Raw genomic sequence first — 72,089 nt, forward strand, 5'->3', positions numbered from 1 at the left:
AATATTTGGAATGAATTATGCTTTGGAAACCCCGACGAGGAGGACAAATGACATCAAACGTTTCGCTAGGAGCCACTGGACCCAAATGCCACAAGACCGTAGTATTTGGAACTCCATACAAAAACTCTGTCTAATGTCTATCGGTTAGTATGATAATGATGACAATGACGTTGTAGATGTAGATTTGAGTCTTTGAAACCGTACATTTTTCACATAATACAATCCTATGCTTCATTACTGCATGATAATATTTTGGATTAAAGGACACTGGTATCCGAAAAATATACAAAAAAAACTGTATCAACTTTTTTGTATGGTTATTGCCACTTCAGATTATATTCAATAGATGGCATTTGAATAGGACAATTGAGAGGTAAAATAAATTTTAGGTGGTACGATTTTCACCAGGTGATTTCGGTGTAATACAAGTATGAATCATCAAATTCAAATTCAAAATTTAAATTCAAAATTCATTTATTTCAAGTGGGCCTAATATAAGATCTTTTGAAAAGTCAAGTCTGTCTGTTTGTAGTGACTCTACTACCGGTTCGGAAGGCAGATTCTACCGAGAAGAAGCCGGCAAGAAACTCAGTGGTTGCTCTTTTCCAACATCAACAATTTACATTTTAAAATTAATTTTTCCATCTTGTGAGAGATGAAAGCCGAGCCGGATGCTTCCAAGCAACCTTGTCATTAGGAAATTCATCAATTGTAAAGTAACTTCGCTGTAATAAATGTGTTTTAACATATTCTTTAAACTTATGCATCGGTAGGTCCAAAATTACCTTCGGAATCATAATATTATAAAAGCGTATACTCAACCCCACAAATGATTTCAGTACCTTTCCCAGACGATATGCAGATGTCACGAATTTATGACCATTTCTTGTAAGTCGACTGTTTATATCCACTTATTGTTTATAAAGACTAATATGTTGTCTTACAAATACTATATTATTATAAATATATTGTGAAGCTACAGTAAGTATACCTATTTCTTTAAACTTCTCACGGAGGGATTCGCGTGATTTAAGTATATATATAGATCGTACAGCTCTTTTCTGCAATATAAATATAGTTTCGATATCAGCAGCTTTAAATTACAAGATTCCCCATAACAAGATTCCGCAGGACATAACACCATGAAAGTACGCCAAATAAACAAGCCTAGCTATTTCAACGTCAGTAATCTGTCTAATTTTTCTGACTACCTAGGCAGCCGAGCTTAGTTTACCCGCTAGTGTATCTATATGGGCACCCCACTGAAGATTATTATCCAAGGTCACGCCCAGAAAAACTGTGGAGGTCTCTATTTTTAGTGATTCACCATTAATCATTATATGTATTTTTATTAATTTTCTTTACATTTGGTAAGATAAATTTGACACACTTTGTTCTCTTTATATTTAGAAGTAAGATGTTAACTGTAAAGAGATGTATCATCTGCAAACAATACAATGTCGCATGTTCCACTAACATGGTATGGTCATATCAAAAGGTATCATTTATATCAAAAATAGAAAAGTTCCCAAAATCGAGCCTTGTGGGACACCCATTAAGGTATTTGAACCCTGAGACTTTGTATAATTTATGCAAACCCTTTGGGTTTTATTGCTGAGATCAGAGGCAATCAAATTTAGTGCAACGGATACCATAGTGTCACACAATCGAAAGCTTTAGATAGATCACAAAAAACCCTCATGCCGTTCTGTGAACATTCCCAGGCATCATAAACATGTTTTATAAGTTTAGCGCCTGCATCCTTTGTTCTACGACCTTTAGTAAAGCCATCAATAGCCTATAACAGTCCACTGCTGGACTAAAAGCCTCTCCAAAGGGAGGGTATATAAAGCCAAAGCTGGGCGGACGGGTTGGTGATCGCACGAGAAGGTAGTATTAGCACGAGAAACAGTACCGAATCTCCGTTTTAAGCTTTAGGTAAGGATCATCATCATCACCATATCAATTCATTACCAGCTCATTACAGGGCACGGTTTCCTCCCACAGTGAAGTAGCTTAAAGTCCACCACGCTGGCTCAGTGCGGATTGGTGGACTCCACATACCTTTGTGAATAATATGGAGAACTCTTAGGCATCATCATCATCATCACATCAACCGATTGACGTCCACTGCTGGACATAGGTTTTTTGTAGGGAGTTCCACAATACAAGGGCCGCTTGCCTCCAGCGGCTCCCAGCTACTCGCCTGATGGGATCTGTCCATCTCGTTGGGGGCCGACCTACGCTGCGTTTACCGGTGCGGGGTCATCATTCTAGCACCTTAAGACCCCAACGTCCATCGGTTCTCCCAGCTATGTGCCCCGCCCATTGCCACTTCAGCTTCGCGACTCGCCGACCTATGTCGGTAACTCTAGTTCTTCTACGCATCTCCACATTTCTTATTTGATCTCTCTCTCTCTGACTCCTAGGCATCCAAATTAAAAATTCAAATTAAAAAATGTTTCATTCATAGATACTTTATCACAGGAACTTATGAAGCGTTCATACATTTAACAGGTTAACACTAATGTTAGGTGATGGTGATAACTGCATTCGTTAACTTAAAACTAAAGCGAGGTGGATTCCAAACGCGCTCTGGTCTAAGATGAGCCCATAACAAACTAAGTCAGGTTTGTATGCAAGTTCACTCACGCTGTTTTCCTCCACAAAAAATTAGATGTGAGTGCTGGGGGGGATTCGAACTCGACCGCCCGAAAATGAAGTCGAAGTCCTACCCACTGGGCAATCACTGCTTCGTGATAAAGTAAGGCTCAGTTTAGAATAATGAATTTGACTTGATTGAATTAACTAAAAACAATGTTAAGCAAAAAATTCACGTTAATATTTCGAACGTAAAAATCAAAATTAATATTTTACTAGTAAAACACCGTAAATATTATGTTGGGTCAAAGCATAGTACGGTATTTCACTTACCTGCCCCAGTATGTTAGTTAGAAAGGAGTAATATATAAAGTTCTCCCCAGTGAGTTCAACAAGAATTCTTAAATATTTCATTGCCTACGGACAACCACACTAAGTCTACTTGCTTTGTTATATCTTGATTATTTGCACATTTTATTGCTTTCGTGAGCTCGGTTACCTTTTAAACTCCATAAAAATCAATAAAACTGAAGTGAGAGAGACCCTAAGTTTGGAGAGTTAACTTGCATAGACGGGTCTATGCAAGTTAACTCTCCAAACTTAGGGTTATCATTTTTAAAATGATTGAACTTACTACTTATTTTAGGTACATAAAACCAGCACAGAGCACGTTAGAGTAGTCTAAGGTTTACTACAAGGCACGGGTCTCCTCCCACAATAAAAAGGGCTTAGGACGTATTCCACCAAGGTGGCCCTTTACCGATTGGTTGACACGCCTTTAAGATTGTTATGTAGAACTTTCAAGTATGCAGGTTTCCTCACGATGTTTTCCTTAACCGTATAAGCAAGTAATACAATAATAGCTTGAAACCCACATATCTTAGAAAAGTTAGAGGTGCGTGCTGGGATTCAAACTCGGCCCCTCAAAAGTGTAGCCGAAGTCGCCACATACACCTCTGTATATTTAAAACCGAATACATAATAGTAATATCGAAAATAAACCATTTAATTTTCCTAATACTACTGTATTCAAAACACGCATATTGACTAACACTTCACGTAACGACCGTAATTAAAAAATAATGGAGTTCACGCGAACGAGCGATTGGTTTAATATTAAATGTTCTATTTAATCTGTAATCAATAGCTGTCAGTTGGAACATGATTTATACGAGCAAAACATGTATCGAATAGACTTCTTGTACCTACGTAAACAATTTGTTGTGGCCTGTGAAGCGGAGTGGATACTACGAGCCGACCTTGTCACGGGGAATCGAGCGGACCACTTAATTTATGAGGTCTATCGGTTGTATTAAACTGTATTTGTGCTTATAATAGACTCCAAAATGAGAGAGGTTCTTAGTTGGTTAGCGTTTAGTTTACCTTTTTAAGTTTGTTTTATCATTTAAAAGTTTTTCTAAACCTGCAAAAGAAGAATTAAAAGTTTCAACTTTTAATTCTTCTTTTGCAGGTTTACTTCCAGTGTTGAGAAAAATTGTCAATTGAAATGAAGAAGTAAAGGAATAAAACTTTCATTTATCATCAAATAGATAATATATCAGAGCTTGATTTATGTCAAGAGCACGCCTATACGGATATCGAGGTGATGCAACGAAATGTTTCAACAATGAAGCGTTTTATAGCTGCAATGAAGCCCGAATCGAATTTGGATTGCGTCTCAAAGAGAAGACAGTGTGACGCGCATAAATTTGCAAGATTAAGCTGTCTGTCCTCAACGTACGTAAACTCGCTCTGTTGGTAACCATTTCCATAAATATATAGGGTAAAACACACACATATATTTCGACTTTGAGTATATTGACTCTTTAAAGGTTGCCATTTGCAGTTTACAAAAATAAAATTATATCATATAAAGCCCCAACGGGGCTAGAGCTTAACATGTTGAACTACGGATTATGAAGTGATCTCCAGTGCCACAGAGAGCACACTTGGTCCCTGTTCTCCCAGTTACTATCACCAACGTGTGATAATCAGTAATCATTAAAGCCCACCAATCCGTTTCTCATCAGAATCGTGGATTTATGTTCATAAGCCTAAGGCTGATAATAATGATGACGACAGGTAAAAACAGTTGCTTAGGCAGGATATAATAGTAGTACGGAATGTTGACAATCCTACTTAAAGTGAAGTTATTTATTTCATGAATAGCACTCATTTTTAAGATTGTTGACTAAATTGTTTCCCATTAGGCCAAAAATAGGCCGTTTGCATAGGTAAGACCTTATTAACTTTTTAAAATTTACTACCGATAGTGTGGTGGCGGTAATAGGTAAACCTACCTTATATAAACGTCTGTTGGTTCTTTGAAGATTTTTTAAGCATAATATGTACCAATGTGTATCATTATAATGAACCATTAAATTATTTGAGATTGTTTCTTTTATGATACACGATAGATGTTAGCAAAAGAAATAAATTCTAATTATTCGATGATTCAGGGTACACTTACTCAAAATAATTAGAGGCTGAAAATCAATTTTATACCTAGCAACAATTTAAATTAGTATCAAAGATCATATTATAAACGCATAGTACAAAACAAGACTGTTCAACGAAGTATTGGGCAAACAATTTCAAGGTACCATGAAAAATGAGTACCTATAACTAAATGAGTCTGAAAATTAGTCGCACGGATTTGAAACAACTACAGCTTAGGATTTACATATCTGAACAGATTTCTACATCGTAATATTATGTATAGCATAATTGAGTAAAAATTCTTAAAATAATTCTGTTTGTTAATTTACTCTTGAGTTATTCGAAAGTGCCCGTTAAGTATTTCAGCCTGTTGAGTAAATTTATCACTTATTAAACCCGACCGTAACACTCTACCCTGTGTCTATCGAGCTGAGGCGTAGGTGATAAGCCTTATGTGCCTGTACTTACAACGGCAACCACGCCCTTCAGACCTGAACACAGCATTGCAACAATGTGTGCAGCAAACGTGCAGCAGCTCGTCAAATAATATATAAATAGATATACTACGACAATACACACATCGCCATCTAGCCCCAAAGTAAGCGTAACTTGTGTTATGGGTACTAAGATAGCTGATGGATATATTTTTTTTTTAATATAATACACATAAATACTTACAATATACAGATAAACACCCAGACACTGAAAAACATTCATGTTCATCACACAAACATTTTGCAGTTGTGGGAATCGAACCCACGACCTTGGACTCAGAAAGCCGGGTCGCTGCCCACTGCGCCACTCGGCCGTCAAATAATATAAGCAAGTCGTTGTACTTCCGCGGATGAGCTTTGTCAAAAATAACTCTACCACTACTCCGTTAAGTATTTCAGCCTGTTGAATAAATTTATCACTTATTAAACCCGACCGCAACACTCTACCCTGTGTCTATCGAGCTGAGGCGTAGGTGATAAGCCTTATGTGCCTGTACTTACAACGGCAACCACGCCCTTCAGACCTGAACACAGCATTGCAACAATGTGTGCAGCAAACGTTCAGCAGCTCGTCAAATAATATATAAATAAATATACTACGACAATACACACATCGCCATCTAGCCCCAAAGTAAGCGTAGCTTGTGTTATGGGTACTAAGATAGCTGATGGATATTTTTTTTTTTTTAATATAATACACATAAATACTTACAATATACAGATAAACACCCAGACACTGAAAAACATTCATGTTCATCACACAAACATTTTGCAGTTGTGGGAATCGAACCCACGACCTTGGACTCAGAAAGCCGGGTCGCTGCCCACTGCGCCACTCGGCCGTCAAATAATATAAGCAAGTCGTTGTACTTCCGCGGATGAGCTTTGTCAAAAATAACTCTACCACTACTCCGTTAAGTATTTCAGCCTGTTGAATAAATTTATCACTTATTAAACCCGACCGCAACACTCTACCCTGTGTCTATCGAGCTGAGGCGTAGGTGATAAGCCTTATGTGCCTGTACTTACAACGGCAACCACGCCCTTCAGACCTGAACACAGCATTGCAACAATGTGTGCAGCAAACGTTCAGCAGCTCGTCAAATAATATATAAATAAATATACTACGACAATACACACATCGCCATCTAGCCCCAAAGTAAGCGTAGCTTGTGTTATGGGTACTAAGATAGCTGATGGATATTTTTTTTTTTTTAATATAATACACATAAATACTTACAATATACAGATAAACACCCAGACACTGAAAAACATTCATGTTCATCACACAAACATTTTCCAGTTGTGGGAATCGAACCCACGACCTTGGACTCAGAAAGCCGGGTCGCTGCCCACTGCGCCACTCGGCCGTCAAATAATATAAGCAAGTCGTTGTACTTCCGCGGATGAGCTTTGTCAAAAATAACTCTGCCACTACTCAATCTGTCTCATACCCTTAATTAACGTTCAGAAATATCATTAATTACCACCAGGTATAATAACAAATTATAACCGTTTTTATTGCCGATAAAGTAATGGGCAGTCTGTTTTGTGTAATAAATTTTGAAAAAAAAACCTGTCTCCTAAAAGTTAACAGAAAATACCTAAATTCATCGTTGAATACCTTAGGTACTTAAATAGTTTGACGAGGGATAATAACTTGACTCTTACCTACGTCACGGGAAATTACATGAAAAGAAAACTTCCCCCGAGGTTAAACATAACAATATTTTACAAATAAGATATCTTTCTTCATGTCCTGTCCCCAAAAAATGTAATTCATTTATATTTATAATTAGTATTGTTAAGAAAATTTTACGATAATTAAAGCAAGAAGAATTAAGTAATAATTGTTTCATAATCTAGCAGAATTTTGTTTTTCTGATCTGTTGAGTTTTAATATTATTTCACTTTGTTTTATTGTTAAAATTGGACATGAATCGTGACTTTCCTGGAATAAATATCCGATGTGTAAGTTAGCAAGCTATTCCTACGCAAAATATTGTCAAGAACGGTTTAGCTGCTAACCGCGCATAGGTAACAAAGGTTTTTTTAATCCCCGGGAACGTTACCAACATTACCGTCACTTATATTTTTTTTTTAGTCCATTTTAAAGATAAATAAATATAAATAAATATACTACGACAACACACACATCGCCATCTAGCCCCAAAGTAAGCGTAGCTTGTGTTATGGGTACTAAGATGACTGATGAATATTTTTATGAATAATATACATAAATACTTATAATATACATATAAACAACCAGACACTGAAAAACACTTATGTTCATCACACAAACATTTTTCCAGTTGTGGGAATCGAACCCACGGCCTTGGACTCAGAATGCAGGGTCGCTGCCCACTGCGCCAGTCGGCCGTCATTAAAATTACATTTTAAAGATGTAAGATATATATTATATTTCACAATTTAATGCACACAATAATACCGAACATTAACAAACACAGACATACTTTCAAATTTAAGTATTAATTAATAAGTACGGATTTATTCGGTTAAGGATAATTTATTTATCGAAATAAATTATTTCTTTTAATCACTGATCTTATAACTTATACCTGTGTACCTAGATGTAGTATTTTATTACACGAAGAATTGAAAACCTAAATAATTATAAAACAATCTGTGATTTAGAAAAATGTGTGATTACAAATTAGAATCTAACGGACCAAGTCACGGGTAGAAATAATCCCATACTATCAAAACATTAAAACTGGAGTCTCGAAAACCTATCCGAATACTTAAAACTTGTATGAATTTATTTATTTGTCGATATCTCGGCCGGGAAACCGCCTGCTGAAGGTTAATTTTCTGCAAGGACCGCTTTTAAATTTTCAAGAGCAGCTTGAGAACAAAGGAGTGTCGGGTTTTATCAGACGGCAAAGAGAGTAAAATCTATCCAACGCACAAGCGCATAAAATACACTTTATAGGTATTCTCAAAGCCAAAGCCACCTGTTCTGTTTAGACACAATAGGTTTTTTACGAATATCGTGGGAAAACTTGCTGCACAGATTTGTTTTAATGTTCTGAATTAAGTTTTTTAAACTTAATTATGTAATTAATTAAATACTTTAATGTTGTTTTATGTAGTAGTTCTTTGACATCAATTGATAACGTATTGAAAATGTTATAAATACTCTAACAATAATTTGATAAAGGCATTTGAATAGTATTTATAGTTAAACTAATCATAGGTAAAAAAAGCACGCTTTCATAATAATAGTATGGTATGGTATGGACTTGACGAACTTCTTGTTGCAGTGGAGCACTTTGGTCTTGGAAGTGGGCAGTCGGGAAAGCTGTACGTAAGCTACTTACGTAATTCACAACCAGCTTGCGAGAGGCGTAAATCTCGCGATCAACGCTGTAAAACGACACTTTTGCATACATTTAGGTTGCAAGATTTACGCTTGTCGCAAGACACGTAATGAACCAGCGGGATTGAGTCCACAGGACAGTTTGGCAGTTTATTAGTTTTAATTTTTTTGACGTGACAACGTCTTATAATTCGATGGAGCTGGCTGCACGCACATAAAACATGACGTATGCGGCGTTACCTCGCTCTGAGGCGTTCCATTCAAGGCTTGAAGTGCAAGCGAGAGCGCGGAAGGAGCGACAAAGAGGCACAGTCGGCCTCCGCGTTCGACATCTGTCTCTCTCCTACTTGAGTGAGCGATGCGTCCGCGTGGACATTTCTATACAATAATACATTTACATGTTTTCGGCAAGGATTAAGTTCAGTGAAAATTGAATGTGGTGTCAATTGTTTATAGCAACGATAGTATCTATCAAACAAATAAAATTAAAATTTTCTTTTGAAAAATGCAACCATTCCATCAGTATTTTCTTACGACGTTGTCACGTTCAACTATCGTCAGTAAGCCGACTTTACAGACAACCAATTTTTTCTGACCTACTCTGGTACTCACTTTGGCTGTTGCTAGTTAACCCCCAACCGGAAAAGACGTGGCGCTAAGCTATTTAACTTTCCGTTACGATACCGCGTAGAAACCGAGTAGGTATGAATTTAATATGACTGTCGTACCCTTAACAGGTTAACCCACTACCATCTGAGACTGCATTATCACCAGCCAGGTTATATTACATACTCGTGTAAGAACTGACTTTTAGAAAATAGATAACTCTTGAAAATCAAAATTTGATACCTCTAATTTTAAAATTACTTATGATATTATAAATTTATTTTATAGCTGTGGTCGCTAGAAAGAACAACAAGGGTAAGTAATTCCTTTGGTGACACTTCTGATGTGACAAGGGTTAGAATGACAACTGCGATAGCGATGTTACGAAATCTGCGTAACTTAAAACAAAATATTTGGGCAACTATCCCTATTCAACACAACATTATTCCCATTTATTTATTTGTTACATTTCTTGTATTATTTTATTCTCAGTATTTAATTTATTCTCTTTAAATAGAACACGATCATACTTAAAATAATACATTTAAGGCCCCAATACTAGTCGTTTACAAAATACCTCTGGGTTGAAAGCCCTTTCTCAAAAACAGATTATGTTCGTATTTAGAGTTATATTGTGAATATTTTTTCCTAGAATTTCTCCTCATATTGCAAGTGACCGAATATTCCAGGATCCTTTGCAAACTAATAGTTGATTTTTAATTATAGCTCGAAGTCACCCGGCGCTGTCAAGAAGTAATAGGTTTCTGGAATTTGAAGCAATAACTTACACGCTTCAGAAAAGAAGTCATGGTAAATACTTATAAGTGTGTGTTTTTTTACATGCAATCGATTTAGAAATATTTAAGTTAAAGTAGACACATTTTATAGGCATTAAATACTATTTAAAACTTCCACTATAAACAAATGTAAAATTGTAATAAAAAAAATATAAATAAAAAGTTGATTTACTAGACACTCGTTGGAAAGGACCGAATAAAAAACGTGCCCATTGCGTAGCTTAGTGCTACACTATGCTACGCAATGCGCACGTTGCAGGCATGCGCATGTCTACGGATGTACTTTTGTTTAAGCCAACTTTAGATAAAAAAAGAAAAAAAAAAAGCCTTTATTTCTAAAACGTATTACATTTATATTTTACATATTTTTACTACAAATAACTTTACATTTACTAAAAATACATTTACGTTTAAGTCGCCTCTACGGCGTAGGCCTCCCCCAAGTCTCGCCAAAGTTTTCTGTCGCGAGCCTTTCGCATCCAGTCCAGTCCACACCTCTGATGGAAAATATCTCGCCACCTCTTTCTTGGTCGCCCTCTTTTCCTCGTTTCATTTCTTGGAACCCACTCAGTCACTTTCTTGGTCCATCTCTCTGGTTGCAACCGGCAAACATGTCCTGCCCACTTCCATTTCAAAATTCAAGCCAACTTTATATAGCCTATTATAAAAATTATCTTAGTACGTATTCTTTTTTAAGAAGTTATTTTATGAAATACCCAAATATTTCAATAAGAGCAGTCATTAAAAAGACTAGAAACAATATTGGAACCTATATAAAATCTACGATCTACGATCGATATTACTTTTTATAATCGAGCGAAACCTTTTTCATACCTATGTGGTAACTGAAACATAGTGGTGTAATAAGAAAGCTTCGTATAGCCGTAACTAATAGTTAAAATTATAAATGTTTTAAAAAAAATACTTAAGGAATAGGCACCTATAACACTTGTATTGTTATTCCATCAAAAATCTTAATATTTTAAAGAAGGTAGTGATATAAAAGACAACAAACAACATTTGAATCTATTTAATTCTGCAATCTAAGACCTTGACGCTATCATAGACTTTTTTTTGTTCGTCTTTGTAAACGAGCAAAACCCTTTTCTATACCCTACATAAGTATGGAAAATGTTGGTACATAGTGGTCTAATAGGAACCGATTTCCATTTTTTTTAGATGATGGTGATAACTCGTAGATTCACTTTTAACATACGTTAAAAGTGAATCTACGAGGGTTTCAAAACCTAAAAAATAAGTCCTCAACAAAATAATCTGGGTATTTTATTTTGTTAGACTTACTTAACACATACATATGGGCTTCAAAATGTTTTTTTTTCTCTTTCACTTGATAAACATATTGAATGAAATATCATAACGCCTTATATGATTTTATTTTTCATCCTTTCACAAAGAATAATAAGTTTTCGATATGCCTCAGTTGCTTGGAAAAGGGGCAGTTTGGGCAACTTGTGATTGATATGCCGACCATATTTAAGGCTACTTTCAGACAATACATCTTTTGAAATTTGATCCATTTATACAGGATGAGTGCCGCTTTTATATTATCATATGTTACATAATTTTTAAGCATCATTAATAATTATCTTAGCGCATTCCCAGCAATAATATTTATAGGCAAAAATCTGCTACTTTGGTTTACGTTATTGCAATTTTCATAGGGATTTGAATTTTTTGTAAATAAATTACAGCCTGTGTTACTTCCTGACAATTTAGCTTTGTTTTGGTGACAAAAATGATTAAAATCGATGCATTACTTTCGGCGCCCATTCATTTCGTACAAACAAACAACCAAGTAAACAAATAAGTCACACCGATATCAGTACTTTTTTATGTAACTTGAGCATTTTCTTTTGAAAAGTATGATTTAGTCACGTAAAAATAAAGACCTGGGATGGCCACCAAAACTATACAATTGAAAGTACCTATTACACTAGTTGCGCGATTATGATATATATATAAGGTAAGCTATTTATGCTCGTAACAATAAAGGAGCTGATGGTGAAATGTCGGCAGATTACTTCAGCCAATACCGACCCGGTTTCAGGAAAAGCAATATTTGGTAGCAAATTATGAGCAGTCGTCTGACTTTCGTTTTGGATTTGGATATTATAACTTAGATATAATGGAAACCTGTCCACTAAAAAGCGTCAAAAAAAATTGTAGCACAAAAGAACCAACCTTGTAAAAAAACTAAAATAAGATAGTATATTTATTAGCATAAAATAACTTACTTAGTATTTATTGTGTAACAAATAAAAATTTATTTATTTAAGTACTCTAAATATATTCAAATCTAGCACTGCAATAAACGCACCGGTTAATATTAAGGAAATCTTTACTAATATAAAATATCTTGATTAATAAATAAATAATAATAATGCTATGCGTACTTAGATGACTGGTGAATATTTTTATGAATAGTATACATAAATACTTATAATATACAGATAAACACCCAGACACTGAAAAACATTTATATTCATCGCACACACATTTTTCAGTTGTGGGAATTAAACCCACGGCCTTGGAGTCGGAAAGCAGGGTCGCTGCCCACCGTCGTAGAGTAGTTAGTTGGTTCTTTTTTATCACAATTTTTTTTTGAACCTTATATTTCGTCGATGAGTGGCGTTCAATTTAGTTGGTCTGTAGTCGTGTAACTTTTCAATCAAGTGTATCTCTTAATTTAACTTTTTGTCTAGGCCCTTAATTTTTTTAAGCTGGCGATAAAGACGACTATTATTTATTTATCTATCTAACTCATATATATGGGATATTAAAGTATGTATTAGTATATTTATTTATCAATAGTATTGTGTAGTATATGTTTTATTTATAATATGTATTAGTGTGTCGTATGTATGTTTTTAACAGTGTTTAAAACCCCACCTTTTCGTTTTCTTTTTTTTTTAACAAATCCTAAGGTTGTCTGGCAGAGATCGATACTAAGCGATAAGGCCGCCTTTTATGATCCTTCTAAATTTTTTAAGTGTTTAATTTTTGCATTTCCAAAAAGAAAAAAAAACAATAGGGCACAACAAGACGAAACTTAAAAAGTAAAAATACAAAAGGCGGTCTTATAGCTAAGTAGCGATCGCTTCCAGACGACCTTAGGATTAGGAAACGAGTAATGAATTTTATGAGTGAAATTTTGCTACATTGGGTTACATTTTTGCAATTTTCTTAAGCACCTCCATTTTTTTTTAAATTATAGCCTGTGTAACTTCTTGATAGTTAACTTTTTTTTGGCGAAGAAATAGTAACAATCGGCTAAGTACTTTCAGGGCATAGTGGTTTTTTTATTTATTTTATAAGTGATCGGTGTAAGAACGATTTTATTAACTATTCGTTGTATATAAGGTGATAGCCCCGTGAGTAGGGTTTCGACTTCACTTTCGGGGGGCAAGTTCGAATCTCAGCAACTCTAACTTTCCTAAGTAAAGTGAGTTTTAAGCAATTAAAATATCACTTGCTTCAACGGTGAAGGATATCAACGTAAGAAAACCTGCATACCTGAGAGTTCTCCACAATGTTCTCATAGGTATGGTAGGAAGTCCACCAATCCGCAGTGCCCCTAGCGTGGAATTACTTAGTGGGCTACGGTCTTAACCCCTTCTCAATGCGGGAGGAGAGCTGTTATGGGCCGGTAATATGATGATGATGTGTATAATGGCTTTTGATTCTTTTATGTTATTTGCATGTATTTTTTTAATGTTTATTTTCATAATACAAACGTTTCCAAGAAGCGTAATGAGCAAACGGTACTCGTTTAAATTTTCAAAAAAGTGAATGCTTAATGGCACGCATAATTGAGATCCATATAAATAAATGAACGTAGCTGTGTACGCTTTCAGGTGGCTTCATGAAGAATTCGAGGATCCGAAAAGTTGATACATTATTATCTCGATTTCAAAGTCAAAGACATTTTTGACTAAATTATTTAATATTAGCTAAATATTTGTAATAAATACATTAAACTCTCATAAAATTCGCATTTCTTCTTTTCTGTAAACTATAAAGTAAAACGTGATCAAGTAAGTGATCATTGTTTGAGACATTAATCTCCTACAATGTCACGACGATGCGCTGTAATAGATGACGACATAAATGCATGCAATTAACTGAAATGACCCTCTATTTTTAACGAGGCAAACCTGTCAATAAATTATACTAAAATAATGATTTATATAGCTTCTTTTGGTTATAACATTTATGTAATCATAATATTCTCTAAAGAGTTAAGATGGATAGACAGATGATGATATGGGTAAAGACTTTGTCTATCCATCTGGCCAGTCCATCGCAATCTGTGAGCAAATTAAGGCTTTAAACTCTGACAATTTCGGTATTAGTATTAGACACAAAGAGTGTTAACTTATAAACACTGGTGGTTCCTTTCAAACATCAATTGTCCAAAATCACGTAACATGTGGTTAGGCGAGTTCTAAAGACGTAGCTTTGAATCGGACGAATACGCCAAAGTAAACTATTTTTGTTTCTGTCATATCCCATGAAACAAATTACGTCAAAATGAGACAAAGTTTTCATAATAGAAAAACAGCCTTGTAAAAATCAGAGTTGTCAGCAGTAGGAAAAATTTTCCCAAAATTAATTAGGTAGTTGGGTAGAACTTGGGTATTATTAAGTTTTAATATATTGACAAGTGATTTTAATGAGATTTTTAATAGAATAGTAAAATAGTAAAGAAATTAATAATGTATAGTTAGAGAATATATTGGAATGCTTAAAATTTCTTTTTCTAAATTCTGACAATAACGTTACAAAATAAACTCGAACTGTTTATTTATATAATTACTTATAATTTACTTTGGTGGCATAATCGTATTTTGATAAATTTGTAACAAGCTGTGTTCTGCTGTCTGCACTAGCTTCAACTACGAGTCACACATATTATAACATAGTAAATACCGTCCTCAGTAATTAGACTACCTAGGGCAAAGATTAAAAATTTGTATATAATAACGCATCAAAAGTGCCATCTATGTGCCTATTTGAATAAAGATATATTTGACTTGACTTTGACTTGATTATTTCAATCTGACTGCTAGTTCCAGACAAACTTACAAACAAACTGCTATATGCTTTTTTAAGTGAGTCCAAATAGAAAATATGGCTATGCAAATTTCTTGTGAATAATATACCTATGAAAGTTTCATTCACATAAATATCGTTTAAAACCATCAAACAATTAAAAATCTACAACGGCAAATGACCGATTCGGGAACATAGAAGTAGGTGCCTATCACAAAGGACTAGAAGTCAGTAAATGGATGGGAAGCGGTTGGAATCAGAATTCAGCAGGATGAGAACAATAAAAATAATTCTAATCAGATGACGCCGTTACTAATCTTTGGATGGATTAGTAAGAGGGACATTTTCAAAATCTATTTAACGTACAGGAGTCTTGTTGTTAAAGTTTTATTATAAGTATAGACTAATCGCGTTGACCAACAAGAGAATAATTAAAACTGAAAGAGATAGCACTGTGTTTTATTTGTGTCTATTTAGAATAGAATAGAATAGAAAAACTTTATTGCAACACAACAAAAAAAGGAAAATACAAGGAAAACAGTAATAGTACTTAGTGCTAGGGTGCAAAGGCGGCCTTATCACTAAAAGTGATCTTTTAAAGGAAACCTGAGCGTACGAAGCCGATAAAAGAGTGGAAAATGGATGGTGCATAAAGTAAGTTACAAAAAAACAAAAAAAAGAAATGTAAACTTACATGAACACACATACTACATTTACATATTAACTACACAAATACCAACATAAATTTATATATACTATGATAGATATATGTGATATATATTTATGCTATTATAAACTTACATACTACTCAATTACATAGATAAGTAATAATTCTTTAAGCGATGTTTAAACAGGTGAATGGTTTCGGAATGACGTATTTCCCAGGAGAGCGAGTTCCACAGTGTTACAGCTTTAACAGTGAATGACTCGTTATGGCTCTGAGAGCGAGATAAGGGTATCTCAAGCTTGTTGTCATTCGCCGACCGGAGACTGACAAGATGCTGAGAGAAGGAAAAACGCTCTTTAAGGTAAAGCGGAGAGATAGGACTATATAGAAGAGAATAAAGTAAAGTAAGAATATGGATATTTCGCCTATCATTAACAGTTACCCACTTGAGTTGCTGACGGTAATGAGTAATTTGGTCAGATTTCTTAAGCCCAAAGATAAATCTTATGATTAGATTTTGGAGCCGCTCAAGTTTATTAAGAAGGTACTGGGGTATATCAGAATAACACGTGTCTGCGTAGTCCACTATAGGAAGTAAAAGAGAGTGGGCCAGACAAATTTTGGTACGAATAGGTAAAAAGTATTTCCACCTTTTAAGCCTACCAATTACAGCGTAGATCTTGCGACTAAGCTCGGATATTTGAGGACCCCACGAGAGCGTATTATCCATGATAATACCCAAGTTTTTAACAGAACTGCTGAACTCAAGTATAGCGCCATCAAAGACTACAGAAGGAAGAGACGAGAAGCTAACTTTAGAGATTTGCTGCCGGCTGCCGATTAAGATGACCTGGGATTTACTAGCATTTATAGACAAACCACTCGATTTACTCCATGAACTAATTAAGTTCAGGTCCGAATTCAAACAAGTGATAGCCCCCGATATGTCATCAACAGAGGTTGACGTATAAATCTGCAAGTCATCAGCATAGAGATGGAAAGACAGCGAAAGCAAATCTGTCAATGAGTTTATAAAAATGGAAAAAAGTAGAGGAGAAAGAACACCACCTTGTGGGACACCAGCACTGAGACTGCACCAAGAAGAACACTTACTATCAATACGTACACACTGTTTACGGTCATAGAGGTATGAACGAAACCAATTTAAATCATTACAGGATATATTTATGGAATCAAGAATAGCCAGAAGAATTTCAAAATCTACTGTATTGAAAGCATTAGAGAAATCGAGTAATGCTAAGACTGTTACTTTTTGTTCATCCATACCGCATCTAATATCATCGCAAATTTTAACAAGGGCTGTAGTAGTACTGTGTCCAGGACGAAATCCAGATTGATAGGGACTTAAAATGTTATTTATGGTTAGTTATGGTTATGGTTAGTTATGGTTAGTTATGGTTAGTTATGGTTATGGTTTTAGTTATGGTTTAGCTACCTAATTTGTTGTTAACCTTTAGTTAATCACCTTGCAGGTTGCAAGATGATGTCTTGATATAGTTTACAGCGGTGTTGTAACTTCCGTAACTGGAGCTCTATTACTTTAAAAACACACGGGCAAACTTATAATATACATATATGAAACTAAAAACTTTGTAATCTTTTTACGAAAATTGCGCGGACAGAGAAATATGAAATTACACTAAATCAATAAAATAAACATTACACACACTACCATGCATTCTTACTATCTTAGCCATGTCTTAGACAAATACACGGATATATATACAGATATATATATATATATATATTTATACACTCTGTACGTTAGTATACAATTTTATTGAAATAAACAGGTTAATTGACAGTGGAAAAATCCGCGGTTAAAGAAGTATAGTCTTTGATAACACAACCATTAATAATATCAAACATGTTATTTTAATCGCGCTCGACTTGACGGGGGCACTGCCGTGCCCTCCGATTAATGTGGGTGACAACTAGTAAATATAATAAGATAGCAAATTATGAACATCAGATAAAATTACTTTTATCATAAAAGTACAATATACATAGCTTAATTTTAAAACGAAGAAAAAATAATTTCAGCAGAAACAAAAAGGGTTAATGCTATTCGCACATGGAATAAAAATAAAATTTCACTATACGTAACACAAAGAGGAATTCGATATGCACGAAACGTATGGGACCTAAGGGGTCCCACTCATCTTTATTTGTTAAAGATTACTTTATCTTTTAGGAAGTTACGCTATAGGCCTTCAACAAATCTGGATTCAGAAAGCGATGCCAAAGTTTTATTATAGGCTAACATATTACTTACATTACTATTGCCTAAATTACTATTATTTATTTAGTACTTTTAGTGCTGTAAATGGTCTTCAGAAATGATAATAATCTAAGAAACATTAGCGTCATTGAAAAAAATCTTATTTTTAATGGAATTCAAGAATGTCATAATTTGTCAGTGTACGCATTATTTCCTTAATTAACACAAAAATACTATCATTTCCATGCATCTTTTTGAAGAATATTCAACGCTTTTAGAAAACAATGGTTGTCTCATAAAAATGGTACAAAAAAATCTAGTGGCCAGTATCGGATCAATGTCGGAAAGTCCGCCTTTTTTATCACGTTTTAGGTGCCAGAGGGTTTGACGAGTTACCGCCAATCGAATTGCTCGTATTTACGGAAATAGAATCTTTTTGAAGCGAAAATGTGGAGCGCTGGAAAAAAATATCGCGGAACAGCAAAACCCTGAAGCAAAATTAATATAACCTTTATTCAATGCCGTGTTTTAAATAATAAGTGCTAATTGGTGGGCAATAACTGTGGCTTGGGTATGTTTGTGCCAGTTATCAGAAAATTAATGAGATACCCAAATTTTAGTTTTATTAATGATAGTAACTACTTGGAATTTCACTTTCATGAGTAAGTTACTTATTGGTCCATGCTCCTAATAATTTTGGACTGTAATAGTCCTAGATGTATTGGACTTTCTTTATTATCAACGCATTAACAGCCCATGGGCACGGGTCCCCCTTAGACTTATTTTTCAAATTTATTTCATAACCTTACATTTAATATCTTGCCAAACTGGACAGTGAGTTTGATGACGAGTTTGCGCTCTTATCCTGAAAATTAAAGCTACATTTTTTTAAATTTTAATAATAAACATTTTCAACAGTATTAAATAAGAAAAGTATATAAACTTGACCAATAAATATAAGAAAAACATCCAAAAAAAGAGATGGGTTTAGGCCGTTGTCCACCACGCAGGCCAAGTGCAAATTGGTAGATCACACACGGTTCCATAATGTTCACAGCATTATGGAGAGTTCCTTATGATGATTTCCTTTACAGTTAAGCCAATTATAATTGATTGTTTCAATCTAAAATGCCCATAACTCCAAAGATAGTTGGAAAATTCCTAACCACTAGGCTAGTAAATGAATTAGTGATGAATTTTCTAACTCACTGCTTCTTCCTTATCAAATATAATCACAGGTGATGGTAATGTTTTCAGCGAGACTGACGGCTTATGGACATAGGATATATGTGCATATGGACATAGGTACTTTTACTCCGTAAAAAACACCATGATACGCACCTGGAGGATTTAAAATGTAGCCTTTGTTACTCGTACCTATGCACGGCTTCAGAGTTAATCCGTTTTTGGCCTAATTTTACATAGTGATAGCCTGAATCCTGGAGACTGACATAGAATAACTGGTTTTCTTGTTTATTTGACTCATTCGCGATATCCTGCAGATGGACACAAGATATTCCTTACTCAGTTAATGCTCGTTCATAACCTATACGGGTCTTCAGAGCTTATCCGTTTTTGGCCAAATTTTATATACAGATAGTCTGGAGTCGGAGAAGGATTGTTTGTACCATTTGGAAACTGATAGCTAGTAGTATCTAGTACTCGAAGTTTTGAGTTGCAAAAAGTAATAGAATGTCGTTTTTTGCAGTACGGCAAAATGCGAATTAAAAATCTGGTTTTCAGGAATTATGCAACAAAATGTTCTCGCTAGTTGCTTGTCGCGACGAATCGGATCTGGATCACGTCTCAAACGAAGACGGTTTGACGTGTTGTCGCCGACTTGCATAAATTTGCAAGATTAAGCAGTCCCTCGTCGACCTAGACTTGCTCTGTATTTACATAAATGTAGCACTGTTGTCTGTTTCAGATATGTTTTTGCTGAGGCCGCTTTTTTGTTTTTATTCTCATCATTATTCATGAGTTTTAAGCCTACCCCTCCTATGCCGTTTATAACTCTCTCTCCCTCTACTCTTTTAAATTAATTATATATATTCTATTTGGGGAACAGTTAAAGCTACTACTCAGTTACTAATAACAAAAAATAATCGTAGCTTTTTCTGTTCCAGTTATTTTTTTGCTAAGACCGCTTTTTTGTTTAAATTCATTTTTTGATTCATTATTCATGAGTATTAAATCGTAGACTCTTTTTTACCTTTTTAAACTCTCTTTCTCTCAACACTCTTTAATTAATCATATTATTATACCATATTCCTTGTGGGGCACAGTTAAAGTACAAGTTATTAATAACAATAAATAACTATTGTAGCTATTTCTTTTTTCATCAAAATTCATGAGTTTTAAACTGTAAACCAGTAGGTAACGAATATAAAGGAAAAGTACCTTCTATACACACTAATATTTTAAATGAAATGTGTTTCTGTTTGTTTGTTTCTAACCTATGTTCCGTTCAACCGTTGCACTAATCTCGATGAAATTTGGCATGTAGCTTTTATTCTGGAGATGCAGGCAAAACAATATTTAAAGGGAATGACTACCCGTGGGATTAAAAAAAATAGCATTTGTAACCTATGATGGCTTGTCTGCTAAGCTTAACCTGGTGAAATTTTGCAGGGAAATAATTTTAACCTTGGAGATAGCCGTACATTAAACATTTTAACCCGTGAAAATATAGAGTTCCTGCAGAATTAAAAACACAAAATAAATAAGAATGAAGTCGCAGGAAATTGATATTTATAAATAAAATATCGTAATAGATCTCACCTCCAAAGTGATGTTGGGAAACATAGAGATAAAATGTAATTGGAACTTCAAGACTATCGGATTATATTTCACCTTTTCACGTCAATGGGTGCCGTTTTCATCATTATTTTACTAGCGTTCAACTTTTAACCCGGTGACTTTATTATAATAGACTACACAATGTAAGAAGCGTTCATAGCGGTGATAGCAGTAAGGTACTGACTTCACTTTTCGGAGGACCGAATTCGAATCCCAGCACGCATCTCTAACTTTTTAGAGTTTGTTTTAAAGCAATTAAAATATAACTTGCTTCAACGGTGAAAGGAAACATCGTGAGGAAACCTGCATACCTAAGAGTTCACCATAATATCTCAAAGGTGTATGAAGTTCACCAATCCGCACTTGAAGAGCGCAAAGCGTGGTGGACTACGGCATAAACCCTTCTCGATTCATAAAAAAATCGATTGCCATTTATTAACGTATCAGTCACTAATTCTAAATCACCTTGTGGTAAGAGCTTCGGCCTCCCTTTCGAAAGCTATGTGCGTTTTATAATAAAGCCATTAAAATAGAAATTGCTTTTACGGTGAAGGAAGCAGCATCGTGAGGAAATCTGCATGCCTGAGAGTTTTCTATAACCTTCTCAAATGGCGTGTGAAGTCTAGCATTCCACACTTGCCCAGAGTGGTGGTCTAAAATCGTCTGAGAAGAGCCTCGTGTCCTTTAGCGGGCCGGTAATATATTGATAATGATGATATTGTTCATTCAGTCATTTAATCCGTCAATATTTTTTACTAATTTATTATTATACGATACTCTAAGCGATTATTATGTGACCACAGACTATAATTTTGGATATGTTATGGCTTTATGAACACTGATTGTATTTTTCTCTTTAATTTTACAATTTTTCTGGACATTTTCTTTTGCCGGCAAAAGACCGTGGAGTCTGAAAATCCTTACCAAAGACTAGATGCCAAGTACACGACGTCTATCGGATGAAATGATGATGATGATGATTAATGTGGAACATTCCATAATGCAAGTCCTCTTATTATCATCTGACTAATATATAGTGCCCGATAATGATTAATGTCCATACTAATGGCTGCGAGATGAGATAGTACTCAGTTGCTCCCAACTGTATACATTACGGAGACGTTGTATAATTTATGTAATTTGAGGCCATTTACTGAGTAGGAACATAATTTAGGCATTCGACATAATGTTCTGTTTGCCATTCACAATCATATGTTCAGTATTTTTCCAAATGGATAATGCTCCTTCATGCATACATAACACTAGAAATTCAAAGTCAACGTCAAAGTCAAAACGGCTTCGTTCGCGTGGTAAATGGAAATCCTTTGCCAGGAGGAAAAGGAAACTGATCATGAATCCAGAACTCCACTATTTCAGGACACTGGTGTTTTCATCAATCTTTTACTACGTCCTTTCAATTATTCCTATTCGAAAATAAAGTCATTTGGTTACTTTGTTTGGATATGAATGAAGTACGACTTTTCATGTTATTTTTAATGCTCATGAGCAACTTTTGGTCCTGGAAAAACATTAATGTTACTCTCCGTCCTCTCAACTATTCGACTTTTTGTTTGTTAGTCCTTCAATAACGCAGCAACAAAGCAACAGATTGATGTGATTTATGGGTTGAATTGTGACATAGGCTATTAATCCTGGACAAATTAACAATTCCGGTGGAAAGACAGGCTTACGCTAACGTTTAGTCCTTCAATCACGCAGCAACAGAGCAACAGATGGACGTGATTTTGGCATAGAGATAGGTCATGAGTAATTTGGGCTATCTATTTTATCCCGGAAAAATACAAGCGAGCGAGCAACCGAGCAAGAAAGAAAGCAAGCAAGAACGCGAGCGTAAGCATAAGCATATCTTTCCATAGAAAAAATATTTTTTCCGGGATAAAGAGAAGCCCCGCTAAGAATAATGACACTCTACGGCTTATAAGGAATACAGCAACATTTCACAGGGCATGCAAGGAGCACGTCCTGCAACGTGCCACCTGGCTTAGGTTGTAAGCGTTATGTGCCTGTTCTGAACGAAACACAGCACTGCAATGCTGCTTAGCGGCAGTAATAAACATGGCGATAGTCAGTACTATCGCCATGCATGCTTAAAAAGCTCTACTACTACTGTTATATACTCCCTGATGCCATACACAAAACATTATATCCGAAAGAGAGATAATATATTATTAAGTATAGCATATTATGCTTGTACTATTTCTAGAGAAGAGAACAGAGTTAAAGATATAATTAAAATAATTTCAAAGCTAAGTTAGTAACAGGCAGGGGCAGAACTCCGGAGTCCACCTCAACGGACGCTGCTGGCTGGATCGCGGATGTGTGAAAAGCGTTGAGCCACCACGTGACGAGTGTGAACACCGTTGGTAAGAGTCTGACATAACTACTGCACTTCTCTGGGTGCGGTAGTATCGGTGAGGATACCTCATGCTAAAAAACATTATAGAATGGAAACCCCGCATCGGAAAACGCAGCGTTAGTAGACAACAACAACGTGGGCTGACGACATCAAGTGAGTCGCAGGGAACCGCTGGATCTAGAAGGCACATCTCTTTCAACTTGATAACTTAAGCCATTTCTGAAAGCCCTTTGGCTTTAAACCACCGATTGACAAAAGGACTAACAAATATCAAAGTTATCCTGTAGAGTTTCGGTTTTAGAAACATCTGAAAATTATTAGTGAATTCGTATTCGAAGGCAGCGATTATATAGGTTTTTACCATACATTTTTATGAACTCATTTTTTCGTTTATGGAAACTAATCTTTACGTCATTTTTTAACAATTTATCTCAAGTGAGGGCTCCGAGTGGTGGCCGGGTTTTTAAAGTCATTTTTCACCGGCTATAACGTTACCGCTTTTTATTCAAAAGATTTTTCATATTCAACGTTTTATAAGCTCCTCCGGTGTTATAAAAAAAGTCGGCAATCGTTTCATTCAGTTGGCTGAGTTCTTTATGCATTTGTTTTCAAGCCTAAATTGGATTTTGTTATTAATGAAAGATTTACATAAATGTTAGTCAATTTAATTATTTTCTTTGGACTAATGCGATCAGTAGACTAATAAATTACTATCCTTGTTAAACTGTTAGGTACGTAGTCAATTACATTATGACAATGAAGGTTTAAGAGTTAGACATACCCGGTTGCAATTATTAATTTACTAGATTTGCCATGCGGCTTCGCTCGCGTAAATTAGGGGACGCAGCGTACTGCTACATAGTTTACACCAACCTCAATAAATAAGATTCCAAAAAAAAACAAATACAAACCTATGACATTAAGTACAATGTACAAACAGTATTTGAACATATTTAAACAAATGAGTCAATAAATATATCTGTCTTTGCTCTTGGAGCTTTAGTCACCCTCTATTTGAAATCTTCAATCACGTAAACATTAGCAATATCCTGAGGACCTACTCCCGTTTTGCCTTATTTAAATTACTTAGAATTCTCTATTAAAAATGACTGCATTAATAAGTAACAGCAACACTACATACTAGTCGATAGCAATGGTGATCCAAGTTAGTAAATGTCCCATACATTTTGAAGTTTTAGTTTGGAAGTTATAAAGAGATGATATCCATTGGTCTCAGTTCCTATCACTTACAAAGAATAGTAATCGTTAAAGGAAGAATTGAAGTGGCATTGTTAGTTATACAGATACATGTTTAGACCCAATTAAAAATATGGTCATACATATTATAAATGTTTAAAAAAGATTAAAGTTTTTAAAATCTTAATTAATGTAATGTGCCAAGAGTATCTTTGTGAAAATGTACCTAAGTTATAATTTATGTACAAAATCACAGAGCGCAATCAGTTCATTAGAGTGCAACTTAAGAAGGCAGTTCATTAGTCAAACTTGCTCGAAATTCACTGCTGTAGTAACGAACACATCTTCCGCAAATTATTGGGCTTGCAGCTGAAAATGGTAATTCTGGCCCATTTCGCTTGGAGAACGGGACGAAATCGGTTTGCGTATTCTGTAACAGGGACGCATCTCAGTTACATACTTTCAATTTGAGTAACTGTAAATTGTCCTTTATGAGTTAATGAAGAAGCTACGTAGGTTAATTTTCTTACAAATCTTCTTAAAATTTTACGATTTTATTAAAATTTATAAATTTTTATTCATCCGTTATCAGAGTAACGAGTTATACCATAAACATCGATTGTCATCCGTGTGGCTTAGATGACATATCTGTAAAATGTAAGGCTAATCAGAAATTTGGGAGTGACATAAAAAACTAAAATTATATAAACATTAGTGGCGGGCCATATTACGGTAGGTAGTGTAAATCACTGGCTAAGAAACGTTACGTTTATGGTCTATGAAAAGACCTTTTTCGACCTGTTTCGGTATTTTTTGAGGGTCAAAAGCGCAACTTTGCGACACTAAAATCAAAAGTTTGACCTACCGTTCCTTTGTGCCCCGCAGAGCAGAGGTTAATCAATAAGTCTCGGTTATTTTCACCAATACCTATAATATACATCCTAAATGTAAAAGTTCGTATCTAAGCACATCAATCGACATTGAAGAAGTGTGGTGGATCTAAGCTCTATATCTTTGTTTTTCAGTGAACAGGCATTTGCCCAGCACTGGGATATTAATAAGATGCAAACGATCGACGGATAATTTAAATTAAACACAAAGCATTTTAATTAGCCATTCATATTAAGACCGTATTGGATTTTACCATTAACAAAGGTTTACCTATTGTAATATCCACGTCATCAAGCAACTTAATTGCGGCACAAATTTCCAATTAAGTGTTAGAAGTGCTCGTAAATTTGGAAACGTGTATCCACGGGACCTTTTGATTACCTACCCTTTAAACCTGTTTGCATTTTCTTAAATAGGTAACGGTGTCATAAAATTGAGTTAAATTAACAAATTTACATTGATTAGTATACTCTAAAGAGCTTTATTGTTAGCGGTAAAAAACAGCTTTTCACTTGATTCTATTGTTGCTATACAACTGGATGGGAGACTGTTATATGATGTCAAAACTAATCTTACTTAACCTTTTCCCAATGCCACAAATATCGTATTAAACTATCGTACTGGGTAAATTTTATTATTAAGCGTGCCACGACATAATTATGACTACTCATTTTCTCATCTTATTCCATAAAAATAGCACGAGCAAATCGTACGTATACGTTGTTGTGTGCATATTAGTATCAGTAATAGTATCTCTAACTACATTTACTAAGCCCGCCAAGCTACACTTAGGTAGCAACGTGCTAAATCCAATCTCTATATTCATTCTTTTCTTAATTCTTTTTTATCATAAAGTGAGAAAGAAAGCTAAAAAAAGATGTTAAATCAATACTGAATCATGAAGCACGCTACCCCACTTCTACCATTACTTGAGAAATCCACTCAAATTTTCAAGTAATAATTTTTCAAGGATAAAATGCAACATAACATGTGGTTCGAGTTAGTCAGTCAGGTCTGCACCTATATTTTGAACATTTATTATAGTTTTATTATGATGATCATAGAAACTGGTAAATCCGAGACGTAATTACCAAGTATATAAAGCCTCTTATGTAGAGAAGAGTTGTTGAGCCTCTTACATAATATTTCGTAAAAAGTTAATCTTACTGTTTATGGACCTGAGACGCAGGTGTTCAGCTGCATTTGCTTTTAATTACACTTGAAATAACGTCCAGAGCGCTTGAAACACACCAATGCGATTGATGTAGAAAAAAAATTACACCATTATATATTATGCTACTAATATTATAAACTTGAAAGTTTGCGAAGATGTGTAGGAGGTTATAGATTTATGGATGTTTGCTTTTTCAGGAAAAACTACTAGATAGATTTTAGTAATACTGTACAGTAATGTAGGTAACACATCATTGGATTAACATAAGCTATAATGTTTAAATAAATTGTGTCATTGGCCGAAATATAACAAAAAAGCTATCTTGGTGTACGCTGCATAATACTTTACACTAAGATTATAAGGGAATTGTTTCTCTTTCTAAACGGTTCTAAAAAAAGTCTCCTCAAGCATAAATTTAACCTTTTTTCTGGAAGAAAAGCGAACCATAGAAACACTTTAACTATTAAGTTTATCATAAAAATAAACACTTTTATTGCTTCTAGTATTTTATTTTGATAAACTCATTCACAGTCAGTAATAAGGGCAAATAGTTTAAAAGTTATAGAATTATCTTTAAGTTAAAAGTGCCGGTAGTCTAGACGGTGGCGCGCAGGGTGGAAAGGCAAGAAATCTAAAATTCTAAGCAGATACAGTCGCTGGTATCCAATAGTATAATAATATAGGATTCGGTCATTTACTAATGCAGACTATTTAATAACAGATATGTAGTTACCCTAAATTTCGAAACGTGGTTTTTGTGCGGACACTCAAAGTCTAACTTGGAATCATTAAAAGGACCGACTGCAATTTTAATCAGACGTTTTTGCGCTGATTAGATCCAGGGCTATACTTGGTAAAAACCGACAGTAGAATCGTCTATAATTAATGAATCTCTTGATACCATTTATACCTATTTAAACCAACCATCGATCGTTGCTTTATATTTAAGAGTTTTTGTGAAACAAAGTCTGTAACGGTTGCACATAGGGCTCTAAAGTGTCATAAAAACTTTGCGTCGCGGTAGTTCATTGATAAAAGTTGCTTCGCAATTAATCGCTCGGGAGCATAAAGCCCGTAATTGACACTAGAAGTGGGGTGTAGGGATCATTCACAATACAGTGTCAGATATTCAATTCCATAGTTTAGTTAAGTTAGCAGCTTACAACCTAATTGCCAATTTTCGACACAGTGTTGAATTAAAGGTTATTTGATGAGCATATTAAGTTGAAATTAATTATATACCTAATCGGTTCGATAGTACTATTTTCTTTCGCCAAGGCCATGGTACTAGTTAAGGTAGCTGCAAGTGTAGCCAAGCAATTTTTCAACAAGAAGCAGTCAAGCAAGAAAGCCTCTCAACATTAATCCCTATCCCTACTAATATTATAAATGTCAATGTAAGTTTGTTTGTTACGCTTTCACGCAAAAACTACTTAACCGATCCTCATAAAACTTTCTACACATATTCTTGGAAGTGTTTTAACACCCAGTAATATAGAATACTTTTTATCCCGACAAATTATAACCGATTTAAATAATTATTTTTGTACTATTTAATATGTTTAATTTTTCCCAAACTGTGGTTGGAAATAGAGGACAGAACTCCTCAGCGGACAGCAGCTAACCTCTCATTTAAGGCTTAGCGATACTGAATACTTTTTTTTTTGATCTACAACTATATTTAATGCCACATAAAAAGACAAAATCAAACGCAGACAAAGTCGCGGGGCAACAGCTAGTTACTCATAACATAGCATTAGTAAAACTAATATGCTATAATAAAGCTCAACCGGTTAGATGTTTTCTAAACTATGTCTTATGATAATAGTTAATTAATAATATACCATTTTAGTTACCTAAAGTTTAGTAACCTAAACTGTGGAAAACTGGTATCGCAAGACGACTCAAAAACTAGCCGAGGAAACTTATTGCCTTAGTATATGGTTACGGCGCTGCTAAGTAATAAATAAAAATGTTGAAAGAAACAAACAGAAAAGAAGAAAAATATGAACCGCTTTTTTTATGAAACACAATCCTGACTTTTCCGAATAAAATTGATATCTTCCATAAAATAAAGAGTTGGATTTACTGTGAGAAGTCTTTTTTATATCCAATTACGGGAATCGCTGTTATTTGAATAATTTTTCAGTCATAAACAATTGACTGAGCTTAAAATACTTTTCTGTGTTATTTCTTTATTGTTTTTGAAAGAAGGAAAATATATACAGATTGAATTATTGCACGTGTAATATTTATGGAGTACTAACTAACTTATTTAATTTAACTTACCACTAATTTCAAACTGTTGTATGTTGTATTAGCATATTATTTGACTTCGAATCACAAGGTCCAAGCCGAGTCAGGTTGAGAATGTTACATATTAACTTCTTTAGTATTTCTATCGAGATATTATCAGTACCAGCCCGTATTTTGCTAATGTATCTTACCCCTTAATTTGTATATTAATTCTTAGTATATTATGATGAATAAGACCATGACAATAAATTCATTGTAATAATTTGAGATATGAAAGGTAGATTGCTCTAAATTTCTTCCTCACTTTCTTACTTTATGGCGTACGACTATTTACGGTATGAAAATAACTGTATTAGAAACACTAGACCAGCCTAATGTAAAGTTAACTATTGCTTCAGATATTATATATAAATAAATATATAATAAATTGAAACATAAAAACGCGAACTAAAAATTAAGCAAACATAAAAATATTTAACTATTAACTATTTCATAACTAAATCTCAATAATACGGATGCTATCACTGAATATGTCAATATCTACAACAACTAACAACAACAAATTACCAAATGAAATCTTTGAGTTGTCTCTCAATAAGTTCAAAGTTTATATAAAACGTAAGCTTACAGAAAAATCCTATTATAACATTAAGGATTATTTAAACGATAAAAAAGCTTGGGTGTGAATTGCTCTAGCTTCATAGCTTAATTTAAATTTACTGGAAGATGGTGATAACAAAAAAATAAATTTACCCGGCTAAGTTTGTTGTGGGCTCTTCTTAGACCAGGGCGCGTTTGGAACCCTCGTAGCTTTAGATTTAAGTTGGCGAACGAAGTTATCACCATCCCGTTACAATTATGTAAACAAATATGTATGAACGCTTCATAAGTGCCTGTGATAGGCCTACATGAATAAAGAAATTTTGAATTTTGAATTTGATATCTATATAGTTTGTTAGGCGCTTTTTCTTAATTAGGGTGCGCTTGTAATACTCGTAAATTTAGTTATCAGATAAATAAATATACTACGACAATACACACATCGCCATTTAGCCCCCAGGTAAGCGCAGCTTGTGTTATGGGTACTAAGAGGACTTATGAATATTTTTATGAATAATATACGTTAATACTTAAAATATACAAATAAACACCCAGACACTGAAAAACATTCATATTCATCACACAAACATCTTCTCGTCTTCGATTCCCACATCGAGCCCACGGCCTTGGACTCAGAAAGCAGGGTCGCAGCCAGATGCGCCAGTCGGCCAGATAACAAACATTCTGCCAATGAACCTTAAAAGATAAAAATATGCTGCCGCGGACTTTTTTTAGAACTTTTTATGGGGAAAAACTTTGTCTTACATGATTTTATCAATACTTTAACCGTTTTGCAGCGTACGCAGCGGAAACTCTAAAAAGAAGAAAAAATCCATTTTTTGAAACATTCTTCATTGGTGCTATGCTCCTATTAGTCTTAGCTTGATAATATATAGCCTTTCTCGATCATGTAGTTTCTGAGATCACCGCTTTCAAGAAAACAAACAAACAAACAACCTCTTCAGCTTTATATATTAGTATAACATATCTTTAATACAATGTATATTAAAGGTGCTAACTATAACCAACATATTCCCTCGTTCAACTTTTTTTAGTTGAAAATGATGTAATTTTCACAAAAAAAACCTTTATTAATAAAATTTTAAACAAACTTCCGGAGTGTCTGTGATGTTTTAATTACGAACCAAACTCATTCAACGAATGTGGTATTTATGTTGAACTAAATGTTTATTTGATTTATTTTATTGAAGTTAGTTTGTTCTTTCGAACTAACCGAACTATAATTTTAGTTGAATGAATCGACAATAGTTTCAGTTTTATTTTAATTTAAATTTAATAATATTTCATCATCAACATCATGTCAACCGATAGCCGCTCACGGCTGGACATAGGTATTTTGTAGGGAGTTCCAAATTTCACGGTTCTATGCCGCTTGCGTTCAGCGGCTCCCTGCTACGCGCTTCATATCGTCGGTCAATCTGGTTGGGGGGCGACCAATGCCACGCTTACCAGTGCGGGGCTGCCATTCCGGAACCTTGGGACCGCCCTGTGCTCCGATCTATGAACCCCGACCAGTGCCACTTCAGCTTCGCGACTCATTGAGCTATGTTGGTAACTCTGGTTCTTTTACGGATCTCCTTATTTCTGATTTGATCACGTAGTATTATTAGTAATGATAATTATTCAGTATAATACTATATAATACTAACGTTGTTTGGTTTACAGCGCTCCTTGTGTGATGCCCACGGATGCCGTTAGTTTAGTGCCGTGTCTTCTTCTTGTCCTGCTTAAGGCTAAGGTTCACCAGGTTCCTGATGTCACGTCGACCGGTTAGGCTCTATTGTGACGTCACTGTCTAGATCTCCAGCAAGTATTGGTTGCCGATAGGAACAGCAGAAGTTTCTCTGCTGGGAGAAATTTGGCATTCTTTGGTTTGCATCACCGTAGTGCTGTGTTAAGTGAACTAGCTTTTAACGGCGTCGCTGGCATAGTAATGAGCGCTGTGGTCCTTATAAGTGGGAAATACTCAGTAGGGAAAATTTGGGATTTAATATTATATTAATATATCTTTTATTTTTTTGGTCTTAGCGTTGCGGTAGACTGCATCATTATTTACCACGACTAAATACTTGGCGTTTATTAAAAAAATCTGACTCTCCTGATTTATTTAATAAACTCATCAAGTAATATAAAGCTCTCACAAAAAAGGCAAATGCAACTTATTCCTTGTAACCATTCTGCTGTATATGCGGAAAATGCGGGATGAAATAATATTGTTCGAAATAAAGATTTAAAACGAATAGCTGGTCGCTAAACGCTGACTCAGGATGAATGCTTCGTAACGAGGCGGTGTTATATGTTGAATGGGGGTTTTCGAGCGAATAAAATGCTTACTTATACACTATGCGCATCAACCGCGTGTGCTTTTTGATTTACTTATTGGTTTTATATCGGAAAATTGAAAAACAGCTGAGAAGACATAGCTTGTGATACGATGAAATAAGTTGAATTCACGCATAAACCTTTTATAGAGGACTTGCTGTTGCGCAGTTCTTAGTCCGCGTTTACTACAGTTTTTACAAATCCCGTAGGAATCGTTTTTTTTCCTGAGGTTCAATTAGAAAAATAATAGTTTGAAGTTTAGGCTTTTTCTAGACAAGCATGCTCCAACCTAGACCTCTTCTTCATTACTTTCAAACGGGCATGATTGTCGTCAAGCGCAGTAGGACACTATCGTTAATAAAATATAAGGTACAAAGTATCCTTTTAAAGTTTCCTTTGTTAAAGTGCACTAGATATTATCTCAATGATTGAATCAATGTTTGGGAAGGCACTTGCCCCTAACATACGGGATTTCCTAGTTTAGGGGTCAGGATTCCAAAGATTTATTGTACTGAGTTTTTGTAATAAATATTTTCTATTTCTATTTCTATCCTATGTTATGTACGTCTTTTTAAAAACTCTATGCCAGAAATCAAGTAGTTTGGCTGCTAAGTTAGGGTGCAAATGTAAACGTAAGCTTGTCATTGAAGTATTTCGATCAGATATTTGGAATAATTTAAGTTGCTTACAAGGTTACTGATGCATATTATTGTTGGTTTCATTAAGACGATAAATCGAGCTGAGGTGGTTATCTGACGGCTCTGTGTGAAATTGTTGCGGCTACGGGACGGGATTTAGTCGTAAATTGTCTCTCAACCGGCTTACTTCCCCTACCATTTCATATAAATGACACACGATATACACTTTAGATGCTAAAAAGAAAAGCTGTTTAATAATTAAAAAGAAAAAAAAATACATAACTTTTGCCCGCGGTTTCACTCTCGTTAAGTTCAATTTTAACTACAAAGGTGCAAATAGAAAAATATGAACGTAAATTACTTAGAAAATCAAAAACTTTTATATAAATTTTCATCCACTATTTGATGCCCTTGGAGTTAGAATTTTTAACATTTGTGAAACACGTATTTCTTTATTTTTAATCGAAAACCCAAAATCAATGTTTTATGGATTTAAATCAAAAAATAAATTGATATATGAAGGATTTTATACAAACTTTCATCCCTATTGAATAACAAATACTCTTAGGGTTGGAATTTTCATAAATCCTTTCTTAGCGGATGCCTACGTTGTAATAACTACCTGTGGGCAAAATTTAAGCCGGATCCGTCAAGTGGTTAGAGCTGTGCGTTGATAGATCAGTCAGTCAGTCAGTCATTCAATCACCTTTGCCTTTTATATGTATGATTATTAAAAACTATTATTTATATTTATTTATAAAACAGCAGTTCAGAAAGATAGATAGAGAACTGTATACTAGTTAAACTTTCTTCGAGAAGTATTAATTGATTCTGCAGCGGCTTCGCCCTCGTGCATTGTTATTTTTATTGCCCTCACCGTTTTGTAAGCGATAAGTATATTATGGTAGGTAAGGTTTTAACCCGTTATGGTGCTATGGTATGGCTATTATATCGGTTTGAAAGCAGCATGGTATCGGAACTCTGAATCTCTTGGCGGGCACGGCTTTGCCGGCAGGGGGGTAGCTATCTACATACAGTGTCCAACTAGACCAGACCAGAGAAATAACATACTTATGAATTCCCATATTGCCCTTGCCAGGAATCGAACTCAGGACCTCCTACTCATTATACCGTAGCGCTCAACGCTGCGCCACGTAGTCCTATGTGCCATTTTTGTACTGCACTACAAGTTAGCCCTTGACTGCAATCTCACCTGCTGACCGTGGCGTCACAGGGTTTTTGACCAGGGTATGCATAAAGAAGGAAGGTGCCATAAAATGGAAAAATCCTTCGCATTTATGAGTATAATAATAATTTTAGGGTATGCAGTGCTTTTGTGCATGTATGAAGTGCACGCCACTGCCTGCTGATAAGTGATGATGACGTCTAAGATGGCAACTGGCCGATTTCAACATGCCGGAACGTTAAATTTCTTATCGGTATGTGTTTGTCGGTATTGTGGTTACTATCCACGGCCATAGCCTCCCACCAGATTAAATCCCACTAAAATGCCTACTACCTTATTAATGTTATGAAAGCGAAGTTGCTGCCAAAACTTATACATTTATTTATGTCCGATAAGCTTATAAATAGCAAAAAAAAACCAGCGATCGGTTCCAATAGAAACTACAAGTTTCATCTAGAAGCTTCGATTAGTGGTGGCTTTGAACAGGGTAAACCTGATCCCACTAGTTGCGAGTTTCACAAGCATTAAGTATTTATTTAGTTGACTTAAGTTAACCGCAACCTTCCAAGTTATTGTTTTGTTTTGCTTCTCATAAAGCATGCATGACTGAGCGAAACAGTAATATTATTATCGTCAATCACCAAAAAGAAGCAAGAAGCCTGCTCTTTAAATATAAACAATACAAAAAGCTCTGTTTATACATACAAGAGTTAAATAAAAAATATACCAGAAAGCTCTCGGCTTGAAGTTGTACATTAAAAAAAACAACTCGATAGTTTGTGAAATATTTAAAACAAGCTGATACCCGCGATTACGTTCGCGTGGATTAAGGTTTTTTTCCCGCGGGAAGTCTCTTATTTCCTGGGATAAAAAGTAGCCTATGTGTAATTCCAGATTAAAATCTATCTCTGTAATAACAGAGATAGATTGTAGTCTGGAATAGCTCTTTCAGCCAAATCGGTTCAATCGTTGCGACGTGATTGAATAACAAACATCTACACTTTCACATTTATAACGTTAGTACGATTTAAAAAGAACGTGTGTGTCTTTATGTACACGCGTTATACTACTACTACTAGTTCTATACTAAAATAAATACTTCTTTTGCGTAACAAGACAAAAATCTTTTCAAATTTTTTATGTAAAAGAAAGGTATTTAATACTTTGAAAGATAATTATAACATATTATTTAGTTATCTCAATCGGACAACCAAGTGTCACTTAACATAAACGTTTTAGATTTTTGTACAATTGAATAAATTAGATCACCAAAATGAGTCCGCAGACTTTGACAACAACTGAAAGTGTACAGTGTCGGTTTTTTGTGACGGTAAGCGCGCGCATCGTAAAAATTTAATTTCACCATTTTCCCTATACGGCCAAAAGAAGTATTATTTCAATAATTAACATAACTCTGCTTACTTACTACTACTCTAATGTACCTCCGAAACAGCGGCGAGCCACTACTCTGTCTTGTAGTCACTCACCCGACTACGCAATGTTGTCAATTTTCATTTATTTTGTTTCACAAAACCCATACTGTCACTTTACAGAAATAGCATCATTTATTATTTTTTTTTGTATGAAATAATTAAATACTGAATTTTGGAAAGTCGTATAACAAAGGTTGTTAGTTTTATTGAACAACAAGGTGGAGAGCTTTCTGGTATTTCTTTTTTAGCCCTGTAAAGTGTAAATTTCAGAATTAGAGTAAACTTATGCTATTTATTTATAAATTTGACATTTAAATAATATGTGTATTATAAAAACCTCGTTGTTCTAGTGAATCCCAGTAGATTCAAGAATTGTTTTCTGGTAGGTTTTTAAAAATTAGATAATAATTGAAAAACGAAAGAAAGTCTGTTTATTATATATTACGAGTATGTTTGGACATTCACCGATCTTGATGAAATTCGGCATTAATATAGCAAGCATCCTGTTAAAGGACATGTGAAAAGCACCTAGATAAAGCACCCTTGGGATTTGAAAATAGCTTTTGTTACCAATTTGGCACAGGGATTCGCATCCTGGACAGGGATTTAATTTTTTTAGCCCTGTAAAATAAAAGCTTTTCCGGGATGCATAGAAAACTGAAACAATCGCTCTTTTTATTCCAATACAGGCTGCAATTCCACCTTATAAAGGTAAGTGAAGATGCAGTATAGTATGGTAACGGGCTAAACTGTTAAGAGGTTATATTAAACCAACACATTTTAAACCAACACTAAAACAGTTATATTAAACTCGGAACTGAAACGCTAAATCGCTTAGCGGTATGTGTTTGTCGCTAGGGTGTTAACGAGCCACGGCCAAAGTCTCCTACCTAGAGAATATTAATCCAGAAATTATAAATTCCCAAATTGAAAACCACAGCGGGCATCGCTACGCTAGGAAGGTCGTCAAAAAGGCCGCCTTTTGTATACTTCTTCTATCTGTGTTTTCTTTTATTCTTTTTTTGTATTTTTATTTGTGTGCAAATAAAGAGTATAAATAAATAAATAAAATAAAAAGCTTCAAAAAAGGTCACATCTTATTTAGTAATATATACATATGTCAAATATCAAAATATAATGTTAATACTGCCGCTTAGTCGATATTTCTCTATATAAGACAAAGACGATTTAAAGCCTATTTCCTGTATACCTATTCGGACCGCATTGCATAGAATTGCATTTCATAGCTCATGAATATCTGATGGTTAGATAGCTTTCAGGAGATCGAACACCGCTGAAGGGTATTTTGAATTCATTTCCGGCAATTTGCGGAAACGGAAATGGTATCAAATATAACGCTACTCTACTTGCTAATGCTAATGTAACAAAACCTACTTAATTTTTTCTAACTTGTGCCTTTATGTACAAATCTTTCTTTATTATTTCTTAGAGTAGTCGTAGTGAAAGATTAAAAATCTGAATAAGTATTTATATGTATTATATTCATAAAAAAATATTCATCAGCTATCTCAGTACCCATAACACAAGCTACACTTACTTTGGGGCTAGATGGCGATGTGTGTATTGTCGTAGTATATTTATTTATTTATTTTATTTAATTTTAAAGAAATAATATAAAGAAAAATTTGTTCTGTATTTAAGTATGTTGTTTTTATTCCTTTTACACTAAAAGTACTCCTTTTTGTCTCGTTTGTAAAGCGGATAATAATATGTTCTACTACGGATCACAAAGCCCTGGATTTGATTCCCGGGTCAGGCCAAAGTTGTTTTGGTAGCTATTTGGTGTAAGCCCGATCTTAGAAATACAGAGATGTGTGGACATCACTAAGCCGTGCCTTGGAGAGTATTTTAAATGGTCGATCCCATTTAATATAGCTATTATGGGCTAGATGGCGATGTGTGTGATTATTATTTATTTATTTATTTTTAATTATAATACATATATATATATATATATATATATCTACTCTAGGCCTCTCCTAGATAAGGATAGCGCTATTATTAGACAGGTAAATGTAATCATCACATCAACCCATTACCGGCCCACTACAGAGCACGGGTCTTTGAGAAGGGGTTAAGGCCGTAGTCCACCACGCTGGCCTATTGCGGATTGGTGGACTCCACCCACCTTTGAGAACATTATGTAGAACTCTCAGGCATGCAGGTTTCCTGACGGTGTTTTCGTTCACCGTTGAAGCGAGTTTAATTACTTAAAACGCACATAACTTAGAAAAGTTGGAGGTGCGTGCTAGGAGTCGGATTCGGCTTCCCGAAAGGTAAGTCGAGGTCCTGTCCAATGCGCTATTACGTATCGTTAATATATTAAATTAATTCTTTCTTGAAAAGCTACTTTGAATAGGGGTTAAAAGTGATGCAAAAAAAAATTGGCACCATTATAATAAAATTTAGGTATTCTTTATACTTATACTCTATAAATGGTGTAACAGCTGTCGAGTGATAACGTGTCATCGATAAATACATTTTGTAAAATCGCATTAACTCTCAGGTCTCAGTGTTAAATTAAATTTATTAATTAAATCGGTCTCCTCCCAAAGTGAGAAGGGGTTAAGGCCATAGTCCACGCTGGCCCAATGCGGATTGGTGGAATTTAATACTTGGTGTTAAAATTGCCTTGTTGTATTTTAGGTCGGAAAGCTGCTTTCCCAACAATCGGAGGTAGGTTAGCAAGATTTCAATTCTTTGGAAGTTTGACATATTAGAAAGCGTTTTTTGCCTATCACGCACTCTCCCATGTCTTTGACGTAGAATAATGGGGCAGCCTCTACCAAATGGAAATGTGGAATATGATAAATCACAAACTTTTGAATTTTGCCGCCTACTCTTATGATTTATTTTCAAAGAAAGATTACTAAGCGATATGCGTTATTATGCTTTGATCGCTTTTTCATCTCTAGCAGTGGGATCGAAAATGAATTATGTACAAATAATGATTCTGTAGTCTTGATAATTTAAAACAAATGTATTTGCGTACTGATAAAGGTAGCACACACAAGGGTAGTTTCCTATGTTTTATAACTATGTTACGCGCTATATCAAACACGATTATGAACAAAATAAATTTAACACTAACATAATAACAGCCTAAATTCAATGGTTTGGATATGACTTTTATTTTTCCTTTTTGGGTAAAAGATACTGCGCCAACGCACGGAAGGATAGATCGGTGTAAATAACGAAAATTTAAGTTTTAAATATTCACTGTTATTACCCTGGGGAAATCCTTAGGATACCACGTACCATCTCACTAACTAAAACCACAAGAAGCCTGACGACAGCGCATATGGAACACTTTTATACATTTCCGTAGAAATAGGAATAGGTTTGCCAAACAAAGGAGCGCCGCAGCAATAGCACGCCAAACTAATCGAGGACAGTATTGTGGGTACGACACCAGGAGCAAGAGGGGAAACACTCTCCCAGCCCTAGACTTCAATTAACAACGGCAAATGCACCGAACAGTCTCTCCTGTCCTCCAGACCTACAACCTGGACTTGATACTGACAATTGTTCCACCAACTTCTGGCCTGGCAGTCAGCAGTGAATGTGATTTAGTGATTAATTTCCCACCAGTCCCACACTTGCACAAGCCGCTTAGGTTCTCCTAAGCGGGAAAGCAAAAGGGTAGCAAATTTACCCCTACGTCCAGACTCGGCGGCGAAAGATTTGTCACCCACCAGTCCCTTATATGAACGGGCCTTCCCCCTTGGTGAGCCATCCCTGTGTATATCTACTGCGCCCCTAATTTGTGTTTAAAGGACGTGTGGAGACTCCCATCTCGTCGGGTAATTAGCCACCGACTAATGTAGAGGTGTTTCAACCTGACATCCTTTGAAGAGCACCTTCATCATCAATATTGGTTTTAAAACTAGGCAGAAATATAAACAAACATCACATTATTACTCAGACAGTACAAGTACTTATAGCGTGTTAGGACATCGTTATTTTTGGTAATTGCACAATCTTTTGAACTATCTCAGTTATACGAGGTACATAATATAAAAATGAGTTAACTATACTTATGTTGATAATAGTATTTATTTATTTAGTACTTTACCTTTAAAAATTAACTCAAAATGGACAGGAGTTGTCCTAGTGCACACTAGGACAACTTATCTATGAAGAGATTTCTTCTACAAGCCGTCGAATGAGAGAAAAATTTAAGAGTAGAGCTGAGTAAGAGTAGAAGGAGTAAGAAATATCTGCTACGAAGAGATAGACAATACATAGATATGCACAGATCTTAGCAAATTATAAAACAAAGCCCCCCGTCGTGTCTGTCTGTCTGGACGCAAAAAACCGGACTTACCATAGGATTTACGGATTAAAATAGAATGCTGGATATCATCGAAATAATACTATTTAAATATTGTTTTTACATTTGTTTTATAACGCCAAGAACATTTTTTTTTTATTATATAAAGAGTCCTTTATGCCTAGTCGGCCAGCTATTCCCCGCTGTTTTCCCTACGTTTCGTAGGTTCTTAGCAAAATGATAGCGGTTACCATACCTACTCATACTCCCATGCGTATAATTACATAGAATTTAGAGTAATTCCTTATCTCCGAAATTAAACTTTACATGCTGTAAATGGCGAATCTACATAAGGTTATTTTGATATTTTATTTTTTGTAACGATTAATATTTTATGTATAAATATACTACGACAATATACACGTAGCCATCTGGGGCTCATAGTAGGGTACTAAGATAACTGATGAATATTTTTATGAATAAAAGATAAACATTCATGTTCATCACACACATATTTTCCAGTTGTGGGAATCGAACCCACGGCCTTAGACTCAGAAAGCAGGGCCCACTGCGCCAGTCGGTCGTCATTAATGTATATTAATGAAGAACACCTTTTTTATATATTTGACATGATAAAATGCGGCTTGTCCAGTATTTATGTAGTACCTACATATTTATAATTAGATAATTTTCTGAATATGAAATGTCACACATATAAATACAACGCAATATTTTCACAGCGTAAATTGAAAAATTGTTAAAATCCTTTGGGCTTTTAACAGTTCTGTCTACTGTAAAAGAAGATAGCGGGCACTTATAATATGTTGCTCGGGTATTGTCCTCAGACGACTTAGAGCACAATTATCATTTACCGTAATCCCTACTCGCTAGAGATTTGTGGGGTCCACACATTGCTCTTTTGTAAATTTTATCGGATCGTTGTGGGGCTGGGCTATTATATTGAAAGCCCTGGTAACAAAGCCAGGTAAACGATTCAATCAACAAAGGAACTCTAGTGGTGTTCTGTGTGAATAATGTCGTAAATATTTACCAGTATATCTCCGTTATAATCCGTTGCAAGTATACCAAATTGCATACAGATCTTTTTATTAGTTTTTGCGTGATTCACAAACATAGACACAAACGGACGGATCGATATTATAGCTTCCCCTGGAAGAGAAATCAAAATATATGTCATGTAAAGGAATCATCCAGTTACAGTTTTATTATAAGTATGGATTGATAAAGATGAAAACTATCTGCTAGTGGATTTTTTAAATTATAATCGCAGTATATTAGAAGCTCAATACGACACTGTACAAGTAGATTTATTTATTTGTAGTTCTAAACAAAGTGTCTCTTTATAAAAGAGATACGGTAGCATTCTTGCCGCTTTTGTAAATAAATCACATTACCTCACTACAACCTTGCTAACTGTCCGTAAAGCCACTGTGTCCACATTTAGCTTCTATTGTCGGGAAAACCATATCGCTAGAAGGCAACAGGACTTTTATTTCTTTTTTCTTCTAAACGCAATATGTATGTTAACATTATTGCTCACCACAGATATAAGTAAAAGAACAGAATACTTAAACTCAAACTAACCTAGGTATATAGAGGTAAATACAGCTGTTTTAACCTTCTTATGGTTGGGGAAATATTAAAGCTATAGACAAATGATTTTTATCAAACGTGTAATACCTACATAAACTGAATTATTAATTACTTAATGCAGCTGGCAGCAAAACATAAATTATATTAGAAAAAAAAATCCTCGGTTTTATAAAGAGTATTATTTTTATTTAGTATGCTCCTTCTTATGAATACGCTCGGCATTTTGATTAAATTAAAATGTAAATTTTATTGTAAATTATTATCAAATGTCTGAAATATAATTTACATTCGCGATACCACAGCTGTGCCATTAAAATATACGCCCCTTAGGAATACTTTGGGCAGCTTGCATATTGTCAGTGAATATTAAACTTTTCTATGGCGACCGTGTAAGCCGGATATTAAATCAATATTGCTTCAATTGGAAAGATATATTTTGAAAGTGCTTGGTCGACCAATAATTAACGAACTTTGAAAAAAGTTACCGGCCCATGCCGGAAGGTATCGGCTACTTCAAGGATTTGGCACGTACTGACCCTTAGTACCACAAAAACCACGTAGTATCTGGTAATGACGACCACGAAAATTGACGACCCAAGTATGAAGTGCAAAATGCATCATGTTCAGATTTCCAGTTCCACTTTAAAATAACACCGTGACTAACCGCCTGTCAAACAGCTCACAACTTTAAACCAGTGAACCTGGCGACTTGGTCAACATCCACAGAAATAAAAATGTATATATGCTTTATAATATAATCATGATCGAACGTTTTGCATGCAATTTGTGTTTAGCACAGTGTATTCTCCATACGATGTATCATCATTCATACATGCAATAACAGTTTCTGCTCACTACCAATAGCGAGAAAATAAATCCAATTTGTACCGGCATATATCATGGTCAGATCGCAGCTCACGATTTATTCACACTTCGTATATTTGTATCCTTTGTGTACAAATGTACAGTCATCTTCTGATAAGTATATATGTCAACTAGCTAAAATCTGACCATCCTCTCCGACTGCCTAAGGGATTTTACATTATATTGTTAAGTAACAAAAATCTTCCTATCGTATTTTGCAAAGTGTGCTGAATTCAGTTTTCTGTTAATCTACGCAAGACGATATGTTACTTAGATGTTTTGTAATGCTAAAATCTTCACACCAAAGACACCCTACGATAAAGCTCGGCTTGGTATCGGCGACTTTATGGAAAGAGCTCTAATTCGAGAACGAGGGGATCAATAGAATAAGCAGAGTAACGAACGGCTTGTAGAGTTATTTTTGGAGGTTTATGTAGGTTCACATAGTGCAATAGACCGATGAACATTGCAATTTCGATATGCTGGATACTGGTCAGCTACAAAATTGAGTGAGACACACGAGAGCTGCTGAACACAGGTGGCAAAAGACTGTGTGTTTTAAATACGTTGTAGTGAAAATTATCGACATTTTAATAGACTGATATGTATTATTTTTTGAGCTTGTACGTAGTCTAACTAAGGTTTAATATACGAAAACTCAATAAAGGTTGGACTGTTTTTGGACTATTGTAATACAAAGGGATGTATAAGAATACCTTTTTGGATTTCAATCCGCCCAAATAACCGATGAGCTATTGAAATTTTTTGAGAAAATTTTATAATTTTCCCAGGTATGCATATATTTGATGCCAACTGTACATGTTCACGTAAGGTGTGGCATGCGGCCCAATCGGATAAATTCTTGTCTGATGCAACATGCGATAAACTCCGAATTTTATTTTCTTTTATATTTTGGGGGTTGCACCATTCTGCCTAATTGAAATTTGGCCTACCAGCTTGCACTGAAAAAACGTGGTAGTTCTAAGCTTCTTTTTATGAATATTATATATTAAATTATTTAGTATTGGTTATTTCCTGTCAACAAAATTCTTACTATCACCTCCGTGCCTTGGAGATTATTACGTACATGTAATGTTAATACCGTTCTCCAACACGAACTGCAGGATCGAAGCTCCTTAAATACATAAAAGAGGAAACTTTGGGGCTTACTACCAAGATTTACCAAAATTTTAGTTTTATATCACATACCTTGGCGTCTCTTCAATAAGGATTAGAATTCTAAAACAAAACGTCAACAATTATAAAATAAAACAGCTTTAAGCTATGGTAGTAAGCCCCCTTGCTAGGTAGTGGAAAAGTAATAGTCTGAGGATGATGATTTATAGTCTATTTCTTATTTACTGATCTAGACACTTCTGAAGGACTTCCTTGAGCTGCATCGTTCCTGCTGCAGTACGTTTTTGGTAAAATGGCTGCTTTTCCATATTAGAGAACCACGCCTGAAGTTTTGGGTATCTGTAAAACCATGATCGATGTTAACTTTGTCACAGTTTAATGCGCTGCGTACTCGAGTAGTTAGAAATTCTGACAAACGACCATTGTCACGTAGGGGAAAATAATATCATAGTCAGTGGCGTGCATAGAGGGTATGCACAGGGTATTCAGATGATATGCACTGCTGTAAAGAAGACAGACTTGAAATAAATCAACTTCTACAACTTGTTATTCTATAAACAAAACGTAGCGAAGCAGAAATTTTGCATGATTTGCGTTCGAGTATTTTTAATGTATCTCATTAAACGCATAAGTGTATGGGTATATTTCTTGCATTATATTTTTTAATCATAGATAAAATATTGATCATTATAGAGAATTTTATCTACTTTCTGTGTATTAACTTACTTTTTATCATCAATCGGAACAATGTAGCTCGCCGCAGCAACAGTAGGGACTATGGATACATCGGCGATAGTTATGTTGTCGCCGGCAATAAACTTCGTTTTAGTGAGGAATGTTTCTAGAAAATCGTAGCACTCAAGTAGAGCGTTCCGAGGTTTTTCTGGCACTTGTCGTACTCCCTCAAATAATGCTGGAAACTGTTGTAAGATAAGATAATATTTAAAAAAATCGAACCAGGTTGCCTCAAATATAACTACGTTTTTCTGAATGGCATACACAACCACATTATAAATATTGTCACCGTTGTACGACAGGTTTTCTCAAAATATATATATCATAGATAGGTTTATTTATTTATTAATTTTATTTAATATTAATTATGTACCATAAATTGTGATTGTGAACATAAGATACATGAAGTGTACAAAGGAAAGCTTATCTCAATAAGAGATCTCTTCCAGCTACCCCTGAATGTGAGGATATGTAATATATCTAAATATTAACAAATTTGTACATACTAATACAATAAATTTAATTTAAATAAATTTTCGAACCACTTTCAACCTAAGGCCGGGGTTCGTCAAGGATGCATAATCTCGCCACTTCTGTTTAATATATACACAGAGCTTATTATGAGACGCACTCTAGAAAACTGGCCAGATGGAGTTGTAATTGGTGGCCTAAAGATTTCCAACTTGCGCTACGCGGATGACACCACTCTATTCGCATCTAGTGCCCGCTACATAGAAAATCTCTTGCAAAAGATGGAAAGCATCAGTCTTGAATTTGGCCTGAAGATCAACCGTGCTAAGACCAAAATGATGATTGTCGACCGTATCAACAACAACACGCCGGAAGTAACACAAATTGCGAACTGTGATGTAGTTCAATCGTACATCTATTTAGGTGCGCAGATCTCCAATAATGGTGGCTGCATTGACGAGATCAAGAGACGAATGGCAATGTCTAGATCGGCTATGGACAAGTTGCAAAGGATATGGAGGAATCGTCATATAACGAAAGCCACAAAGATCCGGCTAGTTAAAGCACTGATATTCCCCATATTTTTCTACGCTTCGGAGACGTGGACCCTGAGGGAGACTGAGAAGAAAAGAATAGATGCTCTTGAGATGTGGTGCTGGAGGAGAATGTTGGGAGTGACCTGGAACATGTTTCGTACAAACGAATCAATTCTTGACGAACTCAGAATCAAACAGCGCCTTTCTTCTGCAGTTCAGGTGCGAATTCTTAGTTTCTTCGGTCACGTGTCCAGGCGTAATGACGTGTCCATTGAGCGACTTGTGGTTCAAGGTAAAGTAGAAGGTACCAGAGCACGCGGAAGATCACCGATGAGATGGACGGACCAAGTGAAGGCCACAATCGAGGCTCCTCTACATGAATGCGCAAGAAAGGCATCCGTTAGAGAAGAGTGGCGAAGTATTGTCAAGCGAGCCACAAAACCCAGATGACGACCACGACCAGTCTGTCAAGACTGAAACGACTAAGAAGAAGAATACAATAAAATTTGAAGATGCTATATATAATTTTAAACGTATAGAACTTTTGTTTTATAAAGCAACGCTCGCTTTACTTGTAATATCAAACGGTATAAAATCTCTTCCGCGCTTTCATACACATATACAGCATTTGGTCCCACACACTTGTAAGGAGCGCAGCACTTCGTATGATAAAAGTACCTACTAATAAATAATAATAATAATACCTATATAAACAACAAATACGTAATGACTGAATCCACAAGTTAATTAAATTGTACTCTAGAGTTAGATCACTGGATTAATAAAATTCACTATTAAGAACCAATGGATTGAGTCGAGTATATGGAATACGCCGTCAAAAAAGTCAGGAGGGCGGGCAGGGCAGATAGCTCTACGATTTAGTCATATATTATCCTGACTAATATTATAAATGCTAATCTGCCTATGTCTGTTTATAACTTCTGCACATCTTCACTACTCAACATATCATAAATAAAATTTTGCATACACGAACTCAGGGGCACAGGAAAAGACAAGGATACCTTTAACGTCGACGTTTCACTTTTGTGTGATAGAACAGTGCAAGTAGGAACAAGATAAAATATAAAAAAATATGAAAGGTTACTCAGAGCGTAGTTATTTAAGCCTGAATGAAGGGAAATTATAAATTAATTTAGTAGCCCATCTACTAGTTTTTTTCAAAGCTATCTTACGGCACCTCCCTACTCCTTTAGCTTCAGCAAGATCACTTTATAAAATATGATTCCAGAGAAATGATAACTGTACCAGCCTAATGTTATTTATTTAGATGATTGCTTAGATTTATTTAGCCGTTAAAATATTATGGTTGTTATTTGGGTTATATTGGACTGGCATGATCTCAAAATAATCCAAAAGCCTATAATAAACATGAAATGAAAATCTATGGATTTTGTTTGTGTTGTCGATTGCGTTTGAATGTCGTATGCAGTAGAGGAATTGGAACATTTCATCATCACCTAAACCGATTGACGTCCACTGCTGCTGGAGATCTCAAGTAGGGCATTCCAAGCCCCACAATTCTGGGCTGCTTGTTTCCAGCAGCTTGTTTGATGTCATCTGTCCACCGGGTTAGGGTTTACCAACGGTGCGTTTACCGGTACGGGGTTGCCATTCAAACACCTCGGGTCCCCAGCGTCCTTCGGTTATCCGAGCTATGTGTCCCGCCCATTGCCACTTCAGCTTCGCAACTCGTTGTACTATGTCGGTAACCCTAGTTCTTGTACGGATCTCCTCATTTCTGATTTGATCACGTAGAGATACTCGTAACATAGCTCTTTCCATCGCTCACTGAATGACTCTGAGCCTTCTTATGAGGCTTATAGCAAGCCCATAACATTGCATATTATTAAATAAACCAATGATAATTGTAACTTCAGAGGGCTGCACTGTACACAAGCGTAAACGCAAAGCCTTCCCCTATATTAAGCATTAATTATCCATCCAAGTATATGTCACAGGATGGATGTATAAATAGATACTTACAGATATAGATTTTACACGGTTAAACAGGAGTGTATCAAAATATAACTTTTGGTCTACAAGTGCTCTTTTCTTCAGATCTTTGGGATACAGGGTGTCGTCTTTGCCATACTTATCCGTTATGTATGTGAGAATCACGTGGCTGTGAAAATAAATTATAAATTTAATGTTAGTATAGAATAGAAAAACTTTATTGCAATACAACACAACAGGAAAACACAAGTAAAACAGTAATCGTTCTTAGTGTTAGGGAAAGGGGGTCTTATGCTGTAGGAACCGTAAACTGAGAAGACCTCACAGTTGCCCAATTCGTCTACCTATGGGTGCAATTAAAGAAAGTATATCCTTGGATATATTGTAGTATTACCTACTGAATACCCATACTGTTTTCCAAAGTGCCACTGTATAAACTTTTTTCAATTAAAAGAAATATATGTCTACCTTAATTAAAATGGAATACTGACACTTTGACTTTGACTTTGATGATAGCAGTATACACTCCAACTGTGCACTAAGCATTCTACAAAATGCAGTAGCTTTATATTAGTGGCATATTTAAAATTCTGTGACTGTCTGAGTACAGACTCCGTTGTCCTAGGTACAGTATAACCTTTGGCACAGATGTCTTTTATGCGACCATGGGCAGTCAGCTTTTTATACATACAACTGAAAATGTTTGTAGTAGACAGATTTATTTCGGTTTGAAGGACATGGTTGTCAGGCAGATGCGACTTAACACTAACGTAGATGGACTAAAGGCACTTTGTGTTTTTAGACGTGTTCTTTGCTTTGCCTTTGAAGTATTGCTTTGTATATAGTCGATGGGTTTGTACATTTCATCAGGTATGCCATCTGATTGGTACCTCAATTAATACTAACAAAGGTAATTTTTTAGCAACCCCGATCAAAATGTTATGTGAAGCGCGGCGGCAAAAGAGCTAACTAGTCACCTAATCAAAATAAAACTTCAATTATACTGTTAGTAGCTGTCCCGGCGAGCTTCGTACCGCGGATCTTTTTTTTTGATGAATCTTATATTTTAATACATATTAGCCTATTCCGGTCTAAGAGGAATCCAAAAACTCAAATATCATGAACATTGGTCCAGCCGTTCTTGAGTTATAAATGGTGTAACTAGCACTACTTTTTTATATATATAGATTACTTACCTATCATGAATAAACAATGAATCAGTGTCGTCCTCTAGCATAGGAACTGAGTGCATTGGATTTTTCTGGAATTACCAAAAATAATATTATCTACTATCACTACCGATAAAAATAATCTATTACGTGCAAGTTAAGTACCTAATGCAGGCATTATTATAAATAAGTAGCGGGAAATGTTGTGCCCAGGGCGCTTTGGGCATCTAAAGAATAGTTTTAGTATTCGTCATTATCATGATCCGCAGCCTAATAACGTCCCGCTAGCTGGAGCATAGACTCACCACGCTACTGCAATGCGAGTTGGTGGGCTCTAGTGAACCTTCGTCTTAAATTGCACTGGCTGTGCATTATTGAAGTTTGCGCCATCTATATTTATAATGCCCAGATTCCCAGATTATTAAACGCACCAGGCATCGGCGGTGTAAAGGGTTATTCCCTCTTTAAGTAAATCTTTATCCGTCTTACCTTATATGAGAGAGGTTGTATGGTGTGGGATGATTACTTACCTGATATGTTAGATAAATCATTAGTTAAAATAGAACAGAGAATCGAGTGTCAAATATGCCAGCAAAATATATTAGCATATTTAATATTGTGGATAGTTTGTTTGGTAAAAATCTAATTGACTCCTTTTTACAATGACTACTGAAATATAAATACACCAATGCTATTAAAAAAAAGTATTATGTATTACCATTTATCGGTAAACGAAAAGATGACTAATGATATACATATAAGAAGGCAGCATAAAAATAATACCTTTTTTTTCATCTTTACATTTGAACTTTACCTAATCAAAATGCAATGACTTACGAAACGTATACTTTATCACTATTGCTTCAAAAATTAAATTGATGGTTGCAAAACCCTTTCATTAAAATGAAGGAAATTATGACAATGATTTCATGATTTTTACAAAGTATTATTTAGCATTGACGAATCCGTTTGCTCGAATAGAAATCTAAATATCGACTACGTAACTGCACAGTCGATGTACATACTATCATGTTCAACTACAGACGACAATATCCTAATCTTGATTCCCTTATCGTGCCTAATTAGCTAGATATGGGGAGTTCCTATCAAGAGGTTCTTATTATATCCCTTAAGCTGGCTGGTAACCGGCTTTCAGAAAAACTCCTATGCCTTGTAAACCAAGTAATGCCAACGTCACTGGTTTGTATCGCTACATGAAATAATAATCGTTAAACCCGCATTTAACTTTTTGTTAGCTGATTAGCGCAGTGGTCAGAGACTCTGTATTTTTATGGCGGCCATGCGTTCGATTCAGTGTCTAGATGTATTTAAAAAAATATTCATCAGTTATCTTAGTACCAATAGCAAAAGCTAGGCTTCCTTTGGGGTAAGTGATGTGTGCATCGTCGTAATTTATTTATTAAAAAAAACTAGCGAACTGGAGTAAAAAAAAAGACAGCAGAACGGACCAATGAAAGCCGGCCTACTCGTCAGGGTTGCGAACGTGCAAATCCGAATAGGAACAGCGCTAAATCTCTTCTCTGTGAGAAAGTCCGTATGTGGAGTGGAACATTATTAGGCTGAGCATAATGATCATGATTTAGGTACATATCCGATAAGAAATAGTTGTAAATTTTTATAATAACAAAATTATCTCTCGCAATACAAAACACATAATCAGCACTCGCGGTTTTAGTCCTCTTTCTGATATAACGCCACCGAAACTTCCTCCTGGACGTTACAAAAGGCCCTATTGATTTATTATTGCGTGCCTTGATATTTGTACTTTTATGATATCTTAAATGTCATGTTGAATTTACCAATAACTCTTCATTGATCCAGCTAAATATTTGTGTATACGTTTCTCGTGATCTTATTTACTTTTGCAAATAAAAAAGTTTATATATCTTACGTTTAGATACTCAGGCTTTAATTGCTCCTTTTCTAGAAGATTCAAATCAATCATCTCAACTGGAACGTTGTGAATCTCGCAAATCATCATGGCAGCACAGGCTGGCGGACTCAAGTCCATTTTATATAATTTTAGCGGCATCTGTAAAATTATGCATACATATAATGTGTTGCGTAACACTTTTATGCTAATTCTGTTGTACACAAATCTCTACACAAAACTAAATTGACAGGTCTGGACGGATAGCCCTCTCCTTTTTCCAAAGCTCCCATTAGAAAGAGATAGTCGTACTTCACACATTGGTACACTAGATTACCACTAGATTATACTAGACTTTGCACCAGTGTCCACCACCAAATCTCTAAGCAATTTAAATTTATCATAATATTATTGTACTCAATACAAAACTTCACCTAGGTAGATTCTGTAGATTGTAGATCATGGAATATACTTTGAAGAGAATATTAACTGGATCGGAATATGGACTTCGGATAAGAACCATAAGCCCCAAAATGGCTGCAGTATTTTTCTAAAATAGGGCATCAAATTGAAATCCTGTATTGATACAACCAAGTGTTGTAGTTTGGTAGCCGTAGATGAGAAAATCTTAGCTAAAGCTGGTAATAATCTGGCTATTTTATTTCTCATAAGTTGAATAAAATATGTTACAGCCATATCGTCAAGTTACTTGGGATATTATTGTATTGTCGGGTTAAAGCTGCTTATCAGTCAACATTTCAAGAGATAGTACATGTATATTGTACCTATATCAATCATTATTAAAATTTCGTCGTAACGTATAGGTGATTAAAAAGTAAAACACAACTTTAGAGAAGAGCGGCATTGAAAGTCTAAAGGAAAATAAAATACGTGTTCGCACTGCATGTTCACGTTTTTTTCCCAACTCATAGAAAGTTACAGGCATTTATAGTTCTAAGAGAGTTAGCTTTAAACTACTCCTATAAAGTACATATTGTTGTGAACCATAACCAGTATAAGCAGGACTGTTGTATGTAGTAGGTACGTTTATAGAAGTGGCCTTGTATCACATATCAACATCAATACAACCGGTTCATATAACTTCTAAGGCCGCTCCATTATAGTTCACATATTTTCTATTTCGAATGATTTCTACCATTATCGTGGGTTACTTACAAGAACTGCTCTCATACGGGTATAATATTATATTCAAATTTAGTAAACAATATTTATTATTTATGAGCAAACGCAGGTTAGTACTTAAAAAGACATTATATCTATATAATTTAATAATTATTAAAAACTAGAATTAGTATAAGTACAAGAAAAACTTACTCTGAAATAGAAGATCGCACTATGTTGATGAAAACTAAACTTTAAACAAACTAGTGTATTTTTAGTATATATTTGAGGTGGTCGATTAACTAATCGTGTGCTCCCAATGAAGCGTTTATAAGAACTAACATAAAACGATATTCCATGTAAGACTGTATATACTGTAATATTGCCGCATCATTCGTATCGTCATTATTATATTTGATAAGATAAATTTATTTGAGTAAATATGTAATATGATTGATTCGCTAACGCTTAAATACGACGCCGTAAAATGTATTTAGTTATGAAATAAATAAAAATATTTCTTCTGGGACTTTTTTTATTTAGCAGTAGATTTCAGTATCAATTATGGTTTTTTACCAAGTCTAATTTTAAGTCTAATAAAAGTGTCTAATATTTTGTTTTTTTCTTATGTTCATTTTAACTACTTACTTATAAGTATTTAAAACTTTCAAAACAGTAAAACTATACAGGTTGATGGAACATTCCTATACAATAGTTTACCTAAAGAGATTTTTGGCGAGAAATCGTTAAAATCGTTTGAAAATAAGCTTAAAAAGCATTTATTTTAATTTTAATTAACGCAGCACTTTTTATTTACCTACGAGAAGCTGTTATTAGTTTAAGCTGCTAGTTTTGTATCACACAAATTTAATATAATTAAACATGTTACCACTTATTTGTGTTAATTTAAATTTTTCATTAAGTGAAACTGTATCTTTTGAGAATAAACGTCTTTAACCTATCTTCTAAGTTTTATTGTCTATTTCAGCCTCCTTGGAATAATATTGTTCTGATATTTCAGCTTTTAGAGGTAGGTTAAAATAATAAGTTCTAAATCGCGCGATTAAAGAATAGATTTATAAAAGGTGGCTAATGTCTAGATATCTCTTTCGTACGGGCTTACGAATATTGTCTAAATTTGAAAGCACTACATGCGCCTTTCAAATCAATTCTTACATAACAAATAAGTAACAGTAATATATGAAGAAGATGACCTAAGAAGTTAACATTCATAACTTCAGAAAACGAAAAGCTTTTGTTTTCGGTCTGTATGTTTATTAAGATATGTATCTCTAGAAGGTGATAAAGGTATTCCTCGTGATGAAGGTTTGAGGTAAGGACCGAGATGTGCTTAATTAATGAAATCATACTAATAGACAAGTGTACAGGGTACACAACATAACCATGGTACTACACCAATTAACTATTGTCGTAACAATAAATAGCATCACCAGCGAAGGATAACTTACTAGAAATGCTTTTATGATGTTCCGAAAATCCGTCGAAACTTTAAACACCTATTTATCCAGGAAGAAAACTAAATATAGCTTGCGAGTTTGACTGTGAAGTTTATGGAACAGTTTATTTCATCGTACTATTTCAAACATAACCTATTTTACATCCGGTACGATTCTAGAAGTCATGATTTGGTACATCTTTATTCTTCTAACTATTTACGAACATGATTAGATTTGTCATGTTCTTTAAGTTCTGGATTTAAGTTACATCATAAAAAGACAGAGTATAGTCGAGTTATTTTTTAATTAAAAGGCCTTATAACTAATTAATTTATATGAAGTATGTTATATGCGAAGAAGAGAAGTCATCGTTCGTTGCGGTATTTTTAAGAGTCAAGTTAAGTTATCATAGGTAGATTAGGTCTTGAGGGCACTTAGTTCAAGCAATATTTATGTAGGTGCTATATGCTTTATAAGTACCTACAGTAAATACCTTCTGTTATCTAAGTTTAAAATGGTCTGATTTCACAATGTTAGATACTATTGTGGCTGTCATGCTAACCCTCATCATGTCGCAATCCTCTTAAATGCCAGCAAACAAACTTTTCCTTTGTTCTTATCTAGAGTAAGATGTACTTCACGAGCAATTAAATGAAATTGTTACAACTATTTTTTTCACAAACTAGCTGATTCCCGGGATTTTATCAGGGTTATAACTGGACTTTGTTTAGTCCTCTTTAAATTAATCCGACTTGTATTATTTTTCTTGAACCAATGCTTAATGTCAGTTCATCTTACTAATTGTTACGTAGACACTTACTATTAAGATGCATAGAAAATTATTGCATTGAAGTGAGTACACCATTCAAGTGTTGCGGTATTCATGAAGTCCTAGTTACTGAATTTCTGAGGTAGATCAATGTTAGTCGTATCACAAGAACCGCAAATGCCCCTAAAGCTGCACGCGTTATACCTACTAAAACTACTAAGAACGACAGCAGCTATAATTTAGCACGACAAGGAATAGAGTTTAACTTAATGCATCCGAGCAAGTCCATAGATTCCGTTTGATGAACCAAATTAACCCTGAGGCTAAAGTTCCGAAGAATAAAGTAGTAAAATATTTGTGAAATAAACAATTTCTAATGGATACCCAAACTAAAGTAAGGCTAAGATATTTAACGCTTAGCGTTAGCTTTTGTTTTATAAACGATGCTTCAGAATTCTTGCAATTATTGTTCTAAAGCAATTTTGTTAACAAGAAATATAAATATCATAGAATGATTGTCCTGTTTTCCAGAGCCTGTCAAAGAAAAGTTTTGTAATAAGAACCGGAGAACTTGGTAAAGTTCTCTATATTTTTACAACAGACGAATGAAAACAGAACAGCAGGAATTCAAATTAAATTAGCTTTATGCAACGACAAAATATTCCTTTCTTTGAAGACAAATTTCGTAATAACTTGCAATAGTAGGCAACTTTGTAATAAAAATATCCAATACGTACGATTAACCTAATTCAAAGAGCAACAAAAGCAGAAAAACTTAGTGTGTAATGCTACTAATATTATAAATAGGAAAGTTTATATGTATGGAAAGTATTTTGAACTCAGGTGGGCTCAAAAGGAAAATGACTGTTGTAATGATTTATGTACAAAGCACATTTTATTCTTTAAATTTATAGTTTAAATTATCTGAAACAAATTTGATTAGTGGTGACTAATTTGACCTTAATAATCAGTGAGCATTGTAACTAAGTAACGTATTAAGTAAGTTATTGATATTAACAACTTGTTCAATGTAGTCACTATAAGTCTACTATTAATGTTAAAAAGCTACTTAACCAAAGGTAACCAAGTTCAATAAAATTAAATAATTGTCTCAAATTTAAAACGGTCAAGTATTAAATAAATACTTTAATTTTTCTTGATGAAGGCACGCGCTTGACTACAGTCTTACTTGATGGAAGAAAGGTGACCTAAGATTGAACGGGCTAGCCTTTCAGATGCCAACGTATGGTTAAGCAAAGCCTATACCAGAGAGCCTCGTTAGAATTTATAACATTTATTAGAAACGGTTCATCAGCTCATATAAGAACAAACCCATGAAGATTATGGCGCCATCTACAAATAATACAATTTATAATTTTCATAGTTACTGTATTGCGACACAGGTGTAACTTCAATAATCTTTCTATACATATTTCCATTTCCAATTGCAATAATATCAATCAATTGTACTTTATCCGTATGATGTTTCGCATAAATCACAGTGAATACCAGCTATTGTGACAGGTTTATCGCATTGAAATCGTGATCGAAAGCTTTGGGATGCGTGATGTATATCGTATAGAATATTTTATACGTGATGTCTCATAGTACGTACGTGCAATAATAATAGATCCCATTCTATAGGTAGTAGAAGGTAGGGAAATTGCGAAATGATTCCAAAATCTACAAATAAAAGTGGGTCAGAATTATTTAAATAGATATGATTTTATATCGATAATGGTAATGATTAAAAAAGAGCAAGTGTCTTGAAACAAAGGTCACCAATGCTTCAGCAACACATGATTATTACTAGCACGAAAGCATGCCAGTAAGAAAACATATGTTACTAAGTAGCATGCATGTGCTAAAAAAATTGGAATAGATGGTAGTCGGGTACCAGAAATTAAGTTCAATACCCACAATGTTTAGGGTGGCACTTAGATCTTTCATTAATTAATAGTATTATCGAAGCTAAATACAATAAAATATGGCTAATTTTCTTGTAATCAGTACGTACTTCAGGCATTAATAATATAAGTAAGGTTAAAGTAAGTAAAGTTATGTGTATGTTTGGTACTCAACCACCATTAATGGTAGAGCGAAGTTAAATGGAATTTGGTACACCGATCGACAGAGTCTTGGATTACTACAAACTTACGAATACTTTTATCCCGGAAAAGGATTCAGGTTTCGCGAAAAAATAGAAATTCTATGAAGTAGCGGAGGAAGAGAAGTGAGAATATAATCTTAAAAGACATAATACTCGAAAACCACCACAGATTTTCATGCAGACGATGTAGTAAGCGTTCATGAGTTCCATATAAATTCTGCTCTGTTACTAACGCTAGTCGGTTATACAGTTAGGAAACTACTAAGATAAATAGAATGTTGAGAAGAAGTACTGTGTGGGCTGCATACAAATTGTTATCTTTAGAGTTTGTAACGCCTCGCTTGGATTTTGTACATCTGTATAGTAATATTTTGGCCCTACGACCTGACGTAACAATAGAAAATAAAAGTTTTTTGAAACTTAACTACTAAGAGATAATTTTAAGCGAGCTTGCTTTTTTTACTATGTTCAACATTATGCTACTTTGTTCTTACTATTATACAGTTTAGTTTCTTCTTTTCAGAAAAAATGTTTTAAAATGAAGAAGATAGAACATAAAGTAAAAGGTTTCAAGTTTAAATGCATTGGCTATTCTTTTTCACAGTTCTGAATTTGAGCCAGAATACAAAATGAAATTAAAAATTGCAGTAACACTGTAAAATTTAAACTTTATTTATGCATGCAACATAAATACTAGAAGCACTTTCGTACATCGCAAAGAGAGCACGTCTTAATGTTAATAAGATCGTTCCGGCAAAGGCTACTTAGAACTCCATTCCTTCCTTATACAGGCGTATATAAAGCGAGAAATTTGCATAACAAGGGAGCGTTTTTAGCTTTTGAATACTTACTATTACATAATGATATTTTATATCTTTATTATAATATTGTTATCCGAAATTCATTTATTTCAAGTAAATATTTATGAGCACTTTTGAAAAGTCAAAAAAAGAAAGAAAAATATCTTTATTGTCACATTTTAGTGTATTTTTAATTTGACTACAAGTTAGCCCTTGCCTGCAATCTTACCTTATCTTAGGTGGTATGTGATGTGAGTTATATTAAACCCATACCTATATTGCCCCCCATATTGGCCTACTCGGTTTCTACATGATAGCGTACCGGAACACTAAGTCGTTTAATGGCGCGTCACACGGTAGGATGGAAACAAGCCATTGCCGGAACCTCTCACTAAACCCTACAAGAGAACATACAGAAATTATAAATTTCCAAATTGCACCTCCCGGGGAAATCTCCGCTTGTAAGCCCACAGCGCTTGCTGCTACCAAGCAACTGCTGAGATCGCCAAGTGTGTATATAAGAGTACAATAAAAATGTTTATACATAAGTCATTCAAATCTATGATAAAGATTAGTGAAGGCGCATCACTGGTTTTCTGCCAGCAACTTTATCTTCACTGTCGCCGAATTATCGTGACATAACAAACGTACAGAAAAATATGAATAATAACTCGGACTTAATAAAATAAACAAAAATAAATATTAACAAATTAACACAAAAATCTTAATTATTTGTCTATATAATGTATAATATAGACTATAATAAAACAAACAAATTATCAAAAAAAAATATTGATTGCAAAAAAAAAAACTGCGCTTGTAAGATCACAGCGTTTGCTGCTACGACAGGAAGATCGCCAAATGTGTATATAAGAGAAAAATAAAAATGTTTATACATAAGTCATTCAAATCTATGATAAAGACTCAGTAAAGGCGCATCACTGGTTTTCTGCCAGCCACTTTATCTTCACCGTCGCCGAGTTATCGTGACATATACCATAACAAACGTACAAAAAAATATGAATAATAACTCTGACTAAATAAAATAAACAAAAATAATTATTGACAAATTAACTAAAAAATCTGAATTATTCGGTTTATTTTAAACTATATGTATAATATAACATAATACAGTACAAATTATCAAAAAAAATGAAGCATCATCATCATTAAAAAAACAAGTAGGTATGTAGGTATGTTTGTTTGTCCCCCTAGCGACTCTAAAACCAGACCAGTATCAACTAACAGACTATAATATAATATTGCATTCAAGGCGAACTAGTATGATGTGCGCTACTGCTAGATAATTTCATATTTCGATATTGATTACGCTAGGGTAGTGATACCGCACGAGACTTTATTAACTATACTATGATACTACTCCGCCTTAAGACATTATTACTATACGGAATACTAACTTACCTTAGCAGTATATGGTAAATCTAAAGATGAAGAATATATTCTTCAGAATGTACCATCGCGCAACGCAAATTAATATAATTAATCACACTAGAATAGAGCATTATGTAGTTTAAGTTAATTAAAGTTAATTAAACTAGGAATTAACATTATTAATTCATACTAGGTGTTACCCGCGTTCGTCAACCGCGTTTATTACGGTTTTTTTTCCAAATCCCATGAGAACCGTTTGTTTTCCTAGTATTAAAAGTAGCTTATTTCTCTCCGTCCTTTCAACTAACCCCATGTCAAAAATCAAGTCAATTAGTTTTTTCTATTAATTTATTTGTATCACAATTTTCTTAAAAGACTAATTTTATATTTTTGTAGCACATTGATCGATACGATACCACAAGTATCGAATGAGTGTATCTTATTTCTTAATTACTCTACTTACTATGGTTACGCCATACGCAATAAAAACAAACAAACAACTACACTTTCGCATTAAAGTATTATATATACATATATTTAGGATATAATTATTTTTCCAGTTAGTATTATGTTTTTCCTCCATCATCCTGTTAACCAAAGATGGTGGAATGGTTGTGTCGTATGTAGAAAATAAATTTTATAGAATGGATAGTTCAACCTGGCATTCTAGGTAATAATATTTCGAGGTCATTAAAATTTATTTGAGATATATACCATTAATTTATTTAAGTTTAGGAGGTTTTTTAAAAATTTCAGCATTTCTAGTAAATTACAGAACTAGTTTTATCTCAAAAATTACGCTGCTTCGCTCAAGTAGCCACTTACCCATGTTGAATAAATAATAAACATAAAAGCTTCCTTAGCGCTCGAGTGTAGTTTTACTTTATATTTGTATAGGTATGACTAGAAATCAAATAACATGGAATGCACAAATTATTTATTTTAGACAAGATATGCACCATTGTAAAATAAGGGTTTTAGCATGATTTTACTTCATAAAATTGCTTATTTGTAGCTATTTTTTAGATATATTTTATGAGATTTATGCGCTCGAACATACAACCATGTGATGTCCGCAGTTTTATAATATATTTATACAAAAGGCAACGCGACGTATCTATTGATATGCCTCTGTAGCTAGCTTTGTTATTAAAGCTGTATGTTGTATTTATGATTCTCTGAACGTGCTTTTTTATTGTAAGATGTTTTCTGCGTTTGATAGACATTTTTTTCGGAAAGTCTTAAATGCTGTTTATAAATACTACGGCCCTTAGGAGCCAAGAAAACGCACCCAAAGAGCGACGAGCGGTGGTTCTTGGTTTATTATATAGAATAAAGGGTTAAAGATTGTATGGAGAAAACCTATCCAAAGTTTTACGCGGGAAACTGCAAGGTTATAATAAAATTACAAAGTATTCCAGGCACAAAGCTCGTACTTTTTAATTCAAAGAATTAACAAGTACCATCTATGCTATGCTTATATAATTTTTTTTATACATAATATTACAATAAAACTTGTTACTTAAGTAATTAGTAATAGCTATATGATTATTAAAAAAGTAATAGGATACAGTTCTAAATAGGATAGTGTATTTATCAGCATAACATAACTTTAATTAGTATTTATTGTGTAACAAATTAAAATTTATTTATTTAAGTACTCTAACTATTATTAAATCTAATACTTTAACCGACGCACCTGTTTATATTAAGTTTAATCCTTACTAATATAAAATTCCTTGATTGATGTAGTTAGCAGGTGGGTGCCACTTTTGTTAGTTAATTACCTTAGCGGTTACCTATTGTCGACGGCACGTTGGTGTAGGGTAAAATTTCTAATAATCTATGATTACACCATAAAAATATTAAGATTACTTGTAAAATATCGGTGAATAAATAAATTAGATTGAATTAATTACTGCATTCAAATTGCACAAGTAATGCCCGCTCGGAAGTCAAGAATGAAAATACAGGCTGATCCTTTCCACCAAAAATAAGCCAGCCCTTCTGTCACGAAATGAGGATATCAACTGCAGTGTAATGTCTCACTTTTGACACTTTGGACTCCTTGTCCTTAGGATCCTCACAGCAAACTGAACAAATATAACCCTCTATTAAAGAGGCATACTTAGGCCGCTTACAGTTTTAAGCTATCACAGCTGAGGCTTCCGGCCTTGATGCTGTCTCGCTGATATGAGATGAGGCTAATATGTCAACGCATGTTGCGTCCCACTTTTTGTGCCCCGCCTCGCCCGTCCCCGTTCCCAGGGAACCAGCGTCAATCAAATTATATATTTTACTAATCTAATAAAAAGATAAGTTTTAATAATACTTTAGTATAAGTACATTGAGGATTGTGCAAGTACAATTTTTTAATAACGTAATCCACCAAAGCATTTAGTATTACGAATGCGCAAATGATTTTCCTCCTATGTTTATTATATTTTAAAACAGTATAAACAAGCACGCCTCTATGCATTCAGAAAAATCTTTTCTTACTGCAATACACTATCGTATTATGATATCAAAAGAAATATTTGCAAACTTTAAATTGCAGCTTTGAATAAGACGATCATATTTTATGAGATATTTTTTCTATGTACAATATATATTTTATCCACAACAGTTACTTGACTTCAATCTGACCTGGCGGTAAGTGATGATGCAGTCTAAGATGACAGCTGGGTAACCTGTTAGGGTTATGATAGTTATATTATACTAATACTTCTAACTGGTTTCTACGATCGACGACATGTCTTCGTCGGTAACTAGGCACAGCTAAAAAAAACAAATTCGTTTATTTATGTTCTGTTTAAGATTGGACTAAAGGCTGGCAGCTAAATTAACGCTACTATCACTAACACGTAACAAAAGTGGTTAGCCCACTAATCCTCAATGTAGCAGCTTGGTGGGTCTATGCTTTCGTCTTTATTATGAGAGAGGAGGCTTGTGCGTAACAGTGGGACGTTAATGGACTGCGGTCGTTAATTGAATATGTGATCACAACTCTATATCTATATTTCTATGAGTATATTTAAATATCTATTTATAAATATGCTGACAAACAGTGAGAAGACAAATCTGAGGATAAAGTTCTGTTCTCATCGTTAAATAACTACCGTTTGCATTACAGCACAATGACTTGTAATTTTTCACATGACAATCAATTTATTTAGTTTGTCTTCATTTCATTTTGTTTTAAAGCTGGATACTTTATCAACTACAATGGCTGTGTATTCTTTTTAATGTGAAACTTACATATACTTTAGAAAGGAGGTATTATAGGATATGGGAGTGTCATCACCAATTGACATATCCTTGGGCTAGTACTATGGTATGTTAAAAAAAAAACTAACAAAAAATATACACAATACATAACAATTTAGGACTCGACCCCAATACCTCCTGATCCGTAGATAAACATGCTAACCACTAGACTAAAAACCTCGTATACTAACCGAATAAATAAACCACTTACCAAAGTTGTATGGAACATAATTATTAGCCTAGGCGAGTCGAAGGCACATGGAGGACCTATTCGCGATCGCTGAGCAAAACTTTAAATGATACCTACCCGTAATCCGTATTTTCAGTGCAATGCATAGAATCATGAATGTCAAAGCAATATTGCGAACTCTGTATGTACAAGTCTGAAGCATCATTATTTCGGATTAACGAGGATGCGTGCGACTATGTGATGCAAGAGTTGCTTGTAGACTTTAAACACAAAAAATATTTTTTTTCACCATGTTTGTAAGTGTGATATACATAAACTATGATATACCCTTTATAGTTGGAACTTTAGCTGAATCACCAGCCTAATGACTTTTGAAAGCAAAACTACTACTAACAAAATCTACTTAGGGTCTACTGTAAACATTTTATTAATAAAACGAAAGAATAATAAATATTAGAGGACAGTAACAACTAGATATTTATCTACTTAGTACTTACTTCTAACTCACTTCTTTGTCATATTTTACATGTAATGTACTCATCAAAAGTGCCTATTTGAACAAAGAAATATTTGGCTTTGATTTTACGCGATTTAAGTTCGCATCACATTTTGCTATTCAAAAGCAAAATGACAAGAAGAAAAATACAATTTTTCCTCCTCGAAACACATATTTTGTATATTCTCGACCGAAAAAGAAGCATGTAAATAAGAAAGTTTGTTTCACAATACGTACCGAAGAGGTAACGGCCCAAGTTAAACAGATTATGGTTCCAGTAGTCGACCGTTGTCAACGAACAGCTGGCGGCCGTCACCGTGTCATGCGGAAACAATTTGATACTGTCCCGAGCCGTGTGGTAATTTAGAAGACTGTAACAGGTTCCCTCTATTGTGAATATGCGTCGGAAACGACTGCCCATTCTTAGCCGCTGACGCTTAACAGGGGCAATGTAAGTTTAACTAGATTTTGTCTATCTGATGAACCGATTCAATTGCGGTCTTTTGCATACTCGTGGATAACACTTTTACGAACGAGTTTATAAGCTTAAATGTTTTACGCTTTACGTTTAGAATTACCTCATTATCTTATTATATTAATTTTGAAACTAGCTACATAATATCTTGAATCAAAATCTTTTCTTTTTATTTCCATTTTTAATTAAGATAAATCCTTTACACTGATTTTTTATTTGCCAGATTTTAGCAGTTGTCTTTATAATGTTACTAATCTCACTATTGAATTATCTAAACATAAAATTACATAACTCTTCTAATGTTTCCTGATTATTTATGTATTTCACTTGTCAATGATTTTGCAGTTGCCTCTATTTCAAAGAATGAGAAATATACAAAATCTCTTTACGAGATTAAGAACATTCAAATTTAATAATGAAGCTACACTAACTATATAAACCTGGTTTGCTTATGACGTAAGTTAGCATTTCATTCTGCGACTAATGGAACCTTTTTTGTTTTTAAAATACACTAGCGTACCCAGCCCGCTTCGTTGGGCTAGATTTTGTTTTATTTTATTTAAACTATAAACTTACATCATTAAATTTTTAATTTAAGTCTCATAATATAATAAATCATTTATTTCTCTCCGTATTCATTCTCTTCTATTCTCTTCTCGAACGGGTGAAGATCATTATCTACACACATGTACACCCAACAATAGAATATCATCATAGTAAATAAAAGCTGTATTTGACAGTTTGACAGTTCAAAAATAGGAGTGCTCCGATCATCACCAAACTTTACAGGATTACTCGCTAGATCAATCTGGAGATTTTTATTGAAATCGGTCCAGTCGTTTCGGAGCCTACAAGGAACATACCCACACTCTTTCTCTTTTATATATATAAGATATTATTTCTACGGTTTTTTCCACAACATGTACCTAAAAGGTAACAGACCAAGCTAAACAGATTCTGGTTCAAGACCGTTGTCAATGAGCAACTGGGGGCTGTCACTATGTTATGCGGAAACAATTTTATACTGTCCCGAGCCGCGTGGCCGTTAACAAGACTGTAACAGGTCCCCTTTATTGTGAAAAGGTATCGGAGACGACTGTCGTTAACCATTTTCAAAAGACGAATGCTATAAGTGAAACTGCTTGCCTGTTTGTAGGCCTGTATACCGGAAGTATATTACATCTTAAATATTTTAAAATATATTCAATTTATTATTTCAGACTTCTGCAATAATTAAGTATGAAATAAACCCCTAAACATATAAAGGCGTAGTAGATACTGCCGGCTCATCTTCTTCCTTGTTTTTTCAACTCTTTTAATTAAATTCCTCCAACGCATCTCTAGCAACGGACTACTGTCCCAAAACACATATTTACGTCGTCATACAAAAACAAACACGACTCGGGGCGGGATTGCAAACTGGAAACACAAAGCTAAATGTGGACACAGGCTTTGTGGCAGCAGTTAGCGCTCTTGTAGTGAGACACTTTGACTTACTTTTTCTTTTTTTTAACTATCACTTACCTGCGGCGTCGTCTACAAAGAATTGCTATGAAATGGTTTTCTGCGGGAAAAAAGTATTTAATAAAACTCCTGGCAAAATCTAATGCGTGCCTTACTAAACAGGTGCTGAGAGACTTCCTCCCGTGATACCAAGCCTTTTACTATGTTAGAAACTTTGCCGCTTTGCTCTGTAACATCGGTTCAGCCGTTTTGAAGACTAGCCCGAACAAATACATAGGTAGTCGGGCAGAAAACTAGATGCTCGATAAACTGTTTGATAAAATAAGCTGGCTGATAAAATGAGCTTTATTTTATAGTTTAAAGTAAAATTATAAATAAATAAATATACCACGAAACTACACACATCATGGCGATGTGCGTAGTTTCGTCAAGATTTTTAACAAATAGTTAATGTTTATTGTTTTTTTTATAATATCACTTTCACATTTGTTTTACAAATATAACCTAAAATAAACTATTTAAAACTAAATGATATCTAAAACGTCTACGAAACCAGCGCAGCGAGGCACAGTTCCTAAGATGCTGGCAGCATTGCCCCTTTGCATGGCCAAACTAATTATTTGGCAAGGTAACTGCCCGCTCTAGGATCACCGGTAGACTCGATAACCCTTTTTGATATTATTATTTATTGGTTATATGGTTTTTCATAACGGTAATTATGTGTTATCATATATCATATGATATGCTATGAATATATAAAACAGTAGTGTGAGGTAAACAATTATAGGTTCATGGCTGGCAATGGCTACCGAACCATTTCACTTAAAGCACAGCCACAGGCTTGTGACAATGATACTCCTCCCTAACGGCATTCGTCTTAATGATGGTCGTTTATCAAATTTTCACCTGCTTTATTTGCATATTAAGTTCTCCCATTTAGCAAAGGCTTTTAGAATCTTAATTATTCTAAAAATACAAGTAATGCTTGTTTTAATAGTATTGTGATGTTTGGGTAGTTATTATTTCTAAATTATTGTTATGAAATTGTTAAATGTGATGCTTGCTTGTTTAAATAGTATTGTGATGTTAAGGTAATTATGATTTCTTAATATTCTTATGATGTTAAATGTGAGGCTGACGAAATGTAAGCAAGAAGAAGAAGCACTTTATAAATTATACATTAATTCTTTTATTGATATTTTTATGTGTTTGAAAACGCCACTTACCTCTTTTCTGTGCTTGTTTTCGTCGACATTGTTTTCCTGGAAGAGATACATATGTAGCGATAAGGCCACCAAATTGAATATGCTGGGATGTGTTGTTTTTTTCAGGACTTTAGTTATAATATATGCAATAAAACTTGCATTTATGCATTCAGCCATTCACTTGATTACACGCAAAAATAAAATAATTCACACAACATAATAATTATATTAACTCGCAAAGGCAGCCTTATAGATGCAAACAATCAACCAAAAAAGGCAACCTTCGTTGACAGCACCTATTGCTAGTACAATATTGTAAGTATTTAATGTGTTCTTAGATGGACCTTGTTGCCGGATGCAAATAAATAAATAAAAAATAATATACTAGTCCTGTTAATACGAATAGGTATCAGAGATTTACAATACCTACAGTAATACCTACAGTAGATTTAGTTGTATCACATCTACTATTTCATCTGCTCAAAAATTTACGGAACTCCATATACTACCATTGTTTGGGTAATGGCGTAATATATTTCGAAGCTATCTGCCTGATTTGGATACATCACTAGTGTTTCGCAGATATCGAGTATCTTTTTAGTTGGAGATTTTTTCAAAGGGAGGAATGATATATAAATAATAATAATAATAATAAATATACTACGACAACACACACATCGCCGTCTAGCCCCAAAGTAAGCGAAGCCTGTGCTATGGGTACTAAGATAGCTGATGAATATTTCTATGAATATAATACACATAAATACTTATAATATATAGATAAACACCTAGACACTGAAAAACTTCCATTTTGATCACACGAACATTTTCCAATTATGGGAATCGTACCCACGGCCTTGGACTCAGAAAGCAGGATCGCTGCCCACTGCGCCAACTGGTTGCCAATGCTGAAGAGTTTGTTTTTTTTTATTTAAATCTCAGGAATAACTTTTGCAATTATGATTTTTTCATAAATTACAGTATTATGAAAGTTTAAATGTTATTAAAATCACGTTACGCCCCTTAAATGGGGGCGAAAGAGTAAAGAATAGAGGATGAAATTTTCTATGAACTAATTTAAATTTGTACACCTGTGATGACGGGAAAACGCTAGTTAAGTATAAAGGGATATCAAAAACATAACTACTTGTATACAATTCATAATGATTCATTTTTATCCATCAAAGGTGAACCATAACATGCAGTTTTTTTTAAATGAACGTGTACTTACTGACACAACCTCTCTTAGTGCAATAAGTGTTTTTAACGCATCCCAACTGGTGCAGTCTGTACTCTACTTTGTCTGGTGGGGGGATAAAAAAAATCTACCCCTTCGCACTTAGTTTGCGAGTTCGCGGAAAGCGCATTTTTGCACTGCTGAGTCGCCCTTTCAGTGCCGTAAGCAACGTCATCGCAAGTACGTGTGAGTAGATTTCTTTTTTGCTAGAGAAATCACGTTATCGGTTTTTTTAATTCCACTACAAGTTAGCCCTTGATTGCAAACTCATCTGCTATTTAGAGATGATGCAGTCTAAGATGGTAACGGGCTAACCTGTTAGGGGAATGTCAATTATTAAACTTAAGTCGGTTTCTACGCGACAACGTAGACCTCCCACCAGACCCGACCGGAGAAAATTCAGAAATTATAAATTCTCAAACTACCCCTGACAGGTATCAAATCGGGACCTTCCTCTTAAAACCGGTGCGCCAGGGAGTCCATTTAGAATCTCAGAACATATAGATAAAAGCATGATGTGGTTATTAGTAAAGACCCGTTGCTGTCGGATTGCATAGTCCATGTGGCCAAGTCCCTACTGGGTTACTTAACTAGGTAACTGGTAACTTAATTAATATCATATTCAATAGCTTATAACTTCAAGTGCACTATGTGTGAGCGATTGTTTAATAAAATATGAATAACGGAACTATTTACGTTGTATGGTGGAGTCACTCACGCATTTTTCCCACGGGACACCGCAGAGTGCCCCTTGTAAACCCAAATATGAATATATGGTGTAATAGTGAACCGTTTTCCCTTGGGTGCGCTATCTTCAACCAACTTTGCTCATAAATCCACGCGTTACATGGTGTTGTTTGCATAATACAAGACTTAGTTTAGCCAGCATTGTTTGGTAGTTTGATATATATCTAGCAACACGTGCCTCTGAATGCTGACAAGGCCGTCTGCTAGATTTTCAATATACGTATTTATTTTTCATTTACAACAATCATAGTTATTTTAAGAATAAAAAATCCCACTGCTGGAATTTTTTATTTTACTATGTAAATGGCAGCCCGAATTCGTCTGCGAATCAACAAAAAATTTACTTATAATATAATTCTAAGATTCTTTTATGATCTTCATTCCAAATAATAGAATTTAACGGGGCACTTATGATTATTTAAAAGTAAATAAATGGACATTTTGTTGATTTTTCAAAACCCTATCGTTTCTCGATTAATATCTAAAAGAATCGCTTCAGCGTTGAACCCGTTATTTAACGGATGAGACTCAAATAAACAAAGCAGCCTAAAGCGTAAGTGCGTTTTGTATAATGCAACCATTTTGTAAATTACATTTTTATGATGTTATTATGATAGCAGTAGTCAATGTTCTTTCGCTGTTGTTTGTAAAATCAAGATATCTTGATGAAGCCCCGGTAGACATGCGGGACATGGAAAAAGAAAATATTTTGGGGACGCTGTCTGTAAAAGTATAACTGTTATGAAACTATGAACTTAAATAGGATGAAAGCATCCTATTTAAGTTCATAGTTTGGAATATTATCGAACCCATCTTATCGAGAGATTTTGAAAAAATACCTTTGTTAGTGGCTTACTCCAATGCAATGCGTAACAGCTAAACAATACTTGGCAAAATTTTATCTAGTAAGAGTCACCAGGAGCCATATCCTGGTGATAGACTTTTATCACGATAAAAATGAGATGAATCCGCGGGCAACATAATTCACACTAAAAAAAAAATTGGTTGTCTGTAAAGTCGGCTTACTGACGATATTTGAACGTGACAACGTCGTAAGAAAATACTGATGGAATGGTTACATTTTTTAAAAGAAAATTTTAATTTTATTTGTTTGATAGATATTATCGTTGCTATAAACAATTGACACCACATTCACTTTTCACTGCACTTCATCCTTGCCGAAAACATGTAAATGTATTATTGTATAGAAGCTGTCCACGCGGACGCATCGCTCACTCAAGTAGGAGAGAGACAGATGTCGAACGCGGAGGCCGACTGTGCCTCTTTGTCGCTCGTTCCGCGCTCTCGCTTGCATTTCAAGCCTTGAATGGAACGCCTCACAGCGAGGCAACGCCGCATACGTCATGTTTTATACATACGTTATGTTTGCGTGCAGTCGGCTCCATCGAATTATAAGACGTTGTCACGTCAATAAATAAATAGCATAATTATATTAATTGCACCATACGCATTTATTTGATCATACCAGACAATTCCCGTGGTAGTCACTACAAACAGACATAGACTTGACATTTCAAAAGTGCTTGTAGACTAATTTAAATCAATCAAGTTCGAATTTGAATTGGAAATCTATGCAACCAACTGTGGCTTTGAGTTATTGGGCTATTAAACTTTAAATGTAAACAAATACACTGTTTTTATTCAAAAATACATAGGTGCTAATGAGTTATGAGTTACTTCTTTATTAAAATTAGGTGATTCCACCTTTGAAAGCTAGATATTTATTAGCCGTTCGTTTTGTCTGTAGTTTGCAGGGGAATGCCTATTGTATTTGATAATGTTGCTGTTCTCGGGTGTAAATCCGACATCAATTAATAATCATTTCCTCTTTCAGTGGCGTTTACAGCTCATTAAGCTAGTAACTTAATCGTTTAGTTCCCAGTTACAAAGGTAATTAAGGGAAATTACATAGTTGAACCATTGTATTATGCGGTTCGCAACTAATCGTTATACAACCAATTAAGAGAGACCAGATATTATTTTACCTGTCTCGTAAGTCTAATTTACCACTAGACTCGCATCACGAGGCTCTGGATTGAATTTTAAGGTTGAGACAGAAATAAGAGATTGGATTTATAATACCACCAGCCTAGAGCTGGTTTTTCGTAATAGTCTTAAAACGTAACGTAAACGTATCGCCGTCGGCTCTAGTTATCCACTTCACTTACTAGATACCTACCACTTATTTACTATCATCTTTCGATTATTTAAGCTCTTTTTTAAATTCTACTCCCACGGTAACATTGTTAGAAATTTTTAATATGCATATCCATTAATTATAAATTACCTCTCCTCAATGAATGGTGAATCAAAAAACTTTCTTTAGCACAAAACCTTTTCAAAATTAGGGGTGCCTGAAAGTACGGAAGTTAGTAAAATATGTGATACATATTTAAAAGGCGTTGAGAACAAAAGCAAATATGAAAGTTATGAACTTTGAAGCACCTGTCGTATTCGCATTATGAAAATGGAAAATCTTCTATAAGGATACAGATAATATTTGAAGATCTTGAAAATCTCAGAGGCGTTATCATTTAGGTAGTAATATTAAAATATTAAAAATATTAAAAGCCGTAGGTGCTATATAACATTTAATAGAAATAATTGGTTTCACACAGTGGTTCACATCCTGCAGAGGAACCAGGGCCATGATCCCAGACAGGCCCTTGGCTGGAACCCACAGTGGCAGCCAAAGTGAAATTCGTGAACTACTATGTAAAAGGCTTAATCGATTCAATTTGCCTTAAATAATTGTAATAAACCTTGAGTAGTAATTGTTTAGCCTATTTATTTTATTTTTTTAAATCTTTGTCTTCGTTAAAATATTATTAATTAGGAATAAGATATACTGGATATAGTTTTATTATATTATAGCTTTAGGTGCATATTAGATATATATTTGATGAGCGCTAACTCGCCAACAAATTGGTTTACCAGTTTGGCTAGATTATTTTTAATGTTACATTTGAGCATCTTTTGATAAAAATACATTATAACAATAAAAAAAACGAAAAAAGGGAAGGCCTGAATAAATCCAGAGGGGTACGCACCAACACAGCTGAGGCGCCTGGGCCTTACCTGGAGTGAGGCTAAGAACGAATACAATGCACGCAATGGATAAGCTCTGTATCTGTTTTTTGCCCCAAAAGGGATAGAGATGTAAGACACAAATAAAAGCTAACTTAACAACTCAAGCGAACAAACAAAAATAATGGTTCATGTTATCGGATCAAATCGTAAACAATAACAGGTTTAGGAAGTAGCTGCCCATATAAATATTTTTGTATCAATAAACGTTGAAATAATATTACAACAGGAAATAACAACACCGTCCATTTTGATTCTGTCTATCTCAGCGAAGGATTTTTTATGAATCAGTATAAATTACTTTTTAACAGTTTTCCTTGGATTGGCAATACGGATGGTCGGAGATTTGTTTTCAAGTCTGTTTGTTGGAAAAAGTAAGACGTTTAAACCACTGATTATTAGAGTTTGCTTCCCTTTAGGTGTGTTCGATTCCTGTTAGGAACCTTTAACTTTTCAGAGTAACGTTCGTTTTTAATGTAACAATAACTAAATATATCTTGTTTGAACAGTGGACGAAAATAGTGGTTATTAGTAACGACCTGAGAGTTCTCAATAACGGTCTCAAAGGCTTTTGAAGTATATCAATCCGCCACCGTGGTGGACTACGGCCTAAACCCTTCTTCCCAGTTAATAGCTGGGTATGCATTTTTATTCACCATCATACAATGTATAATTTTCAATAATTATAATTTAAGTGGTACTATAATTATTTTATTCTCTATCTACTCGCTTAAAATAAACAGCAAAAATATATTATGAAGCACGATTTATTCGGTAAATTCTTACGTGAAAGTTAAGAGCACATCTTACGTGAACATTTTACACTCGACGGTTACTGTCGTTGAACTTTAATGAGATTCTCGGAGTGTTGGTGAGGGGACACTTTAACATCGAAATGTTCCACGCCTTTCACAAGAACCTAGTATTCTAAGGGATTCTATTCTCTAATACGCTGAGTATATTAGTTTGAAGGCTTTAAAACTGCACAAATTAACATTTAAATGTAAACTATTAACCAATCGTTGACTCTAACTAGCTCTATGAGTGCAAAAAGTATAAAAAGTGAGCTATTGGCATTGTGTTTGTTTTTTTTTATAGTCATAATTGACAAAGTAACACTTCACAGGGCATGCAAGGAGCACGTCCTGCAATGTCCATCAATTTGAGGCGTAGGTGTTAAGCCACATGCGCGTGTAAATACATAGGCAACCACGCTCTTTAAACCGCAACACAACGTTGCAACAATACTGCTTAGCGGCAGAAATAAGCATGGCGTACTTACATGGACGTACATAGTACATCCCCGGAAGAGTTTTATTACAAAAAACTTTCCTTTTGTAATTATTCCAATTATTTCAGCACTAATGCATTAACAGTGTTATTAATTGATATTAATTATTAGCATACAACACTGTACGTTATTCTACGATAATTATTCAACAGAGTATAAATATTGGAGAATAGAGTATATTTTATGATAATTTTGTTCAAATTTCGACGGCCAAAGTCAACCTAAAGTATTTTTAACAACGTTTTATACCGGCAATATAATACGAGATTGTATTAACAAAGCGGTGCTTCTTTTACCACTTGGAATGAAACATAATTGTCGCATCGTGAAAACTGCCGCAAAGCCTTTGTCCGCATTTAGTATTGTGTTTTTCGTTTATAATATTACCTACCGCAAGAGTTTTCCTGGGAACTTTTATAATATTTTTTTACATTTTTTCAAGCTTATTTAAAAAACTTTATTCAGGAAATTGGCACTGCAAATAATATAATGCACAATTCAAAAACTTTGAAATTACCAACCTACAGAAAACAGCAGCACTTATGTTATAAATGCGAAAGTGTTTGTTTGTTCTCACTTTACGCCCTAATAAAGGAACCTATCAACTTGATTTTTCGCATTGAGTTAGTTGAAAGGACGGAAAATAACATAGGCTTTATTTAAAAAAAACCGTAATTTTGGCAGACGTAGATAGCGGGCAACAGCTAGTCATAAATAAAGAGGTTTTTAAGAATGCTCTGAATATTACACATCAACGACAATAGTTATAAATTTGTAGTTAATCTTTTTTTCTGGTGAAATTAGTACCAGCCAAAGAAAGTCCCAAGTTGTATTTTCTAGACAAAATTTTTTTTCATCCAATAAAACACCCTAGAAAATTTCTCATTCAATTCATCTCGCGTTTTGGGTAATATTTCAAACCAAATTTCATTTGATACCATTCAATGATAAGATATAATTTCATCTAGACATGAGCAAGAGATCCGTGCAATATAAACAGACATACACAGAGCAGATTGATATTAACCGCAGCGCGCTGTATTTACCTTGTGGGTAGGGAACCCTGAAATTTGATAAGTAAATTTAAATGCCATATTGTTATAAAGACAAAGTGACAGCAA

At 34.6% G+C, this 72,089-nt stretch overlaps 1 protein-coding gene across 1 annotated transcript; it reads right to left on the bottom strand.

The window, feature by feature from the left end:
- Window positions 1-43,258: 43,258 nt before the first annotated feature.
- On the bottom strand, window positions 43,259-51,292 carry LOC120625862 (glutathione S-transferase 1-like). Its single transcript, XM_039893109.1, has 6 exons — window positions 51,174-51,292; window positions 49,860-50,000; window positions 47,975-48,039; window positions 46,809-46,947; window positions 43,789-43,982; window positions 43,259-43,401 (listed from the first exon to the last, which is right to left on the bottom strand). Exons 2-6 carry the CDS (start codon window positions 49,998-50,000, stop codon window positions 43,284-43,286), a joined length of 657 nt encoding a protein of 218 aa, XP_039749043.1. The 5' UTR covers window positions 51,174-51,292; the 3' UTR covers window positions 43,259-43,283.
- Window positions 51,293-72,089: the final 20,797 nt, after the last annotated feature.

The sequence above is a fragment of the Pararge aegeria genome, chromosome 8 (assembly GCF_905163445.1).
Source record: "Pararge aegeria chromosome 8, ilParAegt1.1, whole genome shotgun sequence".
NCBI classification, from domain to species: domain Eukaryota; kingdom Metazoa; phylum Arthropoda; class Insecta; order Lepidoptera; family Nymphalidae; genus Pararge; species Pararge aegeria.

Coding starts and splice junctions, on each gene's coding strand:
- LOC120625862 (XM_039893109.1), bottom strand. CDS start 50,000: ATGCCGCTAAAATTATATAAAATGGACTTGAGTCCGCCAGCCTGTGCT. Junction 46,948..47,974: donor TCATTGTTTATTCATGATAG/GTAAGTAATCTA, acceptor TTATTTTCACAG/CCACGTGATTCTCACATACA. Junction 43,402..43,788: donor GTTCCGATTGATGATAAAAA/GTAAGTTAATAC, acceptor ATGGTTTTACAG/ATACCCAAAACTTCAGGCGT.